The 72,089-nt window shown below is 31.3% G+C and overlaps 1 protein-coding gene and 3 long non-coding RNA genes across 4 annotated transcripts; all 4 read left to right on the top strand.

Annotated features, from left to right (window-relative positions):
- The first annotated feature begins 19,433 nt into the window (after positions 1 to 19,433).
- Positions 19,434 to 68,861, top strand: LOC134684103 (uncharacterized). The gene is made up of 4 exons (XR_010101172.1): positions 19,434 to 19,471; positions 65,446 to 65,481; positions 66,370 to 66,527; positions 68,748 to 68,861. It is a non-coding gene; the product is annotated as an uncharacterized LOC134684103 (long non-coding RNA).
- LOC134683514 (uncharacterized) lies at positions 39,282 to 44,420 on the top strand. The gene is made up of 3 exons (XM_063542821.1): positions 39,282 to 39,361; positions 43,689 to 43,936; positions 44,343 to 44,420. Exons 1-3 carry the CDS (start codon positions 39,322 to 39,324, stop codon positions 44,418 to 44,420), a joined length of 366 nt encoding a protein of 121 aa, XP_063398891.1. The 5' UTR covers positions 39,282 to 39,321.
- Positions 44,961 to 48,285, top strand: LOC134684102 (uncharacterized). Its single transcript, XR_010101171.1, has 3 exons — positions 44,961 to 44,996; positions 46,673 to 46,771; positions 48,187 to 48,285. It is a non-coding gene; the product is annotated as an uncharacterized LOC134684102 (long non-coding RNA).
- LOC134684101 (uncharacterized) lies at positions 62,799 to 64,581 on the top strand. Its single transcript, XR_010101170.1, has 3 exons — positions 62,799 to 62,812; positions 63,747 to 63,851; positions 64,549 to 64,581. It is a non-coding gene; the product is annotated as an uncharacterized LOC134684101 (long non-coding RNA).
- Positions 68,862 to 72,089: the final 3,228 nt, after the last annotated feature.

The raw sequence follows: 72,089 nt of genomic DNA, 5'->3' as shown, positions 1-72,089 counted from the left end.
AACGAATGTTTAAATCTTACAACACATAGACAAATATTAATGCTAAGTGATTTTGTTTTCTAACTGTAAGACTTAGCGTGAATGTTATGGAAACAGATCGTATCAAGAAATTTTCAAAGTGAACGTATTATTAAATGAAATGTGTGTTAATTACAATCTTCAAGATTTCAACAAGGTTATATTAATTTGGTGAATCTGGGGCTTAATTCTTTGGTTTTGAGTCTAGAATATAAGTATGACAACACACATGCACATACTAGTACAAACAATAAGTGTAATTACCATTTCTTTTACTTATAAAACATGTTTAAGTAAGCAAAATGTCCATTCATGGACGTTTTTTTAACTTGTTAGGTGAATAAATCAGGATACCATTGATGAACAACACAACTACGTGTACACGATTCTTGGGTTTAATTCAAAATATAAATTGGATGTTTGAAAACCACATTGGAATCGAACATGGCCTTTCTTACACATGTCAAGACCTTAGAGCCAATTATGTAAACAATGTTTAACGTAACGACGTAATGTTCACCGATATTTTATTGAACCACAAAACGTTTTGTTTCGTCATAATGTGCTATATTAATATGAGATTGCAAAACCTAAAAAATCAGGTTTAAGAATAATAATAACAATGTTAGTAAAATTGAGAATGGAAATGGCGAATGTGTCAAAGAGACAACAACCCGACCAAATAAAAAAACAACAGCAGAAGGTCACCAACAGGTCTTCAATGTAGCGAGAAATTCCCGCACCCGGCGGCGTCCTTCAGCTGGCCTCTAAACAAATATATACTAGTTCAGTGATAATGAACGCCATACTAATTTCCGGATTGTACACAAGAAACTAAAATTAAAATAATACAAGACTAACAAAGGCTAACTAACAAGTGCATGTTTTAAACGTGTTTTTCCTTGTTATTTATACAAATAAATTTTCAGTACCATAGAAATAATTTATTACAAATTCTTGACTTTTATTGATAGCTAAATGCCATGGAAATAGGTATTGTAATAATGGTGGATATTGTCACAATAACTACTGCGTTTGCATACATGGTTATTACGGACATTACTGTGGAAAACGTATGTTATTCTAACAAAATTACGTCAATTTGAAAAATACGCAATTAACGTAACTTTAAATGCGCAATCCTTTGAACATACTAACTTTCAAACCATAGTTTTGTGTATAACCCTAAAACGTTGATTATATAGGTTATTTACTAAACACGCCGAGTAGCAAAGATAATTTTAGTTTTGATATATGTTGTAGAATAGGTATCGCGATTTCTGCAAATTAATTAGTCATAGGGACATTAAGGTGAACCAAATATGGCAAGTGACTATATAAAAAAACCAAATGTGTGTACCATCATACCCATATTTATAAATAGTCATGACACTACTCCACATTTCCCGCCTTAAATTCTGGTACAACTACTAAATAAAAACACCCCGTATTGTGTTGATCGTTATTTTGTTTTCGCTTATATTATACATAGACGTATAAGAAGTAACAATTAACCATACAATCTTCCGTTTATAAAATTTTAATCAGTTTAGAAGTGTTTTTTTTAAAGTTTTTGTTGTATTAGCGATAATCCAATATTCTGCATACAAATGTTTCTTTCTCACTGTGCTCACTGAGTATATATAAAAAAAAACATGTACACACATGTGTACAACTGAATTCTTGAGTTTTTTCATACTGTTTATCTTTGCTGAAATAAATAAGAAATGTAGAGGGACTGACAATGGCGTAGATTTAAAAAAACCCATTGGTGACACTACGGCTTTCAAGAGTGAGAAATCTCCAAACCGTCTCATCAGCTACAAAAACTACAAAATGTTACACAAATCAAACGCACAGAACATCGATCTAAATCATAATTACAAACTTAAAACCAATATGATAGAGAGCCACCACAGAATAAAAGGTTCCTGACTATTGTATGACTCCTTTTTCAGGATATGTGTGTTAAAAATTCAAACTCCCGTGAACTGACAATTATGTTTCAGCGCTAAATACATGAAATATTAGGAAACTGTAAAATCAAAATGACTATAGTTCATTTTCATTTTACCGACTTTTGACTCCGGATTCTATAATTTTTCGACGGGTTACCTACTCTATTGAGAGTACTCGTCCAATTATGAGCATCCACAAGAAAGAAACAATCAAATATATAATCGTTTTGTATGTATTTTTGCGTAGGGGGGTTTCTGTTTTCCGAGAATCCAGTCATGAATAGAAAGCTGCGAACAGTTTCCCTCTAAATAGTACCGATCAGAATTTTGAACTTACTTATTTCTGTTGCTCGTGATTGGCCGAGAAGCAGGATGTCTTATTACTAAAAAGGTTGCATGTTGATAAAATATTAATTCCGGAGTGAAAAGAATCGGTTACATTAAAAAAAGGTTATTCATCAGACCGGCACGTAACATAAAAACTCTTAACAGTAAGACAAAGACTTCTTTTTTTTGAAACCGTACCGGCTCAAGCAAGAAAATCAATCTTATTAAGATGACCAACGATAATCTATTAGCTTTGGGAATGCAAAGGATTCAGTATTTGATAAAAAAAACTAATTTTCTTAACAGACGATCCATGTCATCATGTGACATGCTATAATGGTCGACATTGTAGTGAAGGTAATTGCATATGCCCAGAAGGCTATTATGGACACCAATGTGAACATGGTAAGATACCTACAAACTCACCGTTTCAGAATATTATGCATTTTGGGTATTATTTTCAAAAGCATACATCAAAATGTTATGATTGGTTTGAAACCTTCTTATTAAACCAATAACGTAGCGATGTTTTTATTTGATGTACCGATAGTCCTTAAAATTCTTAACGGAAATTGCTTCAGCAAATACCAATATCAAAAGCTAAAACATATAAAACGAAAATATAACAACTGGCATATACCTGACTTGGTACATCATTTATTTTTACGTTGAAAACTGAGGATCCAACCTGGTTTTTATAGCTAGCTAAACTTTGATATAACAGGTATATCACTTTTCCAGTCAACATAACTTCTTTAATAACATACTTTTAATAGTATTTGATGTATATGAATTCAACCTTCTAAAATAATGTTATTATTGCGAGGTTGTCAATAAAGGGAAATCAGTTAATTAGTATTAGACAACTGTAAGACGATATCGTTATGCTATTTTAAGTAAATAAATATTTTACTATTTGTGCGACAATTCTATCGATCAGAATATAAATTTATGCATTTCAACAGTTTATTATTAATTCAAAAACTAAATGGAAATAGGTGATGTATCAAAGAGATAATTACCCGACCAAATGTCAGAAATCAGACGAAGATAACAAATTTGTCCTCAACACTGCGAGAAAACATCGCATTCGAAGATTGGCACCGGCTAGCCCCTAAACAAAAAATGTTTAGAAAAAATTCGGACATTATATCAAACTATAAAACATCTAAATGCGCAGATGCTAAGATAATCTTAGCAATAAGCATGCATCTCATGTCATGTGAATTCATACTCAGTCAAGACAACACACTCGGGGGAGGGTGACCTATAGCTCATGAGTTAATTTATAGACAAGACGAATACAGTAATATCTAAGGAGCTTAGACAGTAAAAAAAATTAAACATCCTTCTGTTCATGCTACATTTGAAAGAAAGGAACAACTATTTGTCAATGTATTATATTCGCAGTGATGTCCGTAATGGGCATTTAAACATTTTCATTTTTTTTGTAATTTTATATTTCAAAATCGATAATGCAATATAGAATAAAAATTCATTGTCATTGTCAGATTTATTACATTTTTTCTTATCAATTCATGAGATAAAAATAGATTTTTTACATAGATAAGATCGTGGGTTTTTCCGTTTTAATGGTTTTACACCAGTAATTTTTGGGGCCCTTTATAGCTTGCTGTTCGATGTGAGCCAACTTGAAGGCTCCGTGTTAAAGGTCGTAACTTGATCTATAATGATTTACTTTGTTACTTGAATGGAGAGTTGTTTTATTGGCAGTCATACCACATCTTCTTATATCTATTTGAAACGTAATTTATCTTGAATGTATAGAATTTCCTTGTCATAGAGTGACCTGCCAGCATGGAAATTGCACTAATGGTTCATGTACTTGTGAATCTGGTTATACTGGACAGCATTGTGAAAGTAAGTAATCATTATCAATGTTATTTGAACTGATGGGGCGGGGATTACGCTTTAATTTGCACAAGGAATGTCTATTTGAAGATGTGTGATTAGGATGACGACCGTTATAATTATCATTCTACTTAAAATCACCTATTAGTATCACCAAACAAACTTACAATGATCATTACTGGACACTTCATTGGTGAGTTCATCCAAAAACACCTATCAGTACATGGACTTGTCTTATCGGGGCCTTTTATAGCTGACTATGTGGTATGGGCTTTGCAAATTGTTGAAGGCCGTACGGTGACCTATAGTTGTCAATGATTGTGTCAATTTGGTCTTTTGTGGATAGTTGTCTCATTGGCAATCATACCACATCTTCTTTTTTTATATTGTCAATGATGAGCAAACCGTTTAAACTCCACCCAATCAAGTGAAATAAATCAAGTTATTTTAAAATGATATCATTTTAAACGTTTTTGGACATGTCTTCAATTACATTTTTTTTTATAAAGTAAGCATTCATAACATATTAATTTTTTTTCTAATTGACAAAATATGATACAACAAATAAACGACGTCATCGTCGAGAAGATAGTAGTCTTTTGAGGATTAATCGAAAATATTAAGAGCTACAATCAATTCATATATGTATGAGATTAGTAAAACACTTTCGAATGATGACACTTTCATTTCAATGACTTGTTCTTGCGCGGACCCTTATATTTATAACAAACTCCCAAAAATATGAGAGTTCTATCAAGATTCGCTTATTTTGGGAGTTTAAATCCATAACGTGATTAAGTAATACACAATAATAATAAAAAGTTGCTGGTGTTTGAAAGACTAGTATTTGGCGAATGCATGATCGAACTCAATTATACTAGAAGCAAAACAAATGGTCACACCAGATGGTCTTATCAGAATGACATGAGCTGTTTAACACTAAATTTCTGTGTCTTAAAATATGTAAAACCAATCCATGCTTTCAAACGGAAGAACTGAATTTGAAAATTAAAGGCGTGTCAAGTTTTCCTTCTGTTTGTAAAAGTACTTTATTAAAAAAAAAAAACCTCTAGTGTCGTTGAACCACGGATTTTACAGATTTTAATCGGAATCCAAACTAACATAATTATTATATCTACATCAATTTAGATAATGATGTAATTGTATGTATCTCATTTCTCTTTTCTTTCTTTCAGTGAATGATCGTAAGTTTTGGTTTTCAATCTAAATTGATAAAAACTATCAAGTCTCAGTTTTGCAAACATTGAAAATGTATAATGATTATTGAAAAACAATAAAATTTTCAGTTTACCATTCTGGTTCACCAGATGTTTATTTAAACAGTTAATAAAATTGAATGTAATAAAATCAGCAAAAATAGATCTCTTTGTCTTCCTTAATTTTGTAAAAAATACACGCTTATACATTTGATATTTTTTACAATACGATGATAATTTCATAGTGCAGTACACTAATATAAATGGGTTGTAAGTATTCGTTTTCATAAACCACATGTTCCTCATATAGAATAGAATGCTTCTTTTTGTAAATTTTATTGGGTTGTAAAAGTTTTGCCCAAAGTAACTTTCGGATGAAGCGCGTAAGCAGTTCATTCTAAAAATGTGCACACGGTCAATGCTTTAACAACCCTTTGAAATTACTAAAAGAAGCATTTAAAACTTATAATTAAATTTGTTTGCTATATAATCATGTAAAAAATTTGATTAAAACTCAATATTGACTTATATCATAACCATATTTGCTTGCCATCGTTGTGAATGTTGGAAAGGCTTTGCATTTGTCATAGTAATATCCTGCTTCATAGATTAAAACACTCGGCCAATTCGGCCAAGTCTGAAAGTTATCATGATAGAAATTTTTTGAACATGCATATCTTAAGAGTACCAGTTTGATATTCAAGATAAGCATAATTTAAACGAAAAACCCAAAAGAGACATACTTTAAATAGGAAATACAAAACCACTTTTCATTTTTTTTTCTCTTACTAGACTGTATTATTGACCCCTGTAATAACCATGGAACATGTAGTAACAGTGCATCAGGGTATACATGTTCATGTAATGCTGGTTATAGCGGACAGACTTGTGCTCAAGGTATATACATTCACATACAACACGGCTAACGTAACGAATATGCTCTAACAGCACGAACAAGGAGCTTGGGGAAAATGTAAGACAAACTAGTTGAATAGGTTGCTGTTTTGTCCTGACATTTCTATGACATGTTCAAACAAAAGGAACGTTTCCATCTTAGATTAATACGAAATGTATTTGTAAAGGGTTAGTAGCTACAATTCAATTCAGGTGAAACACATCAAAAAGCTTCTAAACGCTTACAGGAATTTAAACCATGATGATTGTATTTATTGTACTAAATTAACTTTTGTAAAACATCTAAAATGTAGAATCAAATAGAAATAAATAACAATCGAAGCTATTATCCGTTTGAGCACATTGGATTAAATTCATTTGATTGACAATCTACACTAATTTATATCATTGTTATCAATGTGATGAAAAAATATAATCTTGGTAGTTTTGGCCAATTACACAACAGTGTTATTATATTGCATTATTATAAACGTTTTACTGTTCTCACGTATACTAACGAAAAGTATAACAAAATAATGTCAACATATTTGATATGCAAAATGTACAGTGAATTACCTTAAACATTCGTGGCTATTTCGTAAAATGAATATGTATGAATTTCTATTGTAAAAATATTAGAACTTGGCAACCATTCGCTTGATGTTTATATCTTTTTGATAAAATCTCATTTTTAAACTTTTTTCAGTAACACAATAGTTTGATTTGATTGTATTCATATTTCTGTGATAACTTTTCTGACGATAATCACGATAATGTAATAAATGTGTTTCGTGTAACCAAGTATAATTATTTTTGGAAATACAATGATCATGATTGTTAACCTTTTCATACAGGCCTTCTACCTTCCTATTGCATTTCGTTTTGAAGCACCACCGACGATCACTGGTTTTGATTTCTAAGGTCATATACGTATTAAAATTTAACTGTGTAACCCTTAACAGGTTTACAGTAATTCAATGTAAAATCAATGCATGTGATGGTATTTTGAATATATTTTGTTTTCCGAAACGAATATTGTAAAACTTTTGTGTTGTCTTTTTTTCAGTCATAAATCGTAAGTACCAGTATAGTATTGCATATTGCTTCGTTCAAACCGATAGAAGGTTATATGTATCCAACAGCAACACGACTGCGCATCATATTTAATTTGCTATGGAAATACTTGAACAGAAGTATAGTATGGCCTTGTTTGTGTCGTCTTGAGACACTTGTAGATAAACCCAACTTAACGTCAACAAAATATTGAGTGAAGAGTGAGATCCAAACTTTATATCTTTGATGAATCACAGATGCTCATGAAAAGATAAGCAGTCAATGTTTCCTATGTCTTTAAAAGAGTAAAAAGTCCGGCTGGATGTTAAAAAAAATAAGGTCGCTTTCACAATAGAAAATGCAAGTAAAATTAAAATGGTGTCTTTCGTCGCTATCTCTATATATCTCTAGACTTGCACTTTCAATCTTAAAAAAGTATATCACAGCGATATACTGTCGCACAGGATAAAGGTGGTATGAAACACACAGCAGAGTGAATGTGAACCACATATAACTGGACAACAAATTCTGAATTGGAAGCAAATAAACACCCACAACATAGATACCCTTATTAATATTGGTTGGCTGGACGCGTTTTCTGTCTAGCAAAAAGAATTTAAAGTCATAAGAAACCTCAAATCAAAAAATAAATAATGCATATGTTTTTTATAACTCAATGGATAGTTTTCATTGTAAAACTTATGTACACTACTTTTTTCTGAAGCAAATTCTTTAATTTATTCATATTTAGAAGAAGTTTACTTTATTTTTCCTTCCAGCAAGCAATTTCCCCGATATATTTTCCGTATGCAAGGTGACCTCAGTGTGACCCATCTCGAAAAAATCCGGTGACCACAATACGCAAGGATGTCCTTAAAATAAACTATTATCTGAATTTACATGTTAAACACGTGCTCAATTTCCATGCTTTTTTGTTTATTTTTCGTCAATTGTTGACAAACAGGTGACAATCTTTAAACTTCGGCTTCAAAACACGAACTTTAATTACCTGCCATATTTTCACAACAACACTGACCGATTGAAAAAAAAGATTGACGATTATACGAAATTTACACGAAAAAAATGATAAATTCGAGCACAGAAGACTAAGTTTATGATGTTTGTATGCATTGGTTTAAGAATTGGAAGAACATTATTGTTCACCGGTCACTCGTTTCTTATGACTTTAAAAAGACAAACAAAGGTCAAGAACTTTGAGGATTTAAATAACTGAAAGGTGTTGCCATACACAAAATACTTTATTCATACATTGGATTTAGTATTTTTAACAGCCAGTAATTGCTTTCAATTTTAAACGCAGTTCGATTGGCAAGCAAAAAGCAAACACCTTTTTCAAAGTTATTTCTTTTTTTTTTCAATACTTTTCCCATTTATGCCAGAAATAAAAATGTCACTCGGCTAAAGTTTTACATACACTTTTTTTTAAAAGAATTACTGTTTTGTTCTCTGACATGGTATTCAAGGTAATATTGATAAATAAACAAAACTGACCTGCAAACATTACAATTTGCAGATTGTTTATCAAACCAATGCAATGGACACGGAACGTGTTACAATAGTAGAAGCGGATATAGCTGTATATGCAATACTGGTTATGAAGGAACTAACTGCGAAAGAGGTATGAAGACTATTTTGTCTTTTATATTTTGGTGACACTACAGATATATAATAGAAAATGAAGCTTTTCCTTTTTATTAAACTAGAAAAAAGACATAATTTTTCCCTAGACGACCAAGGTCAGGTAGCACATGTTTTATGTCATACATTTGTCATAAGGTACTACAATTTTATCCTTCACAAATTTTCATAACTTTCAAAAAAGTCTAAAATTAAGATTTTTACAATAAATCTTATATACCAGAACAAAAGGTATTTTGCACCGTCAATACTTTCCCTCGATTTTGGAATTTTCCCTTTTTGTAGATATTTGATATTGTGGTAGCCCAATAAAACATTAAGGCCTATAGAAATTTTGCACTTCATCGTACATTTTAATTATGGGTTTGAATAAACCATGTATCTCACGAATACATGTCATAATGAATCGGCAGAAGTTAGTTATAAATGAATAACACAGGCGTAATGAGATATGAAACAATTTAGTAAAAATTATTATCCTCTTTTTTGCTGAAAACAACCAGACTGAGAGCGACATTAAAAACCACTAAAATAGAGACTCCGTACTTTGAACAAGTTCATATAAAATAATGCGGGGTTAATTAAGGTTGTGAGTGATGAACCGCTCCTAACCTGTTTCTGTAGTGTAAGAACTTAACATAACAACAAACTTTACTTAACACTTGAAAAAGGCTTTTCATAATATAAGATCAATCATAACAAAAAGACAAAACCAAAAAAATCGAAAACAAAAACAAAATACTAAACAGAAAAACACGAATAACTGATACTTAACATGTTTACGTATTCTTAGTTGACGACAAATATTTCATAACCACTGTACAAAAAAGTATTTTTCTATTTAGATTTCGAAACCATGTCATGCTCATGTTACACATTCCGTTTTCCAGCAAATTTATCGAAATTTCTATGATATCAATTCAATTATTTAATCAATTTCGACTTTTCTTATTTTTGTATGGCAGTTGTTATATATGTTTATTGGTTATTTTATGAATTTATTGAAAAATAAACAAAAACTTGTATTTGTTATTCTATTTCAGTAACTGATCGTAAGTATTATACACACTAGAAGCAGCTTTTTTAACCAAACTGCTTGTCAAAAGTCTAATTTGTAAGAAACTGTTATCAATTTTAGCTTTGCATTCGCTGGAACTGTCATGCTAACTGGACTGGAAACTGATCAATCTATAGCATAATATTCACAGGTATTCCCAGGTATTCGATTATTGGTTTCTGTTTCTAAAATGTTACGTTGTTATACTTGCAAAAATAACATCACCAAATAGAGACAGCCAAAGTGATAACGAAACTCATGAATCGATGAAAACTGACAACGCAAAAATAAAAGACAAAAAATTGTATAGAAAACTTAAAATCTGCACAAACCCAACACTGGTAATTTAAATAAAATAAAATTATAGTTTATACATATTTTGATAAATTCCCATGATTAAACTTCCGCTGGTTTGTTTTCATTAATGTTAAGGTGAGCTTGTTAGCTTGTCAGCTTGTCAGTTCTGTTTTAATTAGAGATTAAGGGATAGGTATTATATCATAGATGGGAAACAGCTTGATGACAGCATAGGTGTTATCAGACATGTCAGAGAATCATCTGTATATAATTTTGATAGGATGGTCAGTTGTCGTTTGAGCATTGCATTGTTAGCAGTCATATTTTTACTTGTGGATAATTTATTCATACAATTTTACTTTTTGTTCTCTTCAAGTGTACAGTATATTAATTGTGAATCAAAACTGGACATTATATTTTAGTGGATTAATACGTTTTTTCATTGGACTTGTCATCTGAAAACATATTCATATAGGAGTGCGTTCGTACCAAATGTACCATGGATAATAATTTTTGTACTTGTTTTTAAGTTTCGTTAATAACGACTTCATTGATCAACCTATCCTAGTGATTGTTTTGAATTTTTTATTTGTTTTTGCCGTAATGGGTCCGGTCAGTCGCAGACCTTCGGGACAACCACAATACGACCCGGTATTGAAAGAAAATTGGACTCTATTAAGACTTCGCCAAGAAGTAACTAGATTAAAACTTAAAGTGCCAAAAAACGCCAAAGGTTGACCTTAGTGAAAATTCTTAATAGTGTTGAAGACTCTTCGCAAAGTGCCAATACAACAGAAACAGTGGATATATCAGACATAGCAGATGAAGCAAATACCATATATGGTGGTGCGCGATCCCATAATGCACCAGTTAGGATTCAAGAGGATCACGTGGCTCCAACTACCACTTCATCAAATGAAGGAAGAACTCTGATAAACTTCGTTTCGAGACTATCGTCGACCGTACAGTCTCTACAGCAAAATGTGTCAGCTTTAAACGGAGTGGTACAACCTAATACTCATCAGGAAGAAGTAGCTGTCCCTACTTTCACTTCAACCGGAAGTGGGCATAGTGAAGATATAAAGAACTCGGTAAATTCCCATAACTTGGAGTCGGCATATGCATCTTTAAATAGAACCACAATACCAGCAGCGGCAGCTGGAAATGCAAACCAGGAAGCGAGAAGTGTGAGAACGTCTAGGGGATATTCAGCGGAAACTCTGCCATTCGTGGAGACTATTTCTCCCCAGCTGAGAAAGAACATAATATCAGATGGAGAAATTTCGAAAGCTGGCACCAAAAGCAGATCAGATACCCACACCTTGCCTAGCTCCAGCTCCAGCTCATTTGATGATGGTATAATTAAACAAGTTGAAGAACTATGGAAGGCATCCTTACGTATAAGTACTAGAAAGACTTATAATTCTGGATTTCTATGTTTGAAAACATTTATGGCTATGACTAATCAGCATCATATAAATAGTGTGCCTATAAAAGATGAAGATTGCTTAATCTATTTTGTAACCTATTGCAAGAATTCTCTTAAGCTAGCCCATGCTACAATTAAATTGGATTTAGCAGGAATTAGGCATATTTATCTAAGAATAGGATATCCTGACCCTTTGTCAAATTGTGCACGCTTAGAGTGTATATTAAGAGGTATTAAAAAGTCTCAGAACAATGTTAAACAAAAGAGATTACCTATTACATCTCAAATTTTGAAACAATTGTGCTGTATGTTACAGCAAGGAGTTTTTTCTCCATCCGTCGACTTAATGTTACAGTGCTCTTTTAATCTAGCTTTTTGTTTGGATTTCTCCGATGTGGTGAATTTACGTATAGTAGTAAAATTGTCAGGCAGGACACACTTTTAATTCAAAACATTGATTTCGATTTAAACTTTCAAAATTTTACAGTACATCTGAATTCCTCCAAATGTGACCCATTTCGAGAAGAACACTACTATTTTCGAAAATGATATTTTCAGCCCAGTTGATTTGATGAGAAGATATATACAAGTAAGAAAAAATCATGGAGCTTGGCCAGATTCTTATTTATTTGTTAACGATGAGTATAATAACGCTCCTTTGTCTAGAAATACATTTATAGCTCGGCTTCGAGAGTCCCTGTTCAGATTAGGGTATAATGATAGTAAATTTTGTGGTCATTCTTTTCGAATTGGTGCTGCTACATCAGCTGCAGCGACAGGGGTTGAGGACCATATTATTCAGACTTTAGGAAGATGGTCATCCGATTGTTATATACGTTACATTAGAACTGACACAAAAACTGTTTGCAAAGCACAAAGCAGAATGTGTTGTTCCTAAATTTTTGATACATGTTCAGTACTATATCAAAGAGTTATAAAAACTACATTTTGTTAAATCTATATAGTATGGTTTTTTATTTTATGCGTTTTCATTTTCATATATAAATTCCATTCAAGTACTATTCTCTTTATGGTATATGGAAAATGTTGTATTATCATTATTATATATATATATATATTTTTTTTTATATGTATATGTATCATTTCTTGGAGGCTTTCACTCATGCTACTCGTTTCAATTTGGCCTACTTAATGTCAGGGAAATTATTTTCTCCCAATTTCATTAATACATTTTATTATTTATTTAGGCTTTGTTTTATTTAAGGGTGATAATTAAGTTATGTTTTTGTACCTGTTGGAATCTACCGCAGGAATTCTCATTTTTCAAATGTATACTTGTCTGGGCTCTACCAGTCAGGTTCTAATAGTACATGTTGGGATCTACCGCAGGAATTCTTAGTTTTCAAAATTCATACTTGTCTGGGCTCTACCACTCAGGTTCTAAAAGTACCTGTTGGGATCTACCGCAGGAATTCTCAGTTTTCAAAATTCATACTTGTGTGGGCTCTACCACTCAGGTTCTAAAAGTACCTGCTGGGATCTATCGCAGACATTCTCATTTTTCAAATTTATACCTGCTTGGGCTCTACCAGTCAGGTTTCTTAAATTAATTTTTCACCTGTCAGGGCTCTACTGCAGGTTCTTAAATTGTATAATTTAGACAATTTACTTTTTAATTAATTTAAAAATTGTTTTGAGTAGGTAGTGTTTTCATATGGTTATTTTTATTTTTATTGTAAGTTTTAACGAGTAGCCCCCTAGAAAGCCAAATGATACATTTATTATTATTTTCATATGTATTTAGTATAAAAGATGTATTGTGAATATGATTTTAGTATACTGTGTATACAATAGTGTTTTAGTATATTAGTTTGTTAATAAAATTAGAATAGTTATTATAAAGTTTTGCGTATGATATCAGTATCCAGTACGGCAAGATATATGTTCCATCCTAGTTGAACATTTCCTTTTCTACTCTAAGCATCTATAGAAATATAGATAAATGTGGTATGATGCATGAGACTAGTTATTGTCTATAAGGACACATCAACTGTTCTTGTTGTATGGTATATATGTATGAGACTTGTTAGGTATTAGGAGGAGATTTCTACTTGTTCTATGTGGTATGGTTCTTGAGACTTATTTATGTACTTTAAGACATTTACATTTGTATGTGGTATGGTATATAAGAATTGGTAGCATTTATTAGGAGACATCTATTGTTCCTTGTGATAGGGTATAGGAGACTTGTTAATGTGCTTTAGAAGACATCTACTGTTTTATTGGTATGGTATATTAGACTTTTCAGTGTTCAAGGAGACTTCTATTGTTCTGAAAGTTATAGGTATAAAATGTATGTTATGGACAATACACTTTTGAGTGTGGTACTCTTTTGAAGCAGAAAATCAACAAATCTTCCCAACCTGGATATTTTTTTATTTTTACTTTCTTATGATTTGATGACATCCTGTCCCTCAATGACACGCATTTCAGAAGGTGACTGCCTTCATCAGGAACAATCAGTTCCATGGATTTTAAGGACAAAGATGTGCATGATGTATAAATGCTCGAATGCTAAATGATCCTATTAACCACGATTGTTTAACGAATAGCGAAATGTACATAAGTTTGATTTTTCCAGAGGGAAATATTTGGAAATGTATTAACACAAAATTTAAGAAAAGACAGTCATTTATCATGTCCATATCGAATAATTTACTACTTACTGAAAGTATATGCTACCTTCTAGAAAAAGATGTTCTCTGAGAGCGTTATCGAGCTTATGCTAAAAATTTTAGTGATGAAAATTACTCAAATCAGTACTTTAACTTCCTATAGTTGTATCAATTTATTTTGCCAATCAGAGTTTGTTTTGCTGTTTCCAGTTTTACAGGTATTTTAAGTCAAATATTTATCATTTATGTTCTAATTTGTTTCACTTAAACGAACATAAAATATTTATCAAATGAATTACTGGAACTCTCACATGGACCATACACTATGTTTATGTCATAAACAAGAAGTAACGCTTATCGACCTTCATCATCCAAAAACATTAAAAGAAGTTTTTGAAAGACACTTAAGAGGATCAAACCAAAAATTATAAAAACATAATAAATACACCATTTACCATGCAAAACCTTTGACTGTTAGTCTCCAGGATTGGACCGATACATGATAATTTTACTTACTTAGCCATGTTATGTGAAGTCCAGTAAATAACTTTCGACGCACGAAATTATATAAAGTTTAATGTTAATATTTATTCGCTCATCTATCTTGCCATTTATATTTGTGTAGATTGCTTACCGGACCCTTGTCACGGACATGGAAGTTGTTTTAACAGTGTAACTGGTTACCTATGTAGTTGCAATGCTGGTTATACAGACAAAAGTTGTAATAATAGTAAGACAAGTATTACTCAGGGTAACATGAAAGCTTATTATTTAAATGAAGATTGACTATAATATAATGTTTTGTCAAATTTGTAATGTAAAACCTGAAAGGAAAATTTATCTAACCTCTTTAACATTTTGAGAATATGATTGTTTCAACCGCGGCCGTGTATATCTTATATTATATCTTACTCTTTTATGAAGATTTAAACTACTGGTAGGTATTAACGTTGTTAGTGTAGTTTCTCATTTTGTCAATTACTACGCACGGTTTAAATTCTTCTACTAGCGTTTATCGAAATGGTTATTAGATCAATATGGATTAAAATGTCCAAAGCTCTTTTATTCAAACAATACAAACATACTATACTTTTACAGATGCACATCGTAAGTTTGATTGAAGAAGTTTTCTAGATTGTAGCGAAATACGTAACGTATACTTTAATGATTAGATGCATAGTTACAGAGTGTTCATAATGGTGAAAATCAATGTATTCCTTAAATTATATATATTTTTTTCGTATTAAAAAAATCAAAGCAAATGATGAAAGTACAAATATATCAACCACAGTGAAATTAATTTCAAAAGTGATGATTAGTTCCTACTTCATGTTTGGGATACTGTGGATTCATTATTTTCGTGGGTACCAATTTTCGTGGAATAGGGAAAACTTGCATGTTCGTGGATATTTAATTTCATGGTTATGATGCAGTCCACATACAAGCCTATAGTAAATTTGTCATTCGTGGAACATTTAATTTCGTGTTACCTGTAACCACGAAATCCGCGAAAATTGGTATCCAACGAAAATTAATGAATCCACAGTAATTACATTTGTAAATTGAAGTCTTTATATCTACAAACACTGAACTTTAACTAAAAAAATCCAATATCATTTTATCAATTTGCATGACTTAACAGTTCAATCTTTAAGCAATGAACAAATGTATATAACTCCGCAACGCCGAAAACGGTATTTAAGTTAAATGTTTATCAAACTAACGGATAACCTTATATTTAGATTGTTCACCTGATCCCTGCAATGGTCATGGTACTTGTCACTATACACAGATAGGATTTACATGCACTTGCAACAACGGATACACAGGTCACACATGTGATTCAGGTAAGAACGAAAAGCAACCAAATAATAAAATAAAAACAACAGTAGTATACCGCTGTTAAAAAGTAATAAATCGCTTAAGAGAAAACAAATCCGTTATACAAACCAAAACCGAGTGAAATTTAACATCTAGATCAAAACAAAGCCAAAAACAACAGAAACACTGAAGTGCTAAAGAAAAGACAAAACTTCTAATTCTTATATATAGAAACGAACTATTAGATAACAACTGCGACATCCAATAAACCTATTTCGATTTCTTTTTCATCATTAATGCAAAGCAAGAGTGTTCGTGGTATTTTCAGATACGTAAACTATACACAACAATCACCTGTATTTGGTATATGAAATGATTACAATGTGTAAATGTTTGTATGGCAGGCTTAATCTGACCTTGGCATAATTTCCCTGGTTCATTGATCAATTCTTATTTTTCATGGTCATGTGAGGGTTGATTTTGCAGTTATGGTCTGTTTTCTCAATAGTGATACTGAATTTGAGCAATCATGATTAATTTGGTGTGTATAATATGATTGTAAATTGTGCAAGGTGTGTGCCCATTGACGTGACCTGGGCATGACCAAATTGCCATGGACCATTGGTCATGTTTCGATTATGTAATACACGTAGTACACTCTTTATATTACGGACTATCGACATAATATTTTTAATTTCGTTACCGATAGTTCAAGCAGGCGACACTTTTCAGCGTTTGTTCTAGTATTATCTTATTCTGTTATTGTTTTTTTTTCTTATTTCAGTTATTGATCGTAAGTATGCAAATCATCAATAAAAATACGACGATGTGTTTCTTATACTTAAGGGCATACGATTTAGTTTATATTCCGTATCTAAGTTTTGATGAACATTTGCATGTAGGCTATTTTCACCTGATTAAATCAAATATGACATAAAAATTATACCTTCATGTTCTACTTTTTGAGAAAAATTGAGGTCGAAATTTTAGATATGTGCTCAAAATTCGGACTTGTGGACCTATTTTTCCTTCCGAAAGAAATGCATAACTTTTTTTGATTTAAAAGATGAACACAGTCTGTTTTTTGGTTAAAATATTTGTAATTTCTCTTTTAAATTTGTATCCTTTTAATTTTTCAATTGTTCATGAATGTAGAAAAAACGTCATTTTTTGCTTTATATTTATCAAATTAAAAAAAATTGCACTATTTACGTTTTCATGAAAATTGTGAGGTAATCAAACCAAATTTCATTTTTAAGTTTAATCAATTTGAATGATAAAAATCAGTCGAAAACTGCATCTTTTCCCGAAAAGTCACAGTTTGACATCGCGATAATGACATTTTTCGTTAGCAACGTCATTACATCCCCTGTAACTGTATCGTATGCCCTTAATTAAAACGTTTTACCAGAGACACATAGACAGGGAAATAACATATAATAATCACTGCACGGACTTCGGTTATAAAATGTCCAGAAAAGAGAAATGTAAAACTATTCAAACTAGAAAAGAAACGGCATGACTTTTGTATTTAACCATGAATAAAATAAAAATATGCTATGAATCGAAAATTGACAATAATAGCAATACAAGCAACCGCAATAAACAAGCGCACACAGAAGAATATGTCGGGTTAAAACATGTTAGCAAACATGGTTTTTCAATCAAGGATTGATGTCCTGATTAACAATTTTACCATAGACAAACTTGTGGATTAAGGTCTGTTGTTAATTTCAAGCAACTAATCTGTATTTAAAATATAAAAAGGGATCGCAAGGAAAATAATCAAAATATTCAAGTGCTTTTGCGAACTTGTAAGCCTGAGGTTGGCAAATGTACATTCATAGCTCGAAAAGTTTCTGTCAGGATGTACATGATGTAGTTGCTATCTTAAATTTAACTTTGCATTATATAAAGAGCTCGTCGAAGTTGGTAACCAAAGAAAAACGTAATTGAATATGCTATACTATTACACTAAGAACAAGTGTATAAAAGTAAACATCTGTTCATTTCTATTTCATTTACTGACAAACATGATCTAAATGCTCACGTTTGATTTAGATTGTAGTTCTAATCCCTGTCATGGACATGGTGACTGTTATAATGGAGTGGGTGGACATCTTTGCCAATGTCACTCAGGGTTTTCTGGAACCAATTGTCAAACAGGTAACACTACACGTTTACTGTTATTTTTGTTATTAAGTTCACAATAGAGGATTTTTAGAGTTTAATAGGTAGCTAATAAGTTGGCATTGTTAAATATTGTTAATTTGTTTTTGCAAGAGGCTTTTACTTACACATGTTAAAGATACTTTGTTACCAATATCATTCAAAGTTATTACCAGATATAGTTATTGTTATATTTCCACATTGTTGGTTTTGTTTCTCTAATTATAATATGACGTGCTGCTTTTGCTTTGTGAATAAACCCTGCTTTAAATCCAAATTACTCATTACGAGTACTAATTTATTTAGTTTGACTGTAATGTGTTGCAATTCGAAATTGACATATGTGACGTAGATACGTCAATCGTTCATGCTGGCTATTCAAAACTCCTCCCTCTGAAAATCACATTGTCAGTCGTGTGTTTTTTTCAAACAAAACTGGGAAGTTCATGGAAGAGTCTACACAAACGCTTTGCACGTATACACATCGGACAAAGAAGTTACCTTAATTGTTCTTATCAGAATCGAAATAATTTGTGCAAGCTATACCTTATTGTAGTTTTAACATTGGTAGGCATTATATTCGTGTAATTTTGCCTTCACTATCTCTCGGGCAAAGACTACGAATGTAATGCATACCCATGTTAAAACGACAATAAAGTATAGCTTGCATTAATTATTTCTTAATTATTCTACACATATTACTATTTTCATTTCACTTGACTGTGCGAGGTTTAACCGATTCGATTATAGAACACCCTTCTATCTATAGAAAAAACTCATCATTGACGTGTCTAGTCATTCATTTGTAAATTCCATTGACGACACTGATATGTATTTAGATATCAATAGCAATCAGTCTAATCGCACACATCTTTAAATAGACTCTCCTTATGCAAAGTAAAACGTACGCTCCACCCTATCAGTTGAAATCACATTGGTAATACATACATCTGTGTAATTGCAATTTTTCAGTTCCACGCTACAGCTAACAATGCATTAAACATTCATATATCATATTTTCCATTTAACAGCTACAACAAAACAGCCGATCGTTGGATCAGGTCGTAAGTATACTCAAGTTTAATCCTTAATTGAAAACAGTTATTTGTTCTTAAAGATTGCTAATACCATATATCGGCTTATTGATATGTTTAAATTCCAATTATCAACATAGTAAATCACATGTTTTACATTTCATATATATTCGTTGGCATTCATTACACATGTAAAACATAATAAATAATCAAAGTAACACATGTAAAACCATTTCAATTTTTTTAAATACTAGTACAGATATTACCAGGTCTCCCTGTCTACAAATGTAAATGCGACCATTATTTATATTATATTTTCCATTACAGCAATTTTACCTTTAGGACCTCACTCAACACCCAAAGGTAAAATATATATCAATTTTTTTTCCACAAGAGACGAAATGAAACAGAAGTTAACAACTATTGGTCACCGTACGGACTTAAACAATGAGCCAAGCTCATACCGCATAGTCATCTATAAAAGGCCCCGAAATGATAATGTAAAACAAATCAAACGAGGAAACTAGCGGTCTAATTCATGTACAAAATATTGAACAAAAAACAAATACTTTTCACATCATGTTTGTATTGTTTTTTCTTTATCCTTCCTGATTTAAATCTGGATGTTGAAATCATCAGAGGCATAGTATCTCGTAGTTGTCTATCACTATGAAATAGAAAAAAAATCTTAATAAATATACAAATCTGCATATGAGTCATCTTATTTTTCGAATTTTTGTAAGAAAAACGAAAAAGATTAGCTAATTATTATTAGTGTCAAACGCACCTGCCATATACAGTATTCTAATTCTCATCCTCAGTGTTGACATTTTAGTGATACGGTAGTTCGACTTTAAGACGATTTGTTTATTAACGTATAGTGCAAGTTGTATGTGATAAGTCAGGTGTTCAATTATATAAAAAAAAATCACGATAAATCAATTTAAAAAAAAGGATAGAGTGCACCAGTATTTCACTGATTTACAATGTAGACAGAAAGCCGAAATGCTCATCTTCAAACGGCAAAATGTTAACGATTCAAAAAGTATCCAAAATTAATAGTTATCCCACGATGACGCGGTGTGTCAGTGTAAGATCAACCCGATGGCCGGACGCCAGAGGGTAAAATAACACTGACACACCAAGTCCGAGTGGGATAACTATTTTACATCCCAGCTGTTTTAGATTAGACGAAAAACCATTTACAAATCATAAAATCTACTTTAGAACGCCACACAACCATTATTATATACTTTTTACATTACTATATGATGTATACCCTTTTTGACCCCGAACACGATGATCATGAGTGTATATAATCATAAGGTCAACTCGCCCAACGGGGCAATCGTCCCAACCTATATCGCAACATTATGAAAAAAATCGCCCCACTCTTGTATACCGACTTGAAACAGTGTAAAATCAAAATGAACAATCACTGACAACTCACTTATTAACGAAAAGGGTTTAAACCCCACTGAATAAAGGTCTGTCAACTCGCCCCACTTATAAAAATATCTTGCTTTCTTTAAGTAAGTTAAATTACTGATAGTACGTATCCAGTAGTCCTGGTGTAGTGGTTGTGTTGTGGCTTGATATGCTAATGGTCTTGAGTTCGAATCCCAGCATATACCCTTGATTTTCTCTCCGTGAATGTTGATAGATAGTCTTTTTCATATAATTGTATATTTAATTATAAGTTTTATAGTGGATTTGACATTCCCGCCAAAATGTTACAGAACAAAGGAAAGCATTCATAACAAAGAAACTCAAACTGGGGTGGTCTGGTAGGGGTGATCCGGATCAGAACAAAGTAGCTGGGATGTAAACCCTGACAAAATCAATTGCACGACATAATCGCCCACAGAACCAACGAAAATCAGATTTAAAACTCTTGACATGGTACATATAAGTGCCCCTTGTTTGTGGAACAAATAGACATGTTACGAAAAGGTATATTCTCGGCGCTGAGGTTGACAAATTACACTTTAAATTTGGGGACGGTGTCAATACATTGTTTATTGATAAAAATTAGATCATGTGCGTCTTGATGAATTCAAATCACAGTTATATAAAACATCATTACGTAACAGCCTAATATTATGACAATTGCTTTGGTGATATTGTTGGCTATCATACGACATGAAAGGTGTCCGCGTGCAAGAGTGGATAGACTAGAAAAAGGGGGGCTGAGAATTATTCAAGTTCATTCTATTCTAGATTGATAATGTATACATAGTAAGCCAGTAAGATAATAGTTTTATTGTTGTATTACAGTTCCTGAAAAAAATCAATCCATCGCTGTACTATTCCCGCACAAAAGTCTTCATAGATATAGGAAGATGTGGTGTGAGTGCCAATGAGACAACTCTCCATCCAAATAACAATTTAAAAATTAAACCATTATAGGTTAAAGTACGGCCTTCAACACGGAGCCTTGGCTCACACCGAACAACAAGCTATAAAGGGCATCACAATTACTAGTGTAAAACCATTCAAACGGGAAAACCAACGGTCTAATCAGTTTGTTTGATTTATTATCTCGGGTGTTTTTATCAGCTTCCAATGACTCTGAAAGTTTTGAAGCGCCTTATATCGTGTTCGACATATACCCGCCACTCTGATATACGCAAATTATTTTTTTTTACATTTTCTTCTCTCATCTAGTGGTGTAGCTCTTAGTTGATGCCTTTTTCAAATCTAACCCTAGCTCCCTCCCTCTCCCTGAAAAAAAAATCTGGTACCTCCGTAGAGTAGTAATAGGTACACATCTATTAAAAAGCCATTATGGTTTTTTTTTAGAAAACCCCTAGCATCGTTAGCTTAAATAAAGGAAAGACTCATCGGTCATCGGTGTTAATTTTTTTTATTGTCATTTTCTTATGAAACGGTAGGCGAATTTCAAAAACACTTTCCAGGAATTTATAAAATTCAAAATATCTGCATAAGATGGTGTTAAGGTGTAAATGCAAAGTCAATATGTAATGCTTTTGAAACTCTGCAGGAAATTCAATGTTCAACTGATGAGTAGTGAGTCATATTTTACACAAACCTCTTATCGTTCTGAACAGGCATTAGATATTTGCCACTGGACTTTATGCAGCCAATAGTCAATCAGTCACAAACACCTTATAAAGAAAATACAAATTGAGCTGAAACTGTTTAAATTAGGACAAAGTTGGAAAGAAATAAAGGAAGAAAAACATTCCCTCGAAGCTATGTGACCAAGAGTAAAAATTTACTAAACTAGAATGCAACATGTTTCAAGTTAAAATTGAGAAAAAACATGCTTATGTGTTTTAAAACAGACTCCGTTTAAGATAAAAATTTAAGTGGTAAATAACTAGATCAAAATACATACACTTCTTTGTGTGCTTTTCATAACTATATGAAATGACCGGTACATATATATTTACGAGCAGGTATAAAGCAGATTTTGATACTTAAGATTATGTGTAAGGTCTATCATATTTGCTAGGGCTCGCCGAAATATTTACACAGGTAATCTCTTTTGTGTTTTGACACTGTCCCCACATTTAAAGTGTAATTTGTCAACCTCAGCGTAGTGAATATACCTTTTCGTAACATGTCTATTAATTGATCTAAAATTGAACTGTAAAAGTGTCAAGTGTCGATCGATTTGTTCATTTACAAATATGTACATGGAAATCTTTTACAGATTTTAATCATTTGTAAAAAAATAAATCTATATTTGCAGACCATATATGTGATAAGATGGGACTACTTATCGATTTAGCTACAGGGAAAAGTGTAACCATGCAAAACGCCAACGCATGTGGTGGTAAATCATCTGATGCAGTAATCCTAAAACACTGTCAATCTCCAATATTTTCAAAATGGAAGAAGGGAATACAGGTATTTATTTTGAACTCCTCAACGTAGACCCGAATCGTCATTTCGTGATATAAAGTTAATATTTTGCAACTCTTTCCTCTTAAAATTTTAACGACAGTAATCATGAACGTATTCGATTAAACATAACACATTACCACCGTGGAATTTTAAATGGGAGGAACAATTTGTAGGGCTTTATTTTTGATATTTTGATATGTTCTACATAATTAAATACGACAAACTTAGAACTCTTGTCTTGATTTAGCAATGGTACTTTATAACCTGACGAAAGTTTAATCAACATGGCGATGTCACAAACAAATCAAACGGGTAATCTTAACACTCTTTCAAATTAATAAGTATTGTAAAAAAAATTTAAGTAAGAAATACCCTATAACTTTAATTTTCGTTATATTAATGATGTTCTCTCACTAAATAATACAAAAATCGGTGACTATGTTGAAGACATCTATTCCATCAAACTAGCGTTAAAAAATACACCAGATATAGTTAAGTCTGCCTCATATCTTGACCTACATATAGAAATGGACAATGCGAATCGGTAAGTTTTATTACTTTCCGACTAAATAGAGGACAATTGTGAACTTTCTTTTTATCAAATCATATTGTATGCACCTAAAAATCTATATTTTAACTAAAAGGTGAACAGTCATTGTAGTCAATTGAAAAATTATATACCCATTGCTGAATGGACAGGTCATGGATTCAGTGATACCATTGGTATTTTAGTATCCTGCCAAAATGGTGTTATTGAGGTATGCGTTTTACTACATACAATATATGATGTAATACTTTATTTCTCATACTTTCATCTCGTAAAAAATGAATATGTTTAACAATTTCGTGTATTATTCATCGTGTAAAATATGGTGATGCAGTATTATCGCATGTTAGACAGCTTCATTCTGGACCAGGAAGTATTTATACAAAGTCTATTTGCTTGCGCCTGATCTTTTGGTTTTATTGATAAAGGAGTATGTTCAGTAAGACCCCTTTTTGGCCATAACATATAGCAGTTTTACAAAATTGTGAAAATGTAATCTTTAAGCTATGTTTTGGAAAGTAAAATGCTTCTGCTACATACATACGGGCTGTTAATTACAATACAATGCACACATATCGCGTAGTAGCATCATTAAGTCATGCTATACTACTAAAAACTTAAAAGTTTTAGCATTTTGGTTAATTTTTAGACGGTTTCAGTCTAAAATGAAAGTGGTCGCATTCCTGTTCATTCATAATATTGAACAAAACATACATAAAAGGTTGAGGATAAACACCGATGCGGCCACTTTCATTTTTGACAAAAAACCATCTGAAGAGTGACGTTTTTTTTGGCATATTTGATAGATTTTTCATATTTAAGCTTGAATCTGGGCATTTTTAATGACAAACTCAATTGAATTCTTTCTCATTTACTAATCGAATCCATTGAAAAAGACACTTAAGTGTATAAAAAGTTTCCAAAAACTTTCGTTAGATTGACCTGAAATTTGAGGTCAAAATCGGCCCTAACCGGACCTAATCCTTTGTTTGTTTTAACATAATTCATTCAAATGAAAAGAAAACGAATGGTTTACTGTTTAATTTGCTGTTCGCGTCCTTTCTTGGATGAAAAATTAAAATTAGAAATATACCAAACTCTAAGGTAATTTTAAACGGAAACACTCTAAACAAAAAGCAAAAACAAAAGCTCAAACACATCAAACGACATGTCAACAACTGTGATATTCCTGACTTTGCACAGGCATTTTTGTATGTAGGAATGGTGGATTAAACCTGGTTTTATAGTTAGCTTCACCATTCACTTGTGCGACAGTAGGATACAAATCCATTATATTGACAATGATAAAATTGAGAAAGGAAATGGGGAATGTGTCAAAGCAACCCGACGATAGAGCAGACAACAGCCGAATGTCAAATGTACATTTGACCAAAAATAAAGCAATTACATTTAAATAACATGCATATGCGTTTGCTATATTTGTTTCTTTTTTTGGTTATATATGCATTCATTATCTTTTTATTTTTTTGGTGCATAATATGCATTTAATATCTTTTGTTAACATATGCATGTTATATTTGCTATTGTAGATGATGTATCAGTCCTGCTCTCGTAACTTGATGGTTCAAAATGTAACAGCACCAGCTTCTGATCTTATGTACACTGTTGATTGGATGTAAATAAATGTGATAAAAACTAAAATTATGGCTTTGAAGTTCCGAAGATTAAAGGCTATATAAAGTACTGAACTACGAATTAAAGTTCACCTTTTTTTTATCATTTTTATACGCCCCTCAAAATTTTGACGGGCCGTATTATAGTATACACATGTCCGGTGTCCGTCCGTCCGTCCGTCTGTCTGTCCGTCTGTCCGGCGTAAACATGTCGCACCGTAACTTGAGAACAACTTATCCAAATTTCATGAAACTTAATATAGTAGTTTCTTATGATGGTCAAATGATCGGTATACTTTTTGGTGAAAATTAGATTTAAACTTTTTGATTTACGGCACTATGTAACTAAAGCAGGGGTGTGTTTTTTCACATCTCGCACTGTATCTCAAAAATGATTTTGATAATGGCTTAAAACTTTAAACACTTCTAAGTTATATTAATCTTAATATCTGTATACCTTTTGGTGATGATTAAAAATTTAGTTTTTGAGTTATTGAGTATTTAGTAAAAAAGGGGGAGGGTTTTTTACATGTCGCGCCATATCTCAAAATCAATTTATGATTATTGCTACAAACTTTACACATGTCTTTGTTATATTAATCTTAAGATCTGTATACTTTTTGATGATGATTCAAAATTTCATTTTTTAGTGATTGAGTATTTTGTAAAAAAGGGGGAGTTTTTTTTTTACATGTGCTGTATCTCTACAACTGTTTATGATTATTGCTTGAAACTTTACACACTTCTTTGTTGTATTGATCTAAAGATCTGTATACTCTTTGGTGATGATTCAAAATTTAATTTTGAGGTTTTTTTTACATGTCCCACCGTATCTCAAAAATAATTTATGATTATTGCTTAAAACTTTACACACTTCTTTGTTATATTAATCTTAAGATCTGCATACTTTTTGGTTTTATTTCAAAATTTTATTTTAGTGATATTTAGTTTTTTGTTAAAAAAAACCCAGGGTGGGGGTTTCCCGCCGTGTCTCAAAAATTATATATGGTTATTGCTTAAAACTTTCTCAGACACTGTTTATGATTATTGCATATAACTTCCACATAAGACGTCGGGCGTATCATGCGCTCATGGCGCAGCTGTTTATTTAAAATGTTAAACGTATTATTATCAAAATCTACCTCTTCTCGAGGATGTTTCAGCTATTCTGTGTTGACATGAGTTTTCAATATTATCACCATAATTCTAAATTATCTGCTTTAAAACGGTTTTCATTGCTCATATATGTTTTGGCTCTGAAAAGGACTGTATTACACATTCGAAGTTATGATATATCATATTCTAATATGACGTGCTTCTTTCGCTTTGTAAACAACACTGTGTGAAAATTCTCGATATATCTATACTTAGCGCAGACTCAGAGATATACATAATAATTGATGTTACAATATACCTCCCACGTAAATCCACATGTATTTGAACCTACATTGCAAACGCTTTGCCAAATTTATTGTATTACTAATTTTAATTAAACAAAAAACATTACAGAACTTTTATTCTTATTCAGATGCATAATAAAAAGAATTAATGTATTGCAACTAGTTTTGTTTATTTCCTAAATATAATAACACTGTATATTTTTTGCAATGTCAATTTCATCATGGAACACTTTCTGGTCCCACTTTCTCTACAATGAGGGGTTCATTAAGGGATGCAAATAAGCTTGATATTTATGTTACGATTTAAAAAAATATCAATATACTAATTTAGGTTGCAGTATAAAAACAATATTTAGTCAATATCACAAAAATAAAAACTTTTTTGTAACCAACGAAGTTCGTATAATATTGTATTAAAATGGAATTCTGAGGTTTTCTATTCTATTGCCTTTGATTCAGCGAGTCAACATGGCAGCTCCTTCTTTACGAAATGTTAATTTTGGATTTGACGGTAGCCTGCGAGAAAACATGTGAATTAAAAATCGGAAATATTGGGTTTGAGAATTAAACATATTTTTTCTAGCGGTTATTAACGAAATAACTAATGCAAGTTAACGATGTATGAGAATATTTGAGCTTTATCTAACAAGGAGTAAAAAAAAACAGCTCCACACACGGTATACCAACCCTCGCTTCAGTATTTAAATTAACTTATTTGTCCTATTAGAATCGAAATAATTCATGGAAGCCATAGATTTGTTGTAAATTTACACATGGCCTGGGCCGTGATATTCGTTAATTTTATCTCTCGCTAACGCTCAGGATAAAATTCGAATATCACGGCCCAGGCCATGTGTAAATTTCCAACAAATCTATGGCTTCCATGAATTATTTCTTAAATAAACTGCTTAAATTAAAAAAAAATGTCAATAGATATTCAGTCGAAATGTTTTTCTTGAATCAAATGATCATTGTTAAAATATTTTGAATAACAAATAAATCATTATGTGTTTTATTTTTTATGTACGTTACAATTTTGGTCTTCTTATTTTAAACACTAACTTTGATGTCAATATTTCATCTTTTAATCATGCTTATGTAATTAAGAAACCAAAGAATACCACAACGGTTACCATAACTAATTTATGAGATTTATTTGAAAAATGTTTACAAAATAATCCCTTTGAAAGAGAGATCAAAAGATGTCGTTGCATTTTGCAAATAAGTTGTTTTTAAGAAAATTTATCGTTAAATGCAGTTAAAATGATAGTTATGACAATATTATGTGTTTGTGTCGTTGTGTTCCTGTATATTTCAACTGAAATTCTTTTTGTGATAATAAAATTTAAATTCTAATTTAAACATAATAGTACATCGATTGCTTATCAAATAATCACTTATTACTATAATCAAATTTCTATGGCAGATAAATAGTTGTTTTCTCAACCAACCCCCAATAAAAAACATCCCATACCAAAATTAAAGGATGAATGGTTCTTACATTTTACCTTGAACACTCGTAACTTTTTGATATATTCAATCATTAAACATTTTAGAAAAACGGGTGCAAATATTAAAACTCTAGGCATTGTTGTTGTGAAAACATTGTTATTGTCCAAAAACATTGACAATAGAATTAGTCACAAGTTTTGCAACTTAGAACGTCTACTCCATAACATACAAATAATAAATAGCCGAACAAAAATGAAATACATAATAATAACATCATAAATAATATTAATATGAAGACATGAAATTCACGAGAATTTAAACGACATGGCTCATCTTTTTCTAAAAGTCGAGTTGACCGTAAATTTTTATGAAAGACATACCTACCTGATAGGTTGTTTTAATCTTGGAATACATATTCACTCAAAAGGTGAGTTTTAACTGTATTTAAACAAATAAGTTAAATTGTTGTTGTCAACTGATAAATTATATAATAAAATCAAAATGATGATCCATGTCTTAGGAAAAAATGAACAATTTCATTCGAAGTCAACAAAGAGTAATAACATTGTTATTGGTGTATATTTAACCATAATGTCTATAAACTATGAAAAGCGATTGGTCTCTTTAATATAAGACATATAATTCTGCACTTTTATAAAAAAAATAATAGCGTGTTTATGTTAATATTAAACAAAGCATTGCCGTACATTAAATTTTCAAAGTCGGTAGGTATATTTTCTTTTCTAAGTTCAAAAAATAAGGTATTCCTTTGCACTGTATAATTTTTACACGAGAGGAAATAATGTTTGGCATTTTCATATAAATAACCAGATTGACACATTGCGTTAGTTTTAATATTTGCGTGATACTGATCCATGTTCAGGGCACTGCATTTGTTTCTTAATCTTGCGTGTAAAACATTTAAATATCTCTCGCCAATATTGAAATATGTAGGGGATAATTTGTTTTGATAATATTCCTGTTTAATTTCTAATTTAAACATATTTAAAGAAAGTTAATTTCTTACACTTAAATCAAGCGAATTCCACAGCTTGATACTAGATGGAATAAATGATTCCTGATAAAGAGACAGTCTTCCAGAGGTTAAGTATATATTTTGACTGCTTCGTAGATTGTAATTGTTTGTTTCTGCAACTGTAGGGGGTATTAAATCTACTAAGTATTCTGTGGCGTCCTTTTCATAATTTGGTAAAATAAAGCTAATTTCTTAAATTCCCGTCTAATCTTTAATTTTTCCCATCCTGTCTCTAAAAAAAATGATTGAGTGCTAGCATAGCGTGTTAGACCAGTGACAATGCGTGCTGCTTCCAGTTGTATTTTTTCTTATCTTTCAGAATTCAACTGTCCGCAATTATCCCAAACTTCAGAAGAATATTCTAGAACAGGCCTTATAAAAGTTAAATATATTTTTTCTAAATATTCCCTTTTTAGTCGGAATTTCAAACGTCTTAGAACATTTAATTGTTTTGATACCTTTTCTATTAAAGAATCGACATTCTTGGTCCACTTACAATCACTGCTAAAAAATATGCCTAAATGTTTATGACTAGTAACTGTATCTACATGAACTCCGCCATAATTATAAATCAAGTTATTTTTTGAATTTTTGTTACTAAATAACATGATATTAGTTTTATTTGGATTGAATTTAACTAGCAAATCATTTGCCCAGGAATTAATATTTTGTAGATCGATATTTATCATAGATTGGAGAGTAGTTTCATCTGGAGCAGTATGTCCAAAAGATGTATCGTCTGTAATCATTCTACTCAATCCAATCATATCATCTGCAATGTCATTAATAAATAAAAGAAATAAAAGAGGACCCAGTACCGAACCCTGTGGAACACCAGCTTTAAGATTACCTAATTCTGAAGTCGCATCTTTTAATACTACCTTCTGAGTTATATTTGTTAAGTAACTTTCAATCCATAATAACAGATTGCCTTTTATACCATATCTTTCTAACTTAAGAAGTAGACCCCTTTATCCATACTCGATCGAATGCCTTACTTACATCGGCAAAAGTTAAACTTGTATAGAATTTATTGTCTAAAGCATATACGATAGAATGAAACATATCAATTAGTTGATGAAAAGTAGAGCAGCCGGGTAGGAAATCAGACTGAAATTTATACAAAAGTTTAATAGAAACTAAATGATTGAATATATAGGTTTATATAATTTTTTTTACATTTTACCTTGAACACTCGTAACTTTTTGATATATTCAATCATTTAATATTTTAGAAAAAACGGGTGCAAATATTAAAACTCTAGGCATTGTTGTTGTGAAAATTTGGTATGTGGACGCATAACAAGGACACACATGCATGTGCACATAAACGGTTTATGACAGTTATATTATATACCTGATGCAAGCAAAAGTTACGTTTGGTTCAAAAGGTTAAAAAACAAGCTTCATAATCAGGATAATCTGTCTTTTACAGAGGGTTTCAAAGTTTTTATGCGCAGTTTGTTTTTTGTATACGCACAGTTTTGATTAAGTAGAAAAACCAACATGGTTAGAACCTATACATAATTACACTATGACAAACACATTTCCATCTTGATATTCGTATCATGCATATGGTGTTTTCATATTTCAGTTGATATGTTGTTCATTTTATGCTCGTGCATGTTAACACTATACAGATTCAATATACATAAGTGTTTTCTATACGAATAAACTGTTCAAAGTAAGTTACGAAGAGGAAATATTGAAAATTACATGTTGTCGCTTTGACACATTCCCAATGTTTATTCTCAAATTTACTCCTTAAATATTATAGACACCATCTCGAATAGGTTGATCCATACGATGTTTCTGTGTTTGAACTAACTAAGGACATTTTACCACGTATTGATTGTGGTTTACCATTTACGTCGTCTGTTTTGTTAAGTACCAAACGTGACCTATTCCAAAACTCCAAAACATTACCGTTATGAAGAGTGTTTATTTCTATTAGACGTAACTTGGTAGTTGTTTATCCAACATTCATGTATTTAGTTAGGATGTTTAATTGGTAATTTCTGATCGGATATTGTGTACGTCGGATCGTTCGTAGTTCTATTTTTTTATTGATTTTCTATTCGTACGTAAAAATAAAGTTAGTAAATCTAACAGTTCATTCAGATGGTCTAAGGTTAAAGCAACTATTTAATGTGCATGACTATTTTTTTTACCGTTAGATCTAGAATAAATACCGATATAGTTAGATAATACAATTAATTACACAATTACTTACACAATATATATTAATTATATATACAGAAACATAATTAAAAACATAATCTCGATTTATATAAATTTTTAATTTACCTTTGAGGTGACTTTTTTGTGGCGTTGTTGTTACATTCGAGACGCACATATTCTATTATGATTTTGTTCTGTAAACTTTCCTAAATTACTTTAGGTATTCGTTGTTATTCTGTGACTAACATGTATTAATGTACTTTTATATTATTTGTTTATGTACATATCGGACCTTAGTGTTCTTGCATTTATTTGTACTGTTTTCCTGTCGTATAATGCTGTAAATTTCTCGTTTTCTTAGCATTGCCATAAAACGCGAGGTTTGGCTAGCAACAAAACCTGGTTCAATTCACCTTTTTTTCAAATTTCCTGTCGAAGTCAGAAACATGGTGGTTGACAATGTGCCGTTATCTAAAATTATCTAATATGTATTTTGTCCAGTTACATTTTTGTAAAGTTAAATGCAAACTCTTTATACTATGGATTGTTGTAATATTAGATAGAACAACAGAACTATGAAAACATCTCTGATTATGGTACATGTAGTATGTGTTTCTGCGGACAACCAGTATTTGGATTAAACAAAGTTTACAATATCATGATTCATGTAGTATTCTTGAAATAATACTGGATATGCATTTAATACGAAGAGGGATGACCGAGCAACAACTAATCAATCAGTCTAGTCATCGTTATACAAATCTACGTTTAGTCTTTGTGATAAATTGTTGTTAAGAATTTTCATTTAATCAAAGGAAATTGTGTTTCACATTGTATTATTTCGAATGTTCTAACAGAAAAAAAACATATCATGTGATTTGTTAATTCTTACTAGTATAAGTGGACCTAATTAATATAAAAAGTCCATTTAACTTTTTTCTAGTCTATCAAGGAAACAAATATAATGATTATAGTGTATTGCTGTGGTGTTTTGTAAATATGTAAAACTATCTTATCATATTGATGATTAGAGAGGTATAATAGATATACATTAAAATACAAAAAGTGTATTTGATATACTGAAACAAATGTAGAACATTATCATGATGATAATCAATGCGGATCTGAAAGGACATCATGATTCAATGTATCTTTGTCAGATTGATAGTATCATGTATATATTTCAACCTTCCGATTATATTTTCTGCATCAGTTCTATTTTCGTCTAGCAGTTTCCTTAGCTGTAGAATCTCGAATTTAACCTCCCTAGGAAATGAATCCGGCTCTAGTAAATGCCTGAAAAGTATGTCATTGGCATAAAAGATGTTCCGCTTAGCATTATAACCAATGCATATACCAATGTTACAGTCATCAACAGAATGACATTCACTTATTTGAAAATTCCTTTCATCAACTTTTTGACAAGTTAAATTGAATTCACATTTCTGAAATTTTTCTGTTGCAATGTTACTGCATCCCTTCTCAATATTATTAAAATAATCGAAATCAATCATTTTTAATTTATTGTTAATCATCAAAACATGTTCAAGTTTCAAATCTCCCCATCGCAGCGGTCCCAAAGGAGAATGTTTCAAATATAAGAGAAAATCAGCTATATCCATGGCATGTCTCAAACGAGATTTCATATCCGATTTAAGCATTTCCATTGTGACTTTTTCCCCATATTCATAAACAGCTGTGAGATCACCATGATTCCACCACTCGTGCTCTCGATGTAAATGTCGTAAGCAGTACCCGAGTAAACGTATCAAATTGGAATGTTCTATTTGGTCACGAATCAAGATATCTTTCATGAAATACATATGTGCTGTGTCATACCCTATTGCTTTCTGAATATTAGTAAGCCTCTTAACTACAACTTTTGAACCATTGAAAATGCCAATATTCGACGTTTTAGACCTTCCAGATCCAGTATTTGTTTCAATAATTTGGATCTGATCAATATTGGCACAGCTTATTGGATATTTACGAACAGTTTGCGTCGTAGGCGGAGTTTTTCCACTTTCGAAGAAGAGTATGTTCCGTTTGTGTCCTTTGTGGCTGTGTAACTCTAAGTGATATGGTTTCTCCATTACAAATATCACTATTTGTATGACTAAAAGCAGGAACAACAACTTTTCTAACATTCCAGCATGTATTTACTAAAATTCTGTATTCATCAAGTTGTTATTAGTAAATCTTTAAACAGCAACTATAAAAAAATAAACACAAGAATGTCGTCATGCATGATCGTGACAATTGCTTGCAAACAAAATAACTCTGTTTGGGGTTTAAATAGTTCCTCAAACAATATTTTATTTTGATTAAAAATGTATTACAAAAGTATTCAGGTTATAAAAAAATATACAAATCAAATTGCATGTCATTATTAAATGGCTCAAAAATGTACATTTGGACTTGGATGGAGAGTTGTCGTATAGGCACTCATACCACATATTCTGATATCTATTACATGTTATGTTGAACTGAAACGGTCATTCTGATCTGAACAGCTCATAAAACACTGAACAATGACTTACACAATTTAAGGGTGAAATCCTATTCGTCATGTGAAACACTAATTTATTACGTACATAATACATTTTCTACACGACCGAAACAAATAATGTATTTATCCATATAAACCTCACTCTATTTTTTTAATATAATATTAAAATGTCATCTGCATACTTTCAATTAAAATTAACGATACTGTTAACGCTGCAAGTATTTGAAATGTCTTCATAAAAAAAAGGCATCAACACTGCACTTGTATAATTTACCGTCCAAATATACCCGAAGTATAAGCATCAATAAATTGAAAACATCCCAAAATGACCGAGGGAGTTGTATGAACTACAAATGGATCGTACCCAGTTGCATCACCAGCATTAGCGCTCACTGTCATATACCTAATTACCACAAAACTAATCCATATTGAGTAAACCTGTGACAATCCAGAAATAAGACACTATCGATAACAATACAAATAAGGCGATCACAATGGAAATATAACATGCCTAATACTCAAGAACACAAAAATAGTTACCAAGCTATTCTGAGAGGCATCCACTGCGGTATACTAAGCTTCGCTTCCATTCAATCATGATCGGTTTAATCTCTTCGTTAACTGTATATACTGTTTAATGCTGTCAAAGAAGAGGGACGAAAGATACCAGAGGGACAGTCAAACTCATCGATCGAAATTATAAACTGACAACGCCATGGCGAAACATGAAAAAGACAAACAGGCAAATTAATACTGCATAAGACACAGCTAAGAAAACTAAAGACAAGAACCCCACCCAAACCGGGGGTGATCTCAAGTACTCCGGAAAGGTAACCATAACCTGTTGCACATGTTGTAACTTATCTGAAAAGAAACGTTTTCTTGAGAGAAAAAAATGTCAAACTTGGCTAGTTGAGGTTTTCCTCCTCATCATTAGGCATTAAATTTCATCAATACCACAGTCAGTCAAAGTTTTAGCCCTTATCTCTTGTGTCTAAGTTTTGAAATGACCTATTGGTCACTGTGCATAACTAAAAGGAATCTTTGACCAACTTAAGATCAAAACATGCAAATGCTAATTTCAATTTCATAGCCCCATTGAAGCTACAAAAAATAAGTAAAAAATCAATCTATATGTTTTTGTTGCAGTCTTATGTTTTCCATGTTTTCTTTATTGTATGGTTTGTACTAATGTTTGTCTGTTGATCGTTTTTCTCTTGTAGAACCATGGCGTTGTCAGTTTTTTTCCTAGGTTTCAAAGTCGCCTGGTGACTTGTTTTGCTTTTTTATTTTAGTTTCTAGTTTAGATTTTGCTAAATTTTGCTAAACTCTGCATTTACGCCTATAGGGAATTAGTCATTCGTTGCACATTTAATTTTGTTGTTAACCTTTACCGCAGAAATCTACACAAATTGAAATGTAACAAATGAAAACCAAGAGGTTAATGAAAATAGAATGACATGTTTACATACGATGTACCAGATGGCGCAAACTTTGTAAATTATTTATCAAATGATACACCATGAAACTTGAATGTATAAAACTATGTTTCTTTTATTGTTCAATAGATTAAAGTGAACATATACAAATATGGGTTCTGATTTGGAATAAGTATTTTCGTAGGTATAAAACGATGAAATAAACCTGTTTTTTTTTATCTAGCTAAACCTCTCTCTAATAGCAATTATTTGATGTATGGACAAATGAAACAGCGATAACAGGTAAAATGTCAAATATGAGGGTACTGTAGTCAACAATGTTTTATAAACTTAACAACTTTAAAAACAAATATGTAGAAAAGGTAAGCAAAGGCCATATAAATAAAGCACCGTAGCAAAAACGAAAGAATAAAAGTGTTTACCGTAGCAAAATAACACGACGATGGTATGTTTAAGTACTGATCCACGTCAAATGGATATCACCCATATAAACTAAACATTAAAAGTAATAATTTACAAAGACAAATGACAGAATACAATCACACGTTATTAAGTTGAAAAACGGCAATTTTCCCACTTTTAATTATAATTGGTACAAGTACATGTATGTAGTTTAACAATGCTATGAATGGTGTAGTGATAAGGGTCTTTGCTATAACCATTTCAGCTACATTCTATATATCAGAACTTAAAATAGGATCTTCCCATGTGGAACGGAGGAAAAGGCAGGAAGTTTCAATCTGGCTACATATACATGATATAAGTATCAATTATTTTCTAACTTCAGTTACGTTGTTTTCTGCTACTTTAAAAAAAAATAGTCAGATATAATATTCTGTCGAGAGCAGCGAAGACAACTTACAAAATTTGTATAAATTTTAGTTTTAGGACATGATCACACGCATCACGAGGACAATTCATCAAAACAGTATTATATTTGAATGGATAAAAACTGTCATATTTGTGATTTGGAACATGTATTGTCTTAGGCATAACACGTTGGATTAAACCTGGTTCCAGAGCTGGCTAAACCTCTCTGTCTCCTTTCCAAAAAGATTGATAATGCCAGATAATCCCTTCACGAATGCTGTCTTTGACACAAAAGCATACGTTTACGTGCTTTTCATGAGAAGTAGTTGAATATACATATTGTGATAAAATTATTCAATATTAAAGTTTTAAGGTGATTTTTTAACAAAATACTGGAGAAGGCAATTTAGTTAAGGTGGTACCTAACACTACAGGGAGATAACTCTGTAAACTCAGCTTAACGTTTTAATTACGTTGTGTTGTAAAGGGAATATTAAGCTTCTCAATGATCAAAATTGGTGTTTGTCAAACTGCTATATAACCAGTGTAATTTTTCTGACAAAACGGTTGGTTCAAAATTTTTGAAATTTTTATATTTTTGTTAAAGGAAACATTTGATGAAAATTAAACGAGCCAAAATAATTTTAGTGAAAGTGTTGGGTACCACCTTAAACCACATCATATGACATGACAGAGTTTTACAATGATCAATATGCAACAGAGCTAAATTATTAAAATGACAGAATTCTATGAAAAGCACAAATGTTTAAACTTACCCTATTAAGCGACACCTACAATGCCACTGTTGGTGCTACATGTAAGTCCGAAAATTGCATTTCATATCACCAACAAAGCAACAGATTAAGTGTTGAAATTCTTTCAATTAGTAAACAGATTTAAATGTATACGTGTTGACCTTTTGTGTATATCTACAATTAATTTAAGCCATGCTACGAATGTTTTTCCCTCTTTAAATCTACCTTCTCTAGACAGGCATAGTTTAAAACTTAAATGAAATAAAAGGTTATGCTAATCATGCTTGAAAAAAGAAAAAAAAGATATATAAAAGCAGTCTTTACCTTAGGCTATATGTATCAACTATTTCTGATGATGATTAACCTTCGTCTTACCATACTTTTTCTTACAAATGAAACATGATTTATTGATCTACATTTATATGTTTTTTGTTTTATTTAATGAAATAGAACTTTAATCAATATAATATGTACAATAAGGTATATATTTTGACACAATAATTTCATGAGTAACATCAGATTATGTTTGACCTTATCGGTAATTATCTACCTTCAAAAGGATTTTGTTTTAATTTCAAGAAACCCACAAGTTGAGTAACAGAAAGCAATTTATTGAGAGAGAAAACCTTAAAAGTTATATCGAGAATTTTTCAAATGCTTTGTTTGCATTTGTTGTATCTTCTTAGTTTTGTGGTGGTTGTTTGTAATGTATTCCTGTCAGATAATGTTGAAATTTTAGGAATATTGTTTTAACATTGCTATAAACATGATAGAAACGAGAGCTTTATCTAAAGTAATTCATTTTTTGTCCAAAATAGCAAATTTAGATGAAACAAATCCATATTTTCATGCCAGGACTGAAGTACGTTCAATATACGTGTTTTGAAACTGAGAAACTTTTATATTTTATAAACTGCTGCGTAAAATACATTCCTTTGTCACATGTGTAACTCTGAAACAAAGAAAACAATCATATTGCAAAACGGTTAAGCGGATATTATTTAAATGTTGAAATAATGTTCAAGACATCAAACAAACAACAAAGAATTATTACAAAAAATCTAATACACACTATGATTTTCAAATACAATGTATCGATTAAAATCTATGAACTATGATCAAATCTGAAATAATATATAATGCTTGATTAAGGCGAATGTTGTAATTGACAAAATTCGTTTTGATAATAAATCTTTATTTCTAATAATCAAACACACGAGTTAAACTTTAAACTGAAGAAAAAAATTAGTATGCTTTGAACTTTCAATAAAATATTTATCATACGTGACAGCTGCTTTAACAAAACATGAACTTGTCTTTTTTTGTTGCTTATTTTAATTCACTTTAAATCATGTTCAGTTTAAGGGTCATTTGGTATTAATTTTATCAATATAATATAAGAAAAGAAGATGATGTATAATTACCAATAAGACACATGAGACCAAATGACACAGAAAATGTACAACTATAGGTCATCGTACTGCCTTCATTAATAAGCAAAGCACATTACGCATAGTCAGCTATACCAGGCACCGAAATTACAACGTAAAAAAATTTAAACGAGAAAACAAACTGCCTATAAATTTATGTACAAAAAATGAATGACAAACAGATATGTAGCATAGAAACAAACAACAACCACCGAGCTTTAGGATCCTGACTTGGGCCAGGCACATACACACATAATGTGGTGGTGTTAAATATGTCAGCGGGATCCCAACACCCCCCTGACCTGGAAAGTTGTGTAACAGTACAACACAGGAACGAACTATAAAAGTCAGTTGAAAAAATGCTTATACTACATAGAGTGGACGCGGAAAACCATTCTTTAAAGTAAAGAAATATTTGCTGACGAAAGGTATGGATGGAGTCTCTTATTCAAACCTTTCATGTGCGTAAAAAAGGATAACTATCCGGGAAAATCATGAAAACTTAGTAAATAGTGATGCAACATTGATAGATTTACTAATTTTATATCATATTTCAAATTTAAAAAATCAGCATACATACATTTTACAATGACAAACACATCACTTGTTTCAATTTATAATTGCCATGTGTTTATATTTGTACTACGGACATTCTTTTCAGTAAGGTTAATGAGTTTTAAATAGTAACGTGTATTTGATACAGTTATTGTACTTCAGATAGTGCATTAGGACATTTATAGAACAATTTGCAGATAAGGATTCGGAAAATTCGGCATATAGTGTTAATGTCATAAGACACGCTCATCTAATCTATAATGGAATTAAATCCAGCAAGTGTATTTGACAACGGTAATTGTAAGTTTTGTAAAATGAGATATCAATTGCTTGTCTTTTTGTAATCAATACTGAATAATGTTTTTCTTAAGAAAATTAGTAAAAATTTCAAACTTAATTATTACATGTATTAGTTCAGAAGATATGCTAACATCTTTACAAATTTCAAAGTCCGGAAAAATGAACTACGACTTTGTGGTGTAAAGATTATACAGGGTACAGAGTATACACCATGATTCATAATATTGTAACGCTGCCTCCCTCGTGCTACAGTCGGCAACCAGAGAACACAGTGTCACAAAGAAAAAAGAGAGTTAATAATCTATAAAGTGTAAGGTTCGACGTCCACTGTTAACCATCGTACCAAAACACGTTATACAAAGGGAAAAACGTATACTTGTGTTATTTGCAGTTGTGAAATAAAATATCTGAATAAAATAAAGTTTCATATTTCATTAATATCAAAAATAATCCACGAGAGAATGGATCTAACAGGCTCCGTCACTGGTCTGGTCAGGTCCCCGGTAAAGGTTTGTCTTGCATAGACAAACAAAACAAGTACATGTGTATAAGTCAACAGTTAAATCACAAGGTTGTCACTTATTTTGAATAGTTCTGAATCTCAATTTAAGGAAAATACCTTCTATATTATAGAAGACAACAACTTAGTGTTACAAATTAAATGACATATTAATCATACCATAACTGCCGAAAGAACACTTTATGTGCACCTTCAATATCACTTCAATAGCACCGTCACAGGCACAGTCATCGTCACCTGCACAGTCACCGTCACTGGTACAGTCACCGTCACAGTCACTTGCACAGTCACCGTCACCACCACAGTCAACGTCCATGGCTGCACAGTCATCGTTATCAGCGTCCGTATTTACTCTTTCACCGTCACCGCTACTGACACAGTCACCGTCACCAGCAACCGTATTTAGCACTTTCACCGTCACCGGCAACCGTATTTAGCACTTTCACCGATACCGTTACTGACAGTCACCGTCACTGGCAACCGTATTTAGCTCCGTCAGCGGCACCGACAATCTTAGATAAAAACAAACTTCACTCTGTATTTATTAGACATATTCCAGCTTCTACAAAAATTTGTCACTTTCCAGTCTTTGTAAAACCCAACACTCCGTAGGTTCTGTTGTTGTTTTTGTCTTTATACTTTCGACTGATCAATGGTAGAGCTTGTTATATATTGTTTACCAACTGCTTCAACAAAGTAATGAGGAGGACATATTAAAATTGACACTCCGTAAATTTTATGGACACCATCACGAATTGGTGGATCCATATGATGTCTCTTTAACCAAACTAGCTAAGGACATTTTTACCACATGGTAGATTGTGGTTTGTCATTATGTCGTCTAATCTTTTAATTACCAATTCCCGATTGTGACTGTTTTGCTGAATGTGAATTCGCATTACTATAAGACGTGTTTCTGTACTTGTTTATCCCAAATTCATGTATTTAGTTTACATGTTTAATTCTATATTTGTAATTCTCATCGGATTTTGTCAAATGTGTTGACGTCTTTTTATTATATTTAGGTGTTACGGATAGAAAAATTAATCACCGCCTTTATTAATTATATTAAATTTTGTACGATTATTTACGTTTGAAGTTGGATTCATAACAAACTGGACATATATATATATATTACAGTTAATTGCTATTAATAAGTATTGCGATATGCATTTTGTTTAAATGAATTATCAGTATTTAGTTCTAATATAATCTTAAATCAATCCTAATTCTATCTCACTTTGATAGTTTTTCATATGTGACGTCATGCTGTTTCTAAATTTCATAAATTCAAATGTGGCATAACGTTTGTGCCTTTTCCCCATCGTATGTGACGTCACATTTTTTTTTAATTATGTTGACCTCTGGACTGATTCGGGTGTGTCTATTCTGAGTTAAACTTTAATAGCATTATGTATTCGGGTTTAGTTTTCTGTAATTAGTTAATACTTCAGTTTCATTATGTATATCTCTTTCATATTCATTTGTTAAAATTTACTGTTTGCAATAGCATGAATTGTTCTATATAAGAAGGATGTTTTTATCCCGGGCATAAACACAATGCCGTATTTGGCAAAACCTGTTCAACTTTTGATCTTCAGTGCTGTCCAACTTTGTACCTTTTTCACTTTCGATCTTTTAAATCTGGGCGTTATGTATTCGGGTTTAGTTTTCTGTAACTGGTTAATGCTTCAGTTTCTTTATGTATTTTTTCATATTCATTTGATAAAATTTACTGTTTGCAATAGCATGAATTGTTCTATATAATAAGAATGTTCTTATCCCGGGCATAAAAACAATGCCGTATTTGGCGAAACCTTTTCAACTTTTGATCTTCAGTGCTGTACATCTTTGTACTTTTTTCACTTTCGATCTTTTATATCTGGGTGTCACTGGTGAGTCTTGTGTGGACAAGGCGCGTTTTTGGCGTATTGAATTTTAAACCTGATGCTTTTTGTTATCTATTAATCATGTTTTTCTTTGTCTAATATGTTCTCCTATTTATTTGTATTGTAGTCCTGTAATATTATTTTGTCATTTCAATGTTATATTTAACTTTGCCATTACAGTGCGAGGTTTGGCATGCCACAAAACCAGGTTCAACCCACCACTTTTATTCCCCTTTAAAAGTGTCCTGTACCAAGTCCGGAAGATGGCCATGGTTATATTATTGTTCGTTTCTGTGTGTGTTTGGTTTTCATGTTATATTTGTTATTCTCGTTGTGTTTTGTCTGATGCTTGGTCCGTTTCTGTGTGTGTTACGTTTCGGTGTTATGTCGTTGTTCTCCTCTAATATTTAATGCGTTTCCCTCGGTTTTAGTTTGTTACCCCGATTTTGTTTTTTGTCCATGGATTTATGAGTTTTGAACAGCGGTATACTACTGTTGCCTTTATTTTCAAATCGTCAACCATGGCTCACACAAGGGAAATTCCCGTAATGTTGGTATTTTTTTAAACAGACGGGTTTTGACTAAAATCAGTAGATAATTAGAAGAGTTTTATTTAAGTTTATAGACAAATAAGGTAACTACCGCGGAAATCCGAAATAAGGAATCAGTACGTGAAATAAAACTTCTTAACAAACTAACATACACAAATCTGTCGTATCATTGAAACAAATTACAAGTCTAACAGTACTTGCAACATCTCACTTACATCTATCGGTTATCCTAATGAATCAGAAGTAAGAAATAATGCAGGTCATTTGTATGACAGAACCACACACACACACGCTCAATAAAAAGTATTAAGCATAATCAGAAATGCAAGAATGAATAAATAGAAGGAAGCTTGTGAAGATCATTATATGGCACTCACACACACAAACACTACTCTTAACAAAATGATTTAATTATCGTCAGCTACTACATAAATGCATCAGAAAAAAGAAGACGTTGCAGGTCATTTGTATGACAAAAACACACACACACCCTCTATAGAAATATTTTAGCATAATCAGTGTTTGACGAATTAATCAGAAGAAAGAAGGTAGCTGTTGAAGATAATGTTTATGACACTAACACACACAAACACATCATCAATAGAAAGATGTAAGCATGAACAGCTACTACATAAATGAATCTTGACGATCATACCTGTCAACTCTGCGACTTAGAAAGAAACCCTGAAATAGAGTCCGTGATTTTTTTTTATTGTTTTTCATGTTCACGTGTTTCAACTTTCTAGTAGATGTGTTGGCATACTTATTCAATGAAATGATATATGAATATTAGTACGTCATTATGTTTATTATTTCCTTTTGTCATTCTTTTTTTATTGTAATTGCAGAAAATGTTCGCGTCGTCATAGAATCAATTCGGCTATTCATGATTAAGTGCCAGTCTTCCTAAGAATCAGGCTGTAGTTAAAACATCACAAAAAAAACCCACCCAATTTGACATTGATTTCAGTTCATAAAATGTAGTTATGTACAAAAATAACATTTATTCCCGTTTTCTGTTCTGGTAATAGAAGATACAATTTGGTTGAAATGCACTAGAAATAAACGAATAAGGGAAGATAACTCTGTAATTTGCTATAATGTTCTATCATTCTTACCAATTTTCTAACCAAGTTATTTGATATTACCAGACACACACAAACGAAAGACCATTTTTTTTTAACTCAGGACGATGGTTAGTATTAAATAGCATGATTAGCTCGGTGGGTTTTTTATGATCATGTTTTGATTTTTACCTAAATTGCCTAATTCTTACAAAGACTGGCACTTAATAAATATAATTATTCATTGTATTGTCAAGCTATTCTTATTTAACATACTTTACTTGCTTCCATTTTAATTTTTAGTGAAATGGAGTACCGTGGTATATTTCTTCATACCAATGATGTGTTTGTCTGAAGCCGTTATTCAATCATGTGTGTTTATTCCAAACGATTTCCAAAGAAATAATAATAAATGTTTAGAATATTGGACAGCAAGAGACATGACACATGGCTGCATTTTCAATCCAATAAATCTAGAGTTCACTGGTAGGACCAAGACATTTCAAGATGAATATTTAATAACAGTCAACACCACTGATCATATTACAATGGTAAGACATGAATGATAAAGGCATTTAATCTCTCTAACTATGGAGTTCATAAATATATTATTATGTCCATTTTGTGTTTGACCACAAATACTTTTGTGTCACTTTTATTAATCATCATTGTTTATATCAATCCGAAATTTAGTTCATTTTTACAAATGTTTTAAAACAAACGCTTCTTCAACAATATTCTTCGTGCACGTTTAAATTGTAGAATATTTTGTCATGAACAGTTACATGATAATGAAATGTGGAAGTTGTACGTCCGGCTATCCTGTCTGGATACTGCGGACTGGAGAAACTAATTTACAGACCGGTGTCTGTTGATCGTTTGGCTTTCATTTTACTCCGACTCCGTTGTTGTGGCTGCTATGGTGTTCAGTAAAATATGCATCGATTATATTTGCAGGAGACTATTGAAATATGGGTACAAAGAAAAGATGGCATATGTTTAAATAACTGTTGTCGTAAGTGCTTACGTAATTAGAATGATAGCAACTCTGAAAATATAAGTAACGAAAAATAAAATTCCTCCACGCAGAGGTAGGTAAACGGATATTAAATCTGAGACGGTAAAACCAAGTTTTACGAAGGCTAAACTCAAAATACAATACATTTTTTTTTTATGTCAAATGGTGGATTGTACCTAAATTGATATATAATCCACCAACAATTATTCCTGACCTGTTAAAGCAATACTCGTCCTCTGTGTGGTATTTTCTGGGAATAATTTTATCTTTATTTTATATACTGATATTACATATGAATATTTCAACACCAACAAGTTATTACTGACCGATTATCTTTTAAATACACTTAAGATCACACCACTGTTTATCTACACTTCTGTAAGGAGATGCATTGATAAGGTTGGCATTGTCCGGTTTAACAGACATATCATGTTTGTAAACTGCAACAAAAAGATATTATATTTCGTTGGATTATGAAATGGAAGATTAAACTTATATGTATATATAACCTTAGCTGAACCACATTTTGAATGTTAAATAACTCTTATTATTTACAGATGTTCCTGTAAAGTCTACAAGGTTTCTTTTGGACGGTAAGCAAATATCCTTACATGATGTAACCGAGCAAAAAGCGGCAACGTCTCTGCATTACCGATGAAATGATCGGCAAATTACTGCCCAGTATATACTTCATGAAATTGAATAGCAAATTAACTTAATAATATCAGTTTATAAATTGCAGTCGTTTTTAATACCGAATGTCAAAACTGTTAAAACACATGGACAGATATTGATGTTAAGTGTTTTTATTTTTCTGAAAGTAAGACCTTATTATGGATTTTTTTAAAACATATTGTATCTGTAAATTTATTGGACGAAATCTTTGTTTATTATAATGGCAAACATGTGATACATGTTAAACACCTTGGGGTTTTGTGAAGAAACAACAGTTTTTTTTTGTTTTTTTTTATACCATGTCCAAATGACACATCACAATCATATTTGAAATCTGATATGGTTGCAAAAACCATGTAAAGTAGATAGTTCAAATAACATTGGATTTGTGTCTAGAATGATAATTACTAGTAGTATGATGCAAACCTTAGTGTGCGTACCGATCCCCAAGGGTGACTGGGGTATAGAAATATGGTCACTTGGTCTTTTCCGACCGGCAGTAAAACGCTTGCCGAAGTGGGGCGTCCGTTTGGCTGTGCGGGATGTATTCAGTTCGCAGTCACGTCCGGTCAGAAGGGGGAAGTTAAATCCGATGCCTCGTGTAAAGAAAGTGCCACGCTCTTTGCACGTTAAGAACCCTTGCAACAACTCTTTGAGGGGTCCGTAGGTGGCATGTTGCAAGGCAAAATTTCTGTCCCTATCCAATATACCCTCCTTTTCCGGTGGCAGTCCAAATTTCTCCGACCATCATCCCAGATGGCCTCTATTGTATCAACCTACCTATTGTATTTATTGTGAACTTGTTCTCGTCCTGAATATGCATGAAATATTTGCCACTGGACGTTAAGCAACCAACAATCAATCAATCAATAGTGTGCGTACCACCTTTTGACTTTGTGGGGTTTAAATTACCTTCATGCATGAAGGGTTTTTTTTCTCGTGTGCGGAATTTAAACAGAATGACAATGATGAAATTAAAAATCACGTGTACACGTTAACTGGATTCAATTTTGAAATGGGTTATCAAGATATACAATAGATTTTAGAAATACTAAACTTGAATAGAGAAAAGGTTTCCTTCACATGCTAAGTCCCGTTTGAATGGTTTTACACTAGTAATTTTGGGGCCCTTTATAGCTTGTTGTTCGGTGTGAGCCAAGGCTCCGTGTTGAAGGCCGTACTTTAACCTATAATGGTTTAATTTTTAAATTGTAATTTGGATGGAGAGTTGTCTCATTGGCACTCACACCACATCTTCCTATATCTAAGACTTACCGGCAATTATGTCACCTATGTTTAACAATAGAAAGTAACTTTGATTCTGTATTGATCTAAATGACTTTTTTCACAATATAATGTGCTTTTCTATAAAAGTGTATGTACAGTGCGGTTACCTCATTTATATGGACACTTTCATAATATGCATTAGTTTATTTGTGTTTAGTTAATTTGTATAGTAAAAAGCAAGTCCAAGGATTATGATAACTATATGAGTTCATGTTTCAACAGTGCGTTTCCTTCTTACCATTTCTAAAAAAATGTGTCAGTACCACTACCAAATACACAATATACAATTCTTGACTTTTCTTTGTAGCTCGATGCCCTGGAGATTGGTTTTGTCTAAATGATGGACAGTGTGTTAATCATCATTGCAGTTGCGCACAGGGTTTTTATGGAGATTACTGTGGAAAAAGTATGTTAAAATTGAGACTTTTATATCAATTTAACAAATCCGAAATACACGTTACTGTGAATGCACAATTGTTTGAACATACTATCGTTTCAAAAATCAATCCATGTGTTCGTAGATAGTACATGTTTTTGTGTCCTGTTAAATTGTTCCTTTTAAAATTGTTATACGATGATGACTGATGTACCCATATTTTGACTATTTTATTAATTGTGACTGTTTATTTAACGCATCATGTAAATATAGCGGAATTTGATGAGACTGTTATTAAAGTGTGAGGGTTAGCGCTATAGAACCAGGTTTAATCCACCATTTTCTAAATTTGAAAATGCCTGTACCAAGTCAGGAATATGACAGTTCTTGTCCATTCATTTTTGATGCGTTTTGTTTTTTGATTTTGCCATGTGATTATGGACTTTCCAAATTGATTTTCCTCTGAGTTCAGTATTTTTGTGATTTTACTTTTTTCATATCTTTCGTCCATTACCCTCGACGATTGACAATGTAGATACATAACAATCACGTCCAGTAGCAATCACGTCCAGTAGCAATCACGTCCAGTAGCAATCACGTCCAGTAGCAATCACGTCCAGTAGCAAATGGAATATTATATTTGATACCTGGTGTAGGATGATATCCAGTATCACTGCACTTAAAAAAAGTCATTTGGACCCACAGGAGACCCAGATATGGCCAGGTGCCATATACAATTTATGTCCCATCATACAAATATTTTTCAAGTTTTTTAATGGATCTCTAAATTCACCGGAATACATTATGTTTCACCTACTAAGTATAACATATATTTTGTTGATTGCTAATTTGTTCTCAACTTGAATATGTATGGACATTCTACAAGCAGCAATAAATCAATCAATCTTTGATTAAAGGATAGGGCGGTAAGAACATTTTGATATGAGTAAAACATAAAAAAAATACTGAACTCCGAGGATAATTCAAAACGGAAAGTCCCTCATTAAATGGCAAAATCAAAAGCAAACACATTAGACAAATTGACAACAACTGTCATATATCTGACGTAGAACATACATTTTCATATGTAGAAATCGTTAGACTGAACCTTGTTTTATAACGTAAAACCTCTCACTTGTTCGACGGTCACATCAAATTCCATAAAATTAGCAACGATGTATGAACAAAACAAACAGACATAATGGGTAAAAAATCTGGGGTAGTTTTGACACACTAAAGATGTACAAGTCAATAAACTACATTTACGCTGATGTGCGTAACGACAAATTTCTTATTACTATAAAACGCCCGTCTGGCGTAAATGCAAAATTAAATCCTGGTATATATGATGAGTTTATTGGCATAATCAATTGATGCAGACAAAAGTATGTAGTGCCTATATCATGTTTATCACATTTTAAAAATTATATAAAAAAAATACATAGATGATCCTTGTCATGGCGTAACCTGTCAGCATGGTGGACACTGCACTTCCGGTAGCTGTACTTGTGTATCTGGTTATACTGGTCAGCATTGCGAGAGACGTAAGCTATTTATAACAGTCATTCAAAATGTTTTGGAAACTTATCAGATTTTAATATTTTTATAAGGTAAACCTACATGGTATACTGTACTAATATTTACGAGATAACTGTATTGTAGTCTAAGCTCTGACGGCAATATGATGGTAGCAAATTAAGTTTACTGGCGACGCATTAAATCTGCAATTGATGGCGACATAGCATAAACTATACAATATTTTTATCTCCTTTCTAATGAAACTGACGGAAAACCACGTTAAAACATGTAATTAAAATCTGTATATGCCGTCTGCGCTTTGCGCGTACGTCCCATAGCATCAATTGACAGTTGATTGCATGTAATCAAGTGACGTTATCCAATCGAAATGAACCTTACAAACGTTGTTGCATTAAAATTTGTCATGGATGAATGCATGTACCTCATATCCTTAATTTTTCTATGACATATTAAAATATGTATATGCTGACGAAATATGTTACTTCATATACACACAAAAAGCGACGGTTATTCGAGTCATAGTATAGATAAATATTGATCGGAATTGCAGGAGGGACACACAGTAATTTTTGAATGATGACATATATTCCAACGACCTATTTTGATATGTCTTTCAATTTTTCAAAAAATAAATAAGCCATACAGTAAATATATATTACACATTTCAAAAATAAAATTGCTGACATTTAATATGCTAGTGTGTTGTGAATAAAAGAAACACGTGCATGTTCATGATTAGTTTTGATTACCGAATTCATCTATCTAAGCATATCCTTTTATAATATTTTCTTTCAAGATCATAGTTGTGGTTTTGAGAAGAAAATCACGAATTTAATTCTTACCGTAGGTCATTTTTTATTTTCATGTGAGGAAATTTGAAGGTAATTTTACGTGCGGTGCTTTGTATAATGATTTAAGAAATGTCGATTTTTTTTCATTTATCGTTGACACCAACCCGAATTGGTTGATCCGTACAATGTATCTTTGTCCAAACTTGATATAGACATTTTCACAACGTGTTAGATTTCGGTTTGTCATTACTTCGTCTGATTTTTTCATTACCGAACGTGACTTTTGTTGAGTGTAAATTCGCATTGCTATAAGACGTGTCACGGTACTTTTCCATCCCAAATTCATTTATTTAGTTTTAAAGTTATATTTGTAATGGTCATCGGATTTTATCAAATGTCTTAACGTTTGTAGTTGTTAATCTTATTTTTCTGTTGTATTCGTGTGATATGGTAAAGATAATTGATCACCCAGCTCATTTATTAAATTTTAGTTTTGGTCTTCGAAATTTACACGATATATTTAGTTTAGAATTATTTCAGAAGAAATACCGATATAGCTAGATAATACTATTAATTATCTAATTACAACTACAATTTGATATTAATTAGTATTGTAATTTTCACTGTTAATATAACATGTTCGATAGTCATACAAATCTAATCTCGAATTCCATACATATTCTTGGGAACTTGTTTGACAAATTAATTTAGAGCGTTACCATAGGAATCGGCTAACACGGTTGTAACTACAATTTGATATTAATTAGTATTGTAATTTTCACTGTTAATATAACATGTTCGATAGTCATACAAATCTAATCTCGAATTCCATACATATTCTTGGGAACTTGCTTGACAAATTAATTTTGAGCGTTACCATGTGAATCGGCTAACACGGTTGTGGATTTTTGTAATGTGTCCGTTTTCCATAGCTAGTCACCACTTCAGTAAAATCATGTAGATCTATTATATAGTCCTTTATTAAATTTACTGTTCACAAAAGTATGATCTTTTTTAAAATTCTAAATAATAATAATGATCTTGTCCCAGGCTTATTGGTTAACATAATTTGTTTCTGACCTATAGTTTCTCTAATTTATTTGTATTGTAGTCCTGTTATGTAATATTGTCATTTTAATGTTATAATCAACATTGCCATTAAAATGGAAGGTTTGGCATGCCACGAAACCAGGTTCAACCCGCCAATTTTTTAATGCCCTGTACCAGGTCAGAGAAATGGTCATTGTTATATATATTATATAATACCCGGATTTGTTTTTTCTCTATCGATCGAATTGCATATGAATTTAAATTCACGTGAAATTAACGTGAGTGAAGTTTTCCTGTGTAATTTACATGCATTAAGTTTTCAAGCCATATGCATTCATGAAAATTCTAGACAAAAGGAAAATGTATGAAAATATCTCATCAATAATTATGATAATGAAATTGAAAACGTTTTTTTTTATATATATTACAGTGGTTGATCGTAAGTATGTTTTCATCAAATAAATGTAAATCCAAAGATAATTAGCTAAAAAAGGAAACCATATCAAACTGAAATGATATAATTGAATGTATTAAGCAATGGTATCTATAATTATGCCAACTCACAATGAGATTAGAACACATGTAACTAGTTGATTGTTTGTAAACAATATGTTTAACTTTGTATAATTCAAACGTCGGTCGAACGAAGGTAAAACATACAAACTTTCTTTTGCAATATAGAAACACCAGCCAGAAAGTCGCCATTACAGTTAATATCATATCTTTCTACAAAGTAACATTTCAAATTATATATATATCAATAAAACAAATTTGTCATTTCAAAATGATTTATTTATAACGTTTTTATGCCGCATTTTACCATATTGGTGATTATTTTGCAAGAAATGTTCAGTGTTTTGGTTAATTATGCATATTTTCCTTTCAAATGTTTGGATTTGATCGCTGCAGTTGAAGGTAAATCCAGCACGCATTCAAACTACAAAGTGTTACTATTAATTTATTAGACCGTCGCAATCAAATACAAAATTATATGCAATATGATTTCACAGATCGAATATTTTATTTTTGAAAATAATAAACTATGCACAGCGCTCATCAAATTGCAAACTAATACCATAGAACACGAAAAGGTAATGTGGAACCTGTGCCTTATAAAGAAAGGCAATCACCTTAAAGTAAACTAGTTGATTTTACAGTCTGTTGATCAGGAGCCAGTCAATTATATCAATTGAAGTATTTTTCAAATCACATTTATGCAAAACAATATATGTATATAATGATAAATTATATAATATATATATGAATTTTGTATTGAGTATGGGATTGATCTGAAATAACCTTTTTATTCTGAATTTGACAGATTTTGTCTCGACATTCTGAAAAGTCTAATCAAGGTCTCAATTTTTTCTCATTTTTAGCTCACCGGGCCCGAAGGTCCAAGTGAGCTTTTCCCATCACTTGGCGTCCGGCGTCCGGCGTCTGTCGTCCGTCGTCCGTCGTCCGTCGTCGTCCTCCTGCGTCCGTCATCGTTAACTTTTACAAAAATCTTCTCCTCTGAAACTACTGAACCAATTCCAACCAAACTTCATCTGATTGATTCCTAGGGTATCTAGAATAATTGTGTTTTAATTCCCATTTCATAAAAAAAACATGGCCTCCATGGCTAAAAATAGAACATAGGGGTAAAATGCAGTTTTTGGCTTATAACTCAAAAACCAAAGCATTTAGAGCAAATCTGACATGATGTAAAATTGTTTATCAGGTGAAGCTCTATCTGCCCTGAAATTTTCAGTTGAATCAGACAACCCATTGTTGGGTTGCTGCCCCTAAATTGGTAATTTTAAGGAAATTTTACTGTTTTTGGTAATGATCTTGAATATTATTATAGATGGAGATAAACTATAAACAGCAATAATGTTCAGCAAAGTAAGATTTACAATTAAATCAACAAGACCAAAATGGTCAGTTGACCCCTTTAGGAGGTATTGCCCTTTATAGTCAATTTTAACCATTTTTCGTAAATCTTAGTTAACTTTTACAAAAATCTTCTCTGAAACTACTGGGCATAATTTTACCAAACATAGCCAGAATCATTATAAGCCTATCTAGTTTAAAAATTGTGACCGGGCAAACCAACCAAGATGGCCACAAGGGCTAAAAATAGAACATAGGGGTAAAATGCAGTTTTTGGCTTATAACTCAAAAACCAAAGCATTTAGAGCAAATCTGACAAGGGGTAAAATTGTTTATCTGGTCAAGATCTATCTGCTCTGAGATGAATTTTATTAGATGAATCTGACAACTTGTTGTTAGATTGCTGCCCTTTAATTGGTAATTTTAAGGAAATTTTGCTGTGTTGGGTTATTATCTTGAATATTATTATAGATAGAGATAAACTGTAAACAGCAATAATGTACAGCAATTTAAGACTAAAAAATAAGTCAAAATGACCAAAATGGTCAATTGACCCCCTAGAAGTTTTTGTCCTTTATAATGAATTTTTAACAATTTTCATAAAATTTGTAAATTTTTACTAACATTTTCCACTGAAACTACACGGACAAGTTGATTATAGATAGAGATAATTGTAAGCAGCAAGAATGTTCAGTAAAGTAAGATGTACAAACACATCACAATCACCTAAACACAATTTTGTCATGAACAGTTTGCTTCCTTTGTTTAATTCACATATACCAAGGTGAGCGACACAGGCTCTTTAAAGCCTCTAGTCTTTTCTCATTCTAAACTTTTAAAACAAATTCTTAACAATTTAAATTTTCAAAACATATTTTTAACATTCTACATTCTACATATTTTTAACATTCTACATTTAAAAAAAAATGCTTAACACTTCATTTTTTATAACATATTCTTATTATTTTGAACTTGTCTTAAAATACTTTTAATATTCTTAATTTTTATTACCAAATTCTTGATATTCTGAATTTGTCTAATCAGATTCTTAATACTTAATATATGTCTTAAGCAATGTAATAAGTTTCACAAACGAATAACATTGAGTTTTAAAGATAATCCATCTTTGGGTGGTTTGAAGAGTAGGCATAGATTTTATTTTGGGACTTACAATATTTTTTGGCATAAAAAGCAGTGATTTGGCGAGTAACTGTCTTTGCCATGAACGTCAAGCATATAGATGTTTGAAGAAAAGGACGTTACCCTTCCTTAACACCTGAAATCATCAACGGTTTTAAGTGGCTTTTGTGTTGCTCATACTTTAGTTTCCTATATTATAAACTGTTGTTTGTCTTTTGTTTGTTGTTATGTTGTTGCCATGGTGTTGTCAGTTTGTTTAAGACCCCGAAGTTTAAATTTTGTATTTTGCGCATCTCTTTAAAGAAAGGATGTACATATATGTACACATTCCTAAATTTTCAAAAAGTTTTATGATTATGATACGGAAGTATTTTTAAATATTTTAAACACTTCTCAAATTGATTCTTTCTAAAAAACAAAACAACAGATAACTAAGAACTTTTTTCTTTCACAATATTCAGTTTTACATTTTTTTTTTGGTTATAAAATATATTTTTTTATCAATGTTTAAACAGCACCATTGTAGACACGCACAAAGAACATAACAAATATATGTCTCATAAAATATAGCTTTTCAATTAAAGTATTATTTGTGTACAGTACCCCAAAGTTGTAGTGTATGTTAGTAAGAAAAAATGTCAATTAAAAAGAGTAACACAAAATAGAAAATAAAGTTAAAAAAAATGTTTTGAATAAATATTTGTGTTCTGTTAAGACTGTAGACCTGATCCTTGTAACGGACATGGGAGATGCAGTAATAGTGCCGCAGGGTTTACATGTGCATGTAATGTTGGATACAGTGGAAGTACATGTGGTCGAGGTAAATATCACTACAGATATTAATGTTTTATCTCTGTCAATTTTAACACAATTCATAAGTAAGTCCCAACAACAAGAAAACAGAAACAGGGAAGACCAGGCGAACACTCAACACCGGATGATGAAGGAAAAATAACCAAAATCTGTCGCTGAAAAGGTTAAATCTATAAGTCTTACCAAATAAACAAAGTTTACCAAAATGTATTAGAGCACAGATTAAAATTGAAGTAGTAAGATTTTGAGCATCGGTAATGTGGTTTTGTACTGTATCATTTTCCACGTACAAAAAATGAAACGTAAATGGTGATAGACTGTCCCTTATTGATAAGCCCTTCGTTTTTTTAATCAAATACTAAAAAGGATGTTTACAAACAAAAATATATATTTTATAAAACTAATAGTCTTCTCAATATTTATTGCAGTGGTTGATCGTGAGTATTTTTTTCCAAAACTACATGTATTTCATTGATATAACGTATACTGGTGTCATTTGTTACTAAAATCATATTTGAAAAGTATTAAGCTAAGATTGCCTATTTTGTATCTATTGACACATGTTTAACTCAATATTTCCCATTATATTCGCCTGCCTCATTTGTGTTGGGTAGAAAGGCTTGTATATTACTTAACATTTTTGCGAAAGTCGTCATAACACAATTTTTAATGAATATCTTTCGGTTACGTAACATTATATATCCAATATAAACAAAGAACATATAGATTATATAAAGTAATTAAATGATTGAGTGGTAACACCTTAGACTTCATCAATATACACAAAATGGTGATGCTACAGCGAGAGACTATTCAGTCTTTTGTATTGTATATATCTGCTATCTAAATAGTATAAGAATTAAAAGTATTTTAATGCAAAACATGTATATTTATTTCGATAATCGATTGATTTAAATGTTAAACAGCACTCACCCGAATTAACCATTCAGCTACCGAACAAGACGCAGAAAGGCTATAAAAAACCTGTGATTTATGAAGAAAGACAAATGTTTTCAAATAAAGGTGAAATAGGATCTATTTGTATAATTTATGAGTTTCCAGTTTCCTTCAACTACGAGTGTAAGCAATTATATCTTAAGCATGCTCATGACAGATTTTTAATTCGCGGCATGTTAACTTTTGGTTGTAGAAATATTTTACATAATATCCATAAACATTAAAAGGTACTGACAAAAACAGACATTTAAATATTAATGAATCATAAAGTAGATGTCAACGGAAAAAAAGACTTATTTTCTTCCTTTTTTTCCATTTTTGTCAAGACTGTAGTCCTGATCCCTGCAGCGGCCATGGGACATGCCGTAATAGTGCTTCAGGCTATACATGTACATGTAAAGTTGGATACAGTGGAACAAAGTGTGACAAAGGTAAATACAATCAAGAAAAGGAATGAAAGAAATACTTATATAAATAAGAAGATGTGATATGAGTGCATATGAAACAACTATTAGAAAGGGAATTAACCCTTTATGCCAACAATAAATTGGAACTTGTAACTTGTTAGCTTTAATTATGTTTTATGAACTGATTTCAACCGTTAATCATCAATTTCTTCTTCGCTGAGTCCTTAGAGAATTTTTCCCAACGCCGTTCTGTTTTAATAAAGGGTTGTGGAATCTTTAATTTTGAAAGGAAAGCAATTCCTTACTAACACCATATGGATACTAACCATGTATGGTAACTAACTCTATATTTAGGACACCATTTATCAAATATGCAGTCACCACGTGTAGTCCTGTAACCAATTAAATCTCTATAAATCTATAGGACATACGATAAAAATATGTGTATTTGTTGATAATACAATGAGAATGGTTTCTTTTATCCAATTTTCGAAATCTTTTAGTTCGAAAAACATTGTTTATAACTTATTTTATTTATAACATATGTGCACTGCCTTTATTTGAAGAATATAAAGGTATAATTCAATTTTTTTTCTGCTAGTTTGATTACGACCACTACGGTCATAAACGGAAGTGTATTGCTAAATTACCGTTATTATTTTAAACTGATCCTCATTTTTTTTAATGTATCATCAATATTTTTTGATAATTAAAAAATACATTTTGGATGTGACACGTCTTCTGTTTGGCTGACGTTGTTTAGTTTATTAGCTCAAAGACATATTTAGTCATGTGATCGTGACGTCATCAACGTTTTTGCATGGTTTACTCCGGTTTAAAATGTAATTTAGAATTAAGTTATTTGAAATAATTTAATATTGTATCTGTCTATTCCAAATAACATAAAAAGGTGGTACTTAAAAATAACCCTCTACGCAGTTATTCAGTGTGCACCACATTATTTTATGTTATTTCCTCATAGACAGAAAAAAAATATTACAGTCATTCCATTAATAAATATTTTGTCTCTTGAAACGAACATTGTTATTCCTATTTATATTGTATTCCTTTTTACTTTTCAGTCATAAATCGTAAGTATAAATACGGTATTGCATATATTTTCGTTTTCGTTTCAACTGAAACATTTCACATTTACAGAGAATCAGGTTTGTTCTTTGTAAATGTTGTTTTTTAACATATAACATATAGACTAAAATATATAATATACTAGTATACTGATATTTTGCCTTGAATTAGATAGATCCTATGCATGGTCGCAATTGTTATGGTTTAGATATATGGTACTTTGAGTTTGGTCTTGTTTTATCATTGTATTCATACTTATCCGGTCATTTGAGCTCTATCTAAAGAAGAAAAAAACACGTTTCAAATCTTCTATATTATTCAAATCTTTGAGGTCACCTAAATTTTACTGTGACATTTCACACTCTTTTCTGTATTGATTTCCAACTAATGATGACGTCCGTAAACTTTTTTTAGTGGTAACTTCAAGTTCAATACTTGGAATCCCTGGTTCAATAATGCCTTTGTTAAAATCAGCCACCTTCTGCCAACAAACTAATTCTTGATAATGATATCAAATTAGAGATACATATAACATTTGCAAACCCAGCTGACTGCATGAATAAAAAACCCAATGAAAAGTTAAAAGGATGTCGTTTGATGTAAAGATATCTTTTAACTGGCGCTTTATGTAACTGAAGGTCACAATGTGAAGTAGTTTAGGCTGTCTGTGGTGTCATTTACTTTAAATTTGAAACAGATGCAATAACAAAACATTGGATGTACATTGATAACTAATTGAAACCAAGCAGCCAATGCTATTTACTGTTCTCATTTGCATATCATACGATGTGTCACAGAGTATATGCGCGTTGAAGCAACGTAATACTGGGTTTAAATATACATCATAAACAAAAAGACAAAAGACAAAACTTTTTAAGATATATGCCTTTTCCCAAGATTTTTAATATTTTCAAATTGATGTCAGCAATGAAAATGCAAACATGCTACCTTTATTTGAAGTGATTCGAAGCATTTTTAATTAAAAGGAATTGCTTTATTGTTCTATGATATGACATACAAGGCAATGTTGATAAATGTACGAAACTGAAATGCAACATTACAATTTTCAGATTGTCTATCAAATTCGTGCAGTGGACACGGGTGGTGTCATAATAGAATAAACGGATATAGCTGCAGTTGTTATACTGGTTATGAAGGAACTCACTGCGAACGTGGTATGCAAATTATTGTTATCTTTGAAAACATAACGGATATATAAATGGTATTATTGAAAATGATAGTCTGTCCTTTTATCAAACGAAGAGAAAAGAGAAAGAACATGTATTTTCCTGGATGACAAAAGTCTCATATAACATTGTTCAAGTCATAAGAAACCTCAATCCTATCTTTTTCTTCGTAAATTTAAAAGAAAAACGTATATAATGATGATTTCCACAACAATATATAATAGACAAAAAGTTGTTTTTACCGTCAATTGTTTCCGTTGATTTTGAAATCTACTATTAACCTTTGATATTGTTTATTGTTTATTTTATGAATTCATCATTGTTCATTGGAAAATTTTTAAAAAAATTGTATTTTGAACATGTTTAATTCTTCTTCAGTAACTGATCGTAAGTATTATAAATGTTAGTAGCAGCTTTTTGGAACATCATGGTCTATTAATAGTCTTATTTTTTGGAACTTGTTTCACAAGTTTTTCTTCTATTTTTATTGAATTTGTTTTTAATCTTACTCTATTTTTCTTTCAAAGACATAATCATAAAAAATAAACGCCTTTTCAAAGAACTTTATTTGTATATAAACTCGACTGATTCACTCACAAACAAATAACAGTGCTAAAGACTTTTATGATATGTTTGTAAGTGACTTGGTTCATACACTTTCAAATGACGTTTAATCCTTTTAATTCTTTAAACTTTGTGATAATGATTTTTTTATCGCAAGGAAATCGTAAATATGTGTTATAAAATTGGTCTGGCGCATACATATATTTGTTTGTTAACGCAAAAATATGTAGTCAAAGACATTTGCTTTATGATAAAAAAGTAAACTAATAAAATATGTTTTATCATTCAACGGAATGCTTGGTGTTTATCAATAAATTTAACGCTGAAAACAAAGTGAAAATGAATAATTTCCACGTCAAACCGGATGTAGTTATTATTGTTACATTGGTTCGGAAAAAAAGTTCGGTCAACGTTTTCTATTAAAAAAACCGTCAAGGTCCACTACCGGAAGTCCTCTTGCCCAATCATATAATCGTATTTCCTAAAATACTAATCAAGTAAGAATTATTACCGAAGAGAGAAAAATAATACCAAAGTGATACTGAAACTCATGAGTCAATGAAAACTGAGATTACAATGGCAAAAAACGAAAAACGAGCAATGGACAAACAACAGCATTGAAAACTTAAAATAGTTGAGGGAGTTGGAACTTTTTTGAAATACGTTATTGATGTCCCAACACAAGATTTAGTGACGAAATGTTATGAAACATTTCAGTACCGACGCATTAACAACAAATTCAAAGAAGATGATACTATCAATGACTAGCTGTCAATTTACAGCGGTATTGCTCTCGTGCTTGAAAAATCAGATCGGAACTGTACTTAAATATTTTTGTTTGTAAATGTATTTTTCAAATCAGTGTTTTTTGTGCTATTTCCAGTATGATAGGTATATTAAGGGGGTAGACCTAGGTTTAAGGGAAATTCATCAGTACGTTTATTTCCGCATTTTCATAAATATGTCCTAAGCTTCTATGGTACATATATAATTTCCAATCTGTTTCAGGTAAAGACTTAAAATACATTGCCCAAACTAGACTTTTACAAACGCATAACTTAATTAATGAGTAATCTCCCTGGACCAAGTTCTACCCACTGAAGAACACTATTGTCACATTAAATGCTTCCAAATTATATATACTTATTCAATGTGTAATTAATTTATACTATCTTCGAGTATATTGTAATCACTAATCATATGACACAAAAAAAAGAAGAAAGGAGTATATTTGAACGTATTGATATATGAATAAGCACATACATCTGGTCAAACATTTGTCAAATGCATGATTATCATACTTGAGAAATTCGATGTGGTTTTGAAAATTAATTTAACATTTAACACGATACAAGTGATGATACATTAAGGAGATGTTGCATGATTGCAAGATACCAGAGGTTAAGTGACGATTATGTCAGCACTATAAGACACTGCAGGGCCTTCAACAGTTAATTTACCTAGAAATTTGAGAAAACTTTAACATGTTTAAAGGAAACTTCAAATGATAAAAGCAATATTCATCATAAAACAAGCCAATAAATTAAAAACAAATATAACAGTAGTAATCCATTCGTTTGATGTGTTTGAGCTTTTGATTTTGTCATTTAATGAGAAACTTACCGTTTTGAATTTACCTCAGAGCTCGGTATTTTTGTTATTTTGCTTATAACCATAAAAAAAAACATTGACTTACAGGCAGGTACAGAAAACATCGACGGAGTAAAGCATGTTAAGTAAAATCCAATTAATGTGTTACTTAACACATTGACTAAAATTAATTAGGCTCCTATAATTTTCATTAAATTTTGACAAAATATTTACTTTGACACTTTGTCAAAAACATAAAAATTAAAATAAAAAAAAACTTGAACCACTCACTTTATCGGAAAATTTAATTGGATACATTTTTACAAACACTAATTTTGATAATTGGGAAGCCCAATTTATCATTAACTATAGAATAAATAGAACGTATTTAAAACGTTCAGCTGATTTTTACTGAGATATCTCCCTGTAGTGTAATGTATAACTTCATCACTTCGAATGCACAAAATTATAAAAAGTTGTATTTTCATTCGTATGCGCGTACCTCTTATATTTGTGTAGATTGCTCACCAGACCCTTGTCACGGACATGGGAGTTGTTTTAACAGTATAACTGGTTACCTATGTAGTTGCCATGCTGGTTATACAGGAACGAGTTGCAATAATCGTAAGAAAAGTATTTTTCATGGATTTAGTTATAGTTAAATATATAGAAAAAGATAGAACAATATATAAAGTTTTGTTAAATGTGTCGTATAAAAAATAATTATCAAAATGTAAATTTCTATTGATCATACATCAAAATTCTTTTAATACATATTTTAACTACTGGTACCTTAAAAAATAATGCAATTACTATATGCATATAAAGTTTTAATATTTCTATCAGCATTGTCGCAATGGTATTTCGATCAATGACGACTCAAATGATCAAAGTTCATTTATCAAAAAAAAGATACACACATATTATTCTCTTTCAGGTGCACATCGTAAGTTCGATTAAGGAAGATTTCTAATATGGTAGTACGATAAGTAACGCATGATTTGATTATTAGATGTATAATTACATTTTTTAAGAGTCTTTATGGTATAAATACCGATATATACATCATAATTCAAACACATTTTTCCGAACAACTATTTTTTTGCTGAGAGTTGCCGTGAAGCGGTTTTTTTCGTGGTTGTAAAATTTCGCCATTTTCATTGAATAAAGTATACGACATTTTTTATTAGGAAATATTTTGGCGGATTTAAATTTTTAAAAGATACCTTTACATGTAGTCTTTTAAATTGGCGTATATTCTTTGGCCATGTTCTATCTGCGAAAATAATCGAAAATTTACTACCCGCGAAAAAAACCCGCTATACGGTATTTGTCTATGCCTTACTAACTGGAACAGGATAATACACTTTCAATACTGATTGAATATCAATAAAAGAAACATATATTTTAGATAACAATTTAATGCAATGAGGATTTTATTCTGTACAGCAGAAATCACAGCGAATAATGAAAGCGATGTATTTCAACCGCAGAGAAAAACAAAAAAACGGATTTGTCAATTTTTAATTCTATTGGTCCCTGCTTCTCTTTTGGGTTGGATACATTTATAATTTAAAGTCTTCATATCTGCAAAAGTTAAACTTGGCACTGAAAATAAGTTCTAACATTTTAACATTTTACATGACTTACCAGTTTATTTAACCTTCAGTCCTTCAATAAAATGTATAAAACTCCCAAACGCCAAAATTATAATTTTTAGTGCAATGTTCATTAAACTACGTACCTCACAATATTTATTTCAGATTGTTCACCTGATCCATGCAATGGTCATGGAACTTGTCACTATACACAGATAGGATTTACCTGTTCATGCAGTAAAGGATACACAGGTCAAACATGTGCTTCAGGTAAGCATACAAACAAACTAATAAACCTTCTTCGAAATAATTTTTTGTTTGTTTTGTTATTACATAACTTTGTATTATTTATATAGTGTTCGTTGTGTTGTAAATTACATATTTTATAACAAAAATCAACTGTATTTGGTATATAAAATACTTACAATGTAAACATGTTGTCTGACAGGGTTAATCTGACCTTGTCCTCATTTTCATGGTCAAATTATTTTCATGGTTATGCTTGTTTTTAAGATCTGGTATGTTTTTCAATAGTGATATTTAACATGAGCAATCATAATTATTTTGTTTGTACGATATGATTGCAGATTATATATCGTCGCTGGGCTTCTAAAATGTTGTACATTACAAATTGTTCAAGAAAAAAATATCTCACAAACGGTCTTTGAAAATTTTGGCAAAAAGCATGCTTCCAAAATGTGGTGAATGAACTTGAACATTTTTGTTAATAGCAGTGAAGTAAAAACGTTGACATTTCTGGATCATCCAACAACTTAAATTATTTTCACAGACATAAAGAAATGTACAATTATTTTTCCCAAAGCTATTCTACAACGATTTTCAAGTTTTCAGACAACATTTTGGAAGCAAACTTTACAAACAACTGACATTGGCAATTTTGTAATATGTCTTATTTCACACATTTTTATTGGTTCAACTGTATGCTATTTTGTAATACCAAAGATTTCCACCCGCCCAGACTATTGGTGTCAAAAAGTATTTTAAGCCAAAAAAAGTCATGTACAACATTTTAGAAGCCCAGCGACGACATGCTTTTGTCCATTGACCTGACTTGACCTTGACCATATTTCAATCGGCCATTGGTCATGTTACGTTTATGCTATGCATGTAGTACACTATTTATATTACGGAATATCAACAAACTTGTTATCAAAGGTACCAGGCTTGTAATTTAATACGCCAAAAAACGCGGGTTTCGTTTAAATAACATTTATCAGTGACACTTAGATCAAAACTAGTAATAACGCCAAACAAATAAAAAGTTGAAGAGCACTGATGACCCAAAAATCCAAAAACATTATGCCAAATACGGCTAAGGTAATCTATGCCTGGGATAAGATACATTAAATGTGATTACGATAATTTAAGTAGGCGATAATTTTATTTTATAATTTTACATCTTTTTTTTAGACTTCTCATATAAGTAATTCATTTTTCATTTCAGTTATTGATTGTAAGTATGGACATTATCTATGACAATAATACAATGCAGTATAATTCCTTATGAGACAACGAGTTGAAATATTATATTATGGTACAACAATTAACTCCAATTGTCCTTTTGTATGCCTGATGATATCAACTGTACATTCATAACTTGAAAAGTTTCTATCTCGATGTAGTTGCTATCTCAAATTTTTACATTGCATTATTTAAAAAGATCATTCTAATGCAATTAGTTTGTAACGATTATTTCCATTGGACGTTGATAAATATTTTGAGGGGTTAGATTCCACGTTCTACCAGTCCGTAACTAAGAAAGCCACCATTTTGAATTCTGGGATATGTAATTTCTCAAAAAATAAACAAGATATTCGCATTTTGAGCCTCAAAATCTTCTTTTAGTCTATATTGAAACCATTCTGAAGCGTACGAAAAGTAAAAATATGTTTAGTATTGATGTTTAACATCCAGAGTTAGCACATGACGTCACATTGTTTAGATGCTAAAGACAATGCAACAGTTTCGCGGACTTTTTCATTTATGCCATTTTTAAGCCAAAGTATTTATCAAATGACATTTATTTTCATATGTGGCATTAGAATGGAGATAACTGTATTGTATTTTAAGCTTGGCCTTCGTAAAACTTGATTTTACTGTCGCAAATATCCGTTTACCTATCTCCGCTCCGCGTCGCTAGGTAAACTCAATTTGCGACAGTAAAATCTACGTTTTACGAAGTCCAAGCTTAAAATACAATACAGTTATCTCCTAATTTACCTAGGCATCAAAGTAAAACAAATTGAGTACTATGATATATAAATTCACAAAGACCAAATGTAGACAGTAAACTAATCATTATAAAAACAGCTAGATAGAATAAAACATCTGTTTATTCCTATTGAATTTAGCGAAAAATACTATTTTAATGAATAAATTTGTTTTAGATTGTAGTTCTAATCCTTGTCACGGACATGGTGACTGTTATAATGGAGCAGGAGGACACCTTTGTCAGTGTCATTCAGGATATTCTGGAATTAATTGCCAAACAGGTATCACGAAATAATCAGTTATTTTTATAATTAAATTTTGCATTCGACAGTGGATTTTCAATTCAATAGGTAAACCATGAGCTGCCACTGGTAAGTTATTTATCGTTAGTATGCCGCCCATGACGTCGCTGATATGTACTTATGCAATGGCATGTATATCCCTAGTTTATAATAACACTTTTATATCACTAGCGAGTAGCAGGATAGGAAGATTTATCACAACAAATGTCAAAGAAAAAAGCAAACAATAGCTATAATTGTCTGATATCGTTTAAATCATGGAAATAACCATAGTGCATACAACTTGAAATATATTGTGAGGAGGGAAAAAAACATATAAGTCAAAATGAATATTTCACTGTATCTTGTCAAATCGTGGTATTTTTAAAAAAAATTGTTAGAATTTGATATGAGAATTAATAATGTCTTCATTGTTTATGAAAATATATGACTGTTTGATTTTTCCATAACAATGACTAAGGAATAGAAACAAAGAAATGAAGATGACATTTTATTTATCACAGCAAAGTGAAACACGATTCTTTTAACATGTTAAAGGGGGTGTTTAAATCCTCATAAACAATATGGTACTTTTTAATTTTTGAAAATACCCTTTCAGACATTTTGAACAAGCTCTGCCTGTTGACAAATTTTAATTATAATCTTTATTTTTATATTCTGGTTTTCTATTTAACAGCAGCAACAAAACAGCCTATCGTAGGATCAGGTCGTAAGTATGCGGAAAGTTATTCCTGGAATGATGAAGCGTTTTTTAACGATTGATAATTCCACATATTGACTAAATGATATGTTTCAATAACTTTAATCAACATGGTTAATCACATATATATAATTTCCCATCTATTCATTTGCAGGCAAAACCATTTTTTGAAAATACTCTGCATAGACAATACCATGAATGACAAGCCTACAGTTGGAAATAGCACTTTATTTCATACGAAGTTATAATCTGCAATACAATACTCCATGTTAATCACATTATAATATGTGAACTTTGTTCATATTATCAGCAGGTGTTGTCTTGTTTCTATAATAGAAGGATATACCGCTCTATGTATGCTATACTTATAGTTTGTTTATTTTAATACTTATAAGGTACATGTACAAATAAACGATTCGCTTATGCTAAAATCTGAAATATACTGGACAATATACGATAAAAATTTTTTGGTGTTACTTAAATAAAATTTAAGACTTGGTACTACAAATAGTCCCTCAAACACAAAAACGCACGTACACCGAGGCAAATATTGACTTAAAAGCTGTAAATCGTCCCAAAAATAGTTTTGTATACATTTTAGTTTTGAGAAGGGGCGTATCGAAAATATGTTAAGATATACTAATAGATGGTAAGTTGAAATATAACACATTGAATGGTAAACGACATAAAACTTAAATACGATTTTTTTTCTTTAAAATTTTTCACATATCTATAATTGTGTTTCCCCTAACAATACATACTATTTTTTTGTCGATTTGTTCTTATGCACTGCAATTCATGTATTTGTCTTAACTGTATATTGGTGTCTAAACTTGGAACGAAATGATTACAAAGTAGTGTTTGTAATTTCAGCAATTTTACCTTTTGGACCTCGAGCAACAACCAAAGGTAAAATATATCTTTTAATATTTATTAAATGTATTTTATACTGTATCCTTCATGGTTAAACTCTTAATGCTTAATTGGAGGCTTGTATGTTATATGAATTTCTAGCGATAACAAGGCTATGTTGTTTTAACAACATGAGAAATTGGAATGCAAAATTGTGAAAAGCGAGCATTGGCGTATACTGCTTATTAGGCAAAACACATGAGTAAACCGTAAATTAATCTATTTATTATTCGAATTGCATAATTTAAAGATATCCCACGAGTATGTTCACTTTTCAGTGTTCAATGACATTATTTTGTACTATTACGCGGTATAGTATCTCGTCGTTTCCAGGTGTTGCGTTTTCTCGCTGTGTTGAAGACCTACTGGTGGGACTCGACCGTTACGTTATCTGTTCTTCGATCGGGTTGTTGTCTCCTTGACATAATTTCCATTGCCATTTTCAATTACATAAACTTTTATTATTTTCTTTAAATCTCTCACCAGATCTCCATTTTAATTCTATATTTTTCGAATCTTCTCTGTTTCTTGTTAATTTTAAATCGCGTTATCTCGTAAATCATGTACATATATCCTCTATCATTAGTTTTTATGTCGTTTTTTATATTCATTTCAACCTATAAACTTTAGGACAGATAAACACCTTTTAATGTATTGATTGATTGATTAAATGATTCGTGTATAGCGGAACTTTGAGAACTAATGAACAATTTTGTGGCATGCAAACTCATAACTTGGCACAGATAAGTGCCCTGTGTTTGTTAAAACATAGATAAACTAAAACAGAACTGTAAAGTGTCAATTACTAATTGACCTGTACATTTACAAATTGATAAACATATGAAAACATTACTGAAAATTGTTAAGAATAAATACATATTTTAGATCATGTCTGTGATAAGATGGGACTTCTTATGGATCTAGCTTCAGGCAAAAGTGTAACCATGCAAAACGCTAAAACCTGTGGTGGTAAATCGTCTGACGCAGTAATCCTCAAACACTGCCATTCTCCAATATTTTCAAAATGGAAGAAAGGAATACAGGTTTTTATTTTTAACTCTTTTTTGTACACGTAGCTGGTCATTTCGTGATATAAAGTTAATAATAGTTTTGTAACTCTTTCCTTAGAAAATGTCACCGACCGAAAACATAAATGAAATCTTTTAAATAAAACACATTTTCGTTTTGTAATTTGTAACTGGAGGAACATTATGTTTTTGATTATAAGCATTTTTCTACATACTTAAACAACCAGCAAACATGTTATAAGTATTGTTGTCTTGATTTATCAATGCTACTTTATGAACTGACAACATCATTGCGATGTTACAAACAAATAAAACAGTTAATTGTAATAGTCTTTTCAAATAAAAAAAAGTATTGTAAAACTCTTTTAACATGTTGAATAGAAATATCAACACTTCCTTAAAATAATAAATAAAATTTTAAAATTTGGCCTTTAAACATGTTTGTGATTCTAGCGTCACTGATGAGTCTTTTGTAGACGAAACGCGCGTCTGGCGTATATATAAAATCTAAATCCTGGTATCTATGATGAGTTTAATTGTGAACATCAACGAGCGCAATGCAGTATTGCGAAACAAACAGAAACACATTCTCCATGTGTTGAAACTTAAAGGGGTTAAATGAATTTCTGTCTCTATGGAAATCTTTTGAGGAACAATTTATAGTGGAGAGGCAACTCTAATATCGTCTCGTATTTCAACTGAAAAAAGATCTTAATTTTTTTTTTTGAAAAGCTATAAATAACATCTAGATATCTACGTAAGGAAAACTAGGAATATGCTATCATCTTGATTTAAATTTGAAAAAAAGGTATAAAATATTGCTCCTCATTTTTATACCAACACTGCTAAGTTATAGACATGTCAAGAAGATTATCGAAATTGTTTCTCTCTTATGAATACTTGTTCACGCATTGTAAATGACTACATATTGTAGTTTTCACATTCTGTCAATGATCTTAAATGAGAATAAATATATGTTAAGTGAAATGAAAGTTTACACAACTTACATTATTTGCAACTATTTGCAATAGTTCCTCTGGTATCTTTCGTCCCACCTTTATTTATAACCTCAGTTATTCGTATTAATGTTTCAAGTGTTTATGACATACCCATCAGTTGAATTGTGGTCACAGCTATTAAAAAATTGAAAATGAGAATGGGAAATGTGTCAAAGAGACAACAACCTGACCATATAAAAAACAACAGCAGAAGGTCACAAACAGGTCTTCAATGTAGCGAGAAATTCCCGCACCCGGAGGCGTCCTTCAGCTGGCCCCATAACTAATATATACTAGTTCAGTGATAATGAACGCCATACTTATTTCCAAATTGTACACAAGATACTAAAATTTAAAAAAAATACAAGACTAACAAAGGCAAGAGGCTCCTGGCTTGGCACAGGCGCAAAAATGCGGCGGGTTTAAACATGTTTATGAGATCTCAACCCCCCCCTATACCTCTAGCAAATGTAGAAAAGTAAATGTATAACAATACGCACATTTAAAATTCAATTCAAGAGAAGTCCGAGTCTGATGTCAAAAGATGTAACCAAAGAACATAACAACAAAATGACAATAATACATAAATAACAACAGACTACTAGCAGTTAACTGACATGCTAGCTCCAGACTTCAGTTAAACTGATTGAAAGATTATGATTTCATCATATGAATATCAGGCACAATCCTTCCCGTTAGGGGTTTAGTATCATACCATCATAACATATATGAGAAGAACATAACCCGTGTCATGCCAACAACTGTTTTTTTGAATACATGTGTTTAGTTCCAATGCAAAGACCCTATAAGTGAATCAATATTAACGCCAAAATATGCAATCTTTAATGACCTGACAACAGTATTGTAACTATATCCCTTCTTGATAAGTCCATTTAAAGGTTTTTTTAGTTTCTTAGGTGAATACTGACATTGTTGTGCTTTATAAAGAATATTTCCATAAAACATATACATGTTCATAATGTTCGAAACGAAATATTTTAACCACCATTTCAAACTTAATGATTTTCTTTTAAATGTTATCGTTATATATGTACAATGTAATCTTTGATTTTTTTCAATTGATCAATTAAAATACCTTTAATAGTTTTTTCAAGTAATGATGACGTCGTAAGATATTGGTTTGTTGATATCATTATCAAATGCAAGCGATGTATACTTTGTATGATTTTTTAATATTTTTAATTGTTTTCATCTTAAATTTGTATTTCAACTAAAGGTGAACAGTCATTGCAGTCAATTGAAACATTATATACCTATAGCTAAATGGACAGGTCATGGATTCAGTGATACAATTGGTATTTTAGTATCCTGCCAAAATGGTGTAATTGAGGTACGTGTTTTTCTACCTACTACTTTAATATTTTTAACTTCATTTTACATATTCGAATATTGTAACAATTAAACTTTTTTTTATACAATTTCATTTATCATTCAAATATGATGAAAATGTTTGAATAAGGGGACGCAAATTGATTGCGGGTGAGACAGTACTACACTGGGAATGTTAAGAACATTTGTGTGTGTTTGCGCTTTTCCCTTTTGTCATGAATATTTTCAGTGTCAAATGTGTTTGATTTTTTCGTTCCTGTTCAAAAGCAAAAAACAAAAGTGATTGCAAGACCTTCATAAACCGTAGAACTTTCTCAATTCTATTTTACTCCAACACATGATACTTTGCTTGATTTTACACGCTTTTGGTCTCGGAAACCAGATGCAGCATAGCAGATTCTTAGTATCATGTCGTCTTGTTCACTGAGAATGCATACTTTATTCTTACTTTTTAAATTCAATTCCATTAAAATTTCGAAAATACATGTATATGTGTATTTACTAATATCTTTTTTTGTTACAAATGCATTTTTCTATAACTGATTTTTTTTGTTACATATGCATTTACTATATTTGATTTCGTTGTTATAATACATTTTCTATATTTGATGTTTGTTTTGACATACACATTTATTTTGGCTACTGTAGATGATGTCTCAGTCCTGTTCTCGTAACTTGATGGTTCACAATGTAACAGCACCAGCTTCTGATCTTATGTACACGGTTGATTGGATGTGAATAAATGTAATGATTAAAGGCTTCAAAGAAAAAAAAATTAAATTAACATTCACTTTGTTGTTTAATATAAGATAAAAAATATATTGTAATAAAACTATGCATCTTCTGTTGGAAGTATGTCATCAATGGCATGAGCTGCATAAAAGTCAGCAATTCTATTGACATGAGTTATTAGTGAAATTGTCATTATTACCAATTGACTGTTTAATGATATTTGGATTTCTTATATGTACATGTGTTGGCTCTGAAAAGAACTTAATTGCAAATATGTAGTTTCAATGTGTCAAATTTAAGCTGCATAAATTAAAAAGAAGTATTTTTTTAAACCAGTAGATAATCAGTCAAAATGTTTTCCTTGAATCGAATGAACATTTTGAATCAACTTTGCACTACTTATATAATAGTTCTTGAAAAACTGGTCGTTATCGTGATATATGGACTGCCCACGGGACAGTGGTATTGACTAAGATAGTGATAACGACTGAGCCGAAGGCGAGTTCATAATCGCTGTCGCAGTTTATACCACTGTCCTACGGGCAGTTCATGTATCACGATAATGACCAGTTTTTCAAGAACTATTATGTTTATTTCATTGAGAAACCATGTTTTAGAAAATTCTCATAAATTCAAAATGCCTACAGCGAACTCGAGAAGTTGTACGTTTGCTATGGCAAAGATTGAAGACCAGTCGTAGTAATACTGCCATTCATTTTAGTGCAATTTTTCAGTATATAAATAATTCATTAAGTTATCTTTAATTTTATAATTAACGAAAACATATAATAATCAATTCAACAACTTGAAATATAATATTAAAAACAGGAATATGTTTTATAAAAGGTTCATATCTCTAAACAGATAAACCACGCCCCATCGGTCATTTACAGAGAGATCATGCCCCAACTGTCATGATCGGACATAAACCACGCCCCAACGGTCAATTGTAGACGAAAACCACGCCCCACCGGTCATTATCATGTAAATGTTCGTTAACGACCGGTTTTCTGGTCCATATTTTCTGTTAATGACCGATGGAATTTATAACTGATGAATAATGGATTTCATGTTACCCCTTTTAATCCAATGAGAGAATCTTATTCTCAACCGATATGAGATAAATATTATTTTTATTTATTTTATTAATTCAGTAAGTCATAACTTTGGTCCCCTTATTAAAAGAACTAACTGAACTGTCAATATTTCATCTTTTTTTTATCATATTAATGTGATGCAGAAAATATTGCAACCATAACTTCATCATCTTATTAAATCGAAAATTGTTAGAAATTATTTTACATATGGATGTACTCCAAAATTAACAAGCTTTTTAAAAATCTGTTATGAATTTATAATATATAAATAACATGAATAAAGAAACAATAAAAGCAGACAAACAGGGAGGTCCGTGTGCTTGTTTCCGAGATACAAGCCGTAGAACATTTAGAAGGAAATAATTCTCTTTGAATTTTTCATATATCTAATATTTTCACCTTTTTTGTTTAAATAACTATGAGAAAATAACAAGGATTTATAAGATTTTGAAATATGGCTTTTTGAACTCTATGTCATAAAATTATGAAACGAAAAGTAGGGGTTAGTGGGCAAAACGTTTTAATTGCATTACAGAGGATTCCGAAAATCGGGCAAAAATTCAAAAAATACATTAGAAAACATCCTTAAAATGAGAACAAGGTGTGGCAGCATTTTAGATATAAAGTGCTGTTGGGAAACTAAGTGGTTAAGAGCAGTAAAAAAGATAATAGTGCCAATATAAAGTATGAGGATAATGAGAATCATCGAATTTAATTGCAAAAACTTAACATTTAAATGGCAATGGATATACAAGGAGAATCACAAAGAAACACCTTAAAAGTAAAAAAAAAAGATTGATATATTTATATAACCCAACAACATAGAAAAACACACTTTAAATGATGTCAACAGGTCTAATCAACACAAAATTTAACTGCAATGATACTGGTTAAAAGCTTAAAAAAATAACAAAATTGCAAACAACTGAGACTAAAATTAATTAAAAAAACATCCCGAGAATTAAGTGTTTAAATTCCATGGACTCTTATTTTAACCTTACAATACATATGAATAATGTTATGTTAAAGATCATCCATAGCTTAAGTTGTTTTACCGATGGTTTCAGGATTGATTGAATGGGGGAGGTTTTTCTGTGGGCACACCTAATATCCATGGTGATTATGGCAGGAAAACAGATATATATGCACTATCTGACTTATGTACGATAAATAAATGTGAAGAATGAGCATCATATTTTACCGACCACACTGAATTGTAATATATGCGTTCAGATTTTAATATGCCCTATGACTCATTCAGGTTGAGAAATAAGACTCAAAGAACAATTAGATATAAATGTTAGAAATCAAAATTCAGACACAATAAACTATTGCTGTAACTTCAAGAAAAAAAACCCCACAAATGAGTAGTTAAGCCGATAACAGTGTTGGAAAAATAC

Source organism: Mytilus trossulus, chromosome 9 (genome assembly GCF_036588685.1).
Source record: "Mytilus trossulus isolate FHL-02 chromosome 9, PNRI_Mtr1.1.1.hap1, whole genome shotgun sequence".
Classification (NCBI taxonomy): domain Eukaryota; kingdom Metazoa; phylum Mollusca; class Bivalvia; order Mytilida; family Mytilidae; genus Mytilus; species Mytilus trossulus.
The sequence above is the reverse complement of the archived record's forward strand: the minus strand, read 5'-3'. Positions and strand labels throughout refer to the sequence as shown.

Excerpts from the sequence above, each read along its gene's own strand:
- LOC134683514 (XM_063542821.1), top strand. The coding sequence starts at position 39,322 with ATGGAATTAAATCCAGCAAGTGTATTTGACAACGGTAATT. Across the intron at positions 39,362-43,688 it reads TGTATTTGACAACGGTAATT|TGAAATGGAGTACCGTGGTA; the intron begins GTAAGTTTTGTA and ends TTTAATTTTTAG. Across the intron at positions 43,937-44,342 it reads CCACTGATCATATTACAATG|GAGACTATTGAAATATGGGT; the intron begins GTAAGACATGAA and ends TTATATTTGCAG.